The sequence below is a fragment of the Typopeltis vanoorti genome, chromosome 17 (assembly GCF_054136105.1).
Source record: "Typopeltis vanoorti isolate ZY-2024b chromosome 17, IOZ_Tvanoo_1.0, whole genome shotgun sequence".
Classification (NCBI taxonomy): domain Eukaryota; kingdom Metazoa; phylum Arthropoda; class Arachnida; order Uropygi; family Thelyphonidae; genus Typopeltis; species Typopeltis vanoorti.
This window is the reverse complement of record NC_143565.1, coordinates 91,904,389-91,976,477: the sequence shown is the minus strand read 5'-3', so window position 1 is coordinate 91,976,477 and position 72,089 is coordinate 91,904,389. Positions and strand designations below refer to the sequence as shown.

At 35.1% G+C, this 72,089-nt stretch overlaps 1 long non-coding RNA gene across 2 annotated transcripts; it reads right to left on the bottom strand.

Annotated features, from left to right (window-relative positions):
* Nucleotides 1-36,389: 36,389 nt before the first annotated feature.
* Nucleotides 36,390-71,042, bottom strand: LOC150097629 (uncharacterized). Of its 2 annotated transcripts, none has more exons than XR_016549702.1 (3): nt 71,024-71,042; nt 55,682-55,825; nt 36,390-36,817 (listed from the first exon to the last, which is right to left on the bottom strand). It is a non-coding gene; the product is annotated as an uncharacterized LOC150097629 (long non-coding RNA). The 2 variants fall into 2 exon arrangements; XR_016549703.1 differs by lacking the exon at nt 71,024-71,042 and adding an exon at nt 70,862-70,986.
* Nucleotides 71,043-72,089: the final 1,047 nt, after the last annotated feature.

The window sequence follows — 72,089 nt, the reverse complement described above, 5'->3', positions numbered from 1 at the left end:
TTCTTTCAACTATTTTTCCCTTATGCCTCTACCCCGCCCCCTTCTCCTCCTCCTCAATTTTGATTCCATTATGTTTACATTCGCAGAGAACCGTAAGCAAGTAGATAAAAACTTATATTCGATGCTTACTCCAAATTAGATGAACGATGCAACCGTAAAAGTGTCTGCGAAGGAGGAGGAGGCCTTTTGCGATCATTTTCAGTTACTTCATTTGACGTATTAAAATTTTGGAAGCTATATTTATTGACTAACTTTGTCGAACAAAAACAGCGGATCGATAATGTTTAAGTGGGAAGACTTACAGTAAGTTGAATCTAGGCTTTAATGATCCTTGTGATTTTCGGTGACTTACTCTACTTCTGATGTACAAAATCCCACTAAATGCATTAGCATACAGCTGTGATCTAATGATTTTAATTGACTAATTAACTTGTTTTAATCAACCGAAAAAACAAAAGAGTTTGAAGATAATGTCAGTGTTTTAGAATCTTAAAGAAAAGACATAAGGAGATTATTGAAATCTTACTTTGCAATCGTTTAGAAATTCTCAGTTTTTCATTAACGTAGCTGAGTTCATCAGCGCTTGTGTAAGCATTGGCTTACGTAATGGAAAAATTGCAAGTCAGAAAGGTGATTAACGCTTAGAGAAATTTTTCACACAAAATGCATAAATATTTATTTATTTATTTATATTTTTATATTATATAAAAAGTACTCAAGTTAATTTATATTTTTTTCTCACCGTTTTCATACACAATAAGTACGACGCTGACATATACAGACGGGGAAAAAAATGGAGTTAAGTGCAGCGCAAGATTTGGTTTAAGAAAATCTTATCCGTAAATGAAAATTTATTTTTAAATTCGTTTTAAAAAAAAATATCGATTTCAACGATTATTAGCTATTTTAGATCATTTCTTTTTTAAATGATTAATTTGGGCATTCGTTAAGAGATCCACTCTGATTAAAATATTAGAGACAGAACACTAAACTATACTTAAAGCTGTTTTTCGAAGAGTGCTAACTCAATCAAGTTATCATTAGCCAGTTTAGTAGGAGGGGGGGGGGGAGAGTGAGGGAGCGATGTCGACTATCATTATTTCGTGGAGAACAGCAAACTGCACTCAAGTTTAATTTGTGTGCGTGGGGTGAGGTCATTCTCGAGTTTCAGGCATAGTCAACAAATTATGGAGATGTCTTGGACTTAGGAAGAAATGATGCAGGGGAAGCTAGTAACAAAAGGCCCTCATTAAACGCTAGGTAGATTGGAATTGATCTGTTTATTCTAGATACGCGCACGTTTACTGACTAGGAAAGTAAACGGAGCTTTCTTCTTAATTGCGTCACTGATTTCATTCATGAGGGTATAGTTATTCCAAACCATTTTTTTTTTTTTTTTGGCGTGGATCATTAGTTATGTTAATATAATACATCATAACTAATTAAACAAACACGAGAAATATTAACAGTTAATTTTTCTAGAAAGCCTCCGTACTTTGATTTAGAGAGCTCTTTAGTTGGAAACACTCCGGTTGAAAACGCCTGATAAATATTCTTTCAATCAAATGGGGAGGTAGCTGTTTTCACACGGGGGTGTAGGGTTATTTTTTCTTCTGGAAACCCGGGTTTTTTGTCCCTCAGTCAAACGGCCTATCAATAAATTAATCTGTTATATGTCAAGTCCAGTATTATCAGATGTTGTGTTGCTATCTTCTGGTACACTTCACTTAGATCTTGCTCTTGCTCCAGTCTTTTTCTTATAGCACGATACTCTTCTTTTGATAATCCATTCCGCTTAAATGACCCTACCAACTGAGATTAGCTCTGCCCACAATACTTTTTGCTGACAAAATCATGTTCCTTCTTAATTTTTAATATGATTCTGCCATTGAACCAGTCTATTTGCTACCCTGACTTTTCTCAGCAAACTCTCATATCTGTAGTCTCCGGCCTTTGACTTACCGTTTTATTTCTAATCCAGTTCTCTCTCACATCCATAAGTTCAAGTTGGTTCGAACACTGTCTTGTATACTGCAAGTTTAGTGGTTGGCTAATTTCACTCTTATTCCACATAAATTTATTCAGTTGACTTCCTATCATGGCAACTTTGCAATGTCTATATTTAATTTACCCTCTTCGATAAAAATTGTACCTAAACAGCTTATGTACTTGACTTGTTCGATAGGTTGTCCAGTCAGGATGCAGATGATATTGTCAATGTTTCTGCTTATTTTCATAGTTTTGTTTCTATCTTTATGTTGATGATTTTTATGCTGATAAGATGTTAAAATTTATTTATTTTTTACTTTTTTTTAAAAAAAATGGCTGTAAACTGTATTCCTTGGGAAACACAGCAGTGGGGGGAGACTGTTCCCCAATACAGCAGTTGCAGGGATGAAGGAGGAGATAAAGAAACTTGTTCAGTTTGTTTCTAGGTGTACTGTGAAGGGATGTTGAGCAGCAGCTGCACGTGTTCCAACGAGCTTAGTACTGAGTGGAGGAATTATTGATGTTATTTCAGATGAGCATTTCCCATGGAAATATTTGTAGAATATACATATTGCGGAAACCAAACGTCTGTGCGAAAGTTGAGGGAGTGAGTTGGTAAAAGGTGGATCATTAATAAGTCTAATTGCTCTCCTCTGTATAGAGTCGAGCATTTTGAGGGAGCTTTTAGGGACCCCACCTTATATGCGAGAGCAGTATTCAATCGCTGGGCGAATTTGTGATTTGTATGTTAACAGCTGTTCAGGGGTGAAGTAACGTCGCTCAAGACGTTACTTCAGCTTAGAAGCTGAAGATGTAATGGTTGTAAAGTGTTTATGCCAGGAGAGATTTGATGTCAGGGTAATTCCAAGAAGATAAAACACCATTAGATTATGGCGCAATTGATAAGACTTTTATTGTTTCTAATTTGTGTAAAACATAGTAGCTGTTTGTGTATGGCATGCACTTCGTTAAAATCTATTTTTTTTGTAAAATAATTATATGAGCGCATGATAACCACACATAATAGTATTAGGTTTTGAAATCGAAAATATTAAAATGTGATCAGCCATTCTTCGCATCCGTGAACACCTAAATATATCTAACAGTGAGACATTAACTTATAAATGAGATCGAAAATAAATCTTCCAATGAATCCTTCCGTATGAACGAAACTTTGCAACAAAACTTAAAAGTTCGCATTTTTATTTTTCTCTCAAAATCAAATTTCAGTTGAGAAATATCAGAAATGTACAGTGAGGGAAACCAACCAAGAAAATCAGTAGCTAACGTCTGTACACTTATTACAAACAAATACTCCCGAACAAATCGGATTATGTGGAAAAACCTCAGTCTCATATGCGGTCTAACTTTAGAAATTCTTATTTGAAACTATTAGGCGGATAAAATGTATTTTTTACGCTGTTAGACAGTGAAATATTGATCATGTACGAAAATCGTGAAGTTGTATAAGAATTTTATCTTGAAAAATGGGCATGGGGTGTATGTTATTATTTTCCATTTCTTTTGTGGCGCTGGAACTGATGCTTTGAATGAATATTTAATAGCGAACTGCGAATTCTTTCATTGCACATCTGGAAAATTTTCTGTGGGAAAAACAATACAAACTATCTGAAACTGTTATAAATATAAATCTTGCTCCCACTTTTCGATAGCAATATTTTTTCAATACTGTTGACTACTCCATGTGCGTTATAAATCCTTTACGCTTTTTTTATTCCCAAAAGGCTAAGAGTAGGTGGAACTTTCTGGCCTAGACTGTTTTGGGGATTGGTTGGCAGCCAGTAATGCACTTCGCCATCGCCGAAAGAACAGTGTAATCTGTAATTGGTGTTCATCGACGAAAGTACATGAAGATTGGTTGCTTTGATTGCTGGGTTGGTTACGATTTACGACGAAGCAACTAAAGCTGTGAAATAGCCAATGTATTGTGCTTGCCAATTGCGTATAAGACCCGCTAACTCATCTCCTTATAAAGATTCTTCATATCTTAGATCGAATTCGAACCCACGAATCTTTTCAGCCAAACCGAGCTGATAACAATTCCTGACTATCAATAAATCAAAGGTTTCAGGAAACACAGAGCATGACAGAGACAACTGCTACCATATTGTGATCCTAATCCTAACACTCGTATTATTGTCTGTAATGGTGAGTTCTACGGCCGATTTCTAAGCTTTTCTTCAACCGGTTGAAGAAAAGCGTAGAAAAAATTCTAGAATAGAATCTAACTTAGCCTGGAGGCCTGGTTCGTTATGGATACAAACACTGGAATGTAATACTTCCTTTTTTTCTGATGAGCTAAATTGGTCCTTCCTTTGGGCTTTCTGCTTCGGTGTGAGGTCTCGCAGTTCTGTCTTTAAACGGAGATATAAGTTGACATCGTGATAAGACAAAGCTACCAATTATTTACGTTAAAAGTTCTTAAATCAGTCATACCAAAGATGGCGCAACTACCCATCGAGGAAAAATTCTATGAAATTTAAAGAAAATACTTTTTAAGCAGGTAATCCATATTTGAATTTGATTTACAGTCCCAACCAAATTGTGCAACAGAAATGCAAGCGTACATTTACTGACAGTCATCGCAACTGGAAGGCGACAGACTCTGATTCGGTATTTGTTATCACCCGGATGTAGATACATCGTTACAAGCCTAAAAGCAAAAAAAAATTTATCCCATAGGTCATAACTGGGATGATACACTGGCGGAAAAGTTTGACTCCATTTTCTGGTTTTATTTTACTGCACAGGTATCTTTTCAATTTGCTAAAAGCCACTCAGCCTATCTGAATTCTTCTTTTTTATTTCTTCATCAATGCTTCTTTTTCCCTTAATGTAAAAGTTTTTCCAAGATAGTCTTGGAAAAACTATTCTATACGTATTCTTGTACTTGCTGTATTTTGTTACTGTCTATTATCATTTGTTCTGTTATCTGGTTTCCTTCGATATTTGTCGTTCTTTTAGCTTTTTCGTAGTTTATGTATAATCAGGGGTGACTCGTGCATAGGCACTGGGAACTCCAGCACCACCAAATTTTCTCTCTATATAAAATATATTTATTAATTTATTTATATTTGCTTGTCATATTTAATTTTATCATCAACGATCCTATACAATTCTCTTATTTTGAATAAAAAATAATAAAAATCCATCTTGTAGCACTTAGGAGAGCGAGGACGCTAGCAGCACCGTGTTTACCACAGTGTCATATTGCTACGCGAGCAAACATATGCACGTCATAGGGAGATACGAGCTATTAGCGTAATTCGGCACTGTCCGTCTCGCAGTTCCACTGTTGTTTATATGCAGTTTGCGCTGGTAGTAGAGTGTTCGTAGTGCTTATTGTGTTTACTCCGTCTCTTTAAATATTTGGACATTACAATTAAAGACATAACATTTGTTACAGTTTTTATTTTAGAACATTATTGGGGTTATGATAATGGATTTTATTTTTAAGTAATTTTGAATTATACCAAACTGTATAATTTTATCGATAATAAACAATACTTTTTCATGCTTAATTTTTTTTTTAAATTTTTACCATAATTTTGATATTTTATCCAAACACGTATTTACACTGTACTTATAGTGTGTGTGTGTATATTTCGAAAGTTGCAGCGCCCCCACGATTTCAAGCCACGAGCCGCCACTCTGTATAATTCTACTTTATTTGATACTGTATTTAATTTATTCTAGTTCAATTTTTTGTTTGCTATAAAGAAAGTAAACAGTGCAGTGGAAACTTGGTGAGCAACAGCATAGCAAGGGAGTGGTTCAGTATCTATAATTTTGCTGGACATCAGCAGATATCATATGATCACTCCGTACCTCAGTGATGCGCCACATGAATTCTCGACGGGTGGTCTTGTAAGTTTTTCTTGAGGCTTCAGTTCTCCAAAGACTGTCCCTAAACACGCCATCCATCAATGGCATTTTATCGCTTCTCTGTTGGTCCAAAGCATTTCAGCTTAATTTGGTCAGTTTTCTTAAGAAGTTTCCAAATACTGCCAATCTTTTCGATAACTCATTCAACTGCCCGCCTTTCGGTGTGTGAGAAACTCAACAGTCTCCTGTAACTCCATATCTCAAAAGCGATTTTACTTCTGTTGGATAGATCTTTCATTTCAGATTTTAGATAAGTCTCTGGGTATTGTTTGAGTCATTCCTAATCGTATTTTGAACGCAGTTTTTCATATTGATAATTGATCCCAGGTACTGAGATGCTGCCGTCAATTATTTCTCCACTAAGGTACTCTTTTATCTCAGGACTTTCCCTGTCTATATTTCCTTCAAGAACTATAATTTGTCTTACGAGACTTGTTGGGGAATTAGCCTATCGAATAATAAAAATGATCAAATAATAAATAACACGATAAAATTTTAAAACAGTTGTCAAGTAATTCTATCATTCTATTTAAATAGATAAATATAAGCACAGTAAGGCTTTCAGTTTTACTTCCTGTCTTAACATTATGCTAAAAATAACATTAGAGATAGGAAGACAAATACCTGGATAAGATCTCAAACAGGTGTCATGGATATTGTAAAATACATTAAACAGGCTAAGTGGAGATGGGCTAATCATATTGCCAGATACAATGACGGGAGATGGAGTAGAAAAACAACAAAGTGGAGACCAATGGATGGAGCAAGACGAAGAGGAAGAGTGAGAAGATGATGGCCTGGAAAACCATGCGGAAGACCTTCGTCCAGCAGTGGGCAGAACCAAAAGGTTAAAGAATAAAAAATAAAGAAAGAAGGCTTTCAGGTCAATGAAACGATTGTAGCAGTCATTTCCTCCGGGAAATGTAGTAATTCCGTAAAAAAAAAAAGAAGAAAATAAAATAAAAAATCATGCAATTACAAGAAGCTGTTAATACGGAATATTTGCCTTCAAGTTCTCGTTTATATAACAGACATTGAGTTACTTTGTTTTGCTTAAAAATTTAAATACTTATTAAATTTAAAGAAATACCGAATACTTAGAAAAAATACTTAAAAAAAAAACAGAAATCATTATTACGGCAGCACCTTTATCTTCTAAAGATGCTGTCTTCATTTATTTCTATCTTCATCTTCTCCAATGAATAATTGACATGGTCTTGAATAGAAATCATTTAACAACGCCATAACATTCATATATTGGAAGAAATATTATAAGACGTCAAATGTTAAAACTTAACTGACAAATAAAGCTTTATTTTTGAACAATTTAAAAAATAAAAGCTCAGGATAATTGTATCCGAATATTAGAATAACGGAACAAACCTAGACACACTCTTTGACATATTTATTTCTCTTTTTTTTTTTATTCATATGTTTGACTTTAATTATAGTAATTGTATTATTTTGTGTTAACTTGTCAAATAGTCTAAAACACTGCATCCAATTAATCTTTTTATTACATTCTTTCAAAATAATAATTTTATTTCTCATTACAATTTCTTCCCCTAAATTTCTTTGTCGTAGACACGCTGGGTTCTTTTTTCAGAGCACGCATCTCTTTGCATCTCATCTTAATCCATCTGTTAATGGAAACAGCGAGCGCTCCCACGAATAAAGAAAAATGTCTTCGTATTCTCCAATGTCATATAATACGAGTTGGAAATACTTCTGTAAAACATTCTCTCCTTGCGGAATCCGTAAAAAAAGAAGGCTTAGCGAATTCTCCAGTGTGACATGACTTTTCCATTTCCACCGCGAGTTTTCCGGTCATAACAATTCCATACGTTAAAGACAACTCTGTCTCGAGTAGAACTATTTCCCAAGCCGCTACTGCGGTTGGATGCCGTGGAAGGCAGTGCGTAATATGTAAAAAAAAAAAAAACACCAAATTCACTCTGGCATTTAGCTCGATTCTTTCGACACTCGACGGAGAAGCTTAGCGTCAGTTTATAAAGTACCGCATATATTATCTTGTCAGGCTCTTCATAACTCCTTATAATTAATATTATAGCATCGTTTTGTTTGCAGAAGGCCATGAATTATAGAAACTAGCTCGGTGTCTTTTTGTTATCTTCTCGCTCAGCATAGAGAAGACCAAATAGACTGTTAAGAAGAGATCATCCTCTTTACCAAAATAAATAAATAAATAAATATATATATATATATATAAGGGGACCGAAAAGTAATCAATTTTTTGAACTACATTTTTAATATAAATTTTATTAAAGAACAAATTAACATTATTCAATTCTATAATCGCCATCGTTAATTATAACCTTATTCCAACGATCTACTAAGTTTAGAATTCCTTTTTCGAAAAACGTTTTTTCTTTGGAGGCAAAAAATGATATCAACCTCCTCTGGATATCATCTTGCGAACGGAAGGTTTTATTTCTTATGCTGTGTTCTAAGGACCTGAACAAGTGATAGTCACTAGGGGCAATATCCGGCGAATATGGAGGATGTGGTAGAAGTTCCCATCCTAATTACCTAATTTTTTCTTGAGTCATTCTTGCAGAATGTGGTTTTGCGTTATCTTGCTGCAAAATTACCCCTTTTCGATTGACAAGCGCAGGACGTTTGATTAACAATGCTTGATGTAGTCGCTTTAATTGTTCACAGTAGATGGTTGCTGTGATAGTCTTACCTTGTTCCATGAGTTCGTAATGAATAATTCCATGAATATCCCACCAAACGTACAACAGAACCTTTTTATGGATGAAGTCCATCTTTAGGTGTTGGAATTGGAGTTTGATTTGGAGAAAGCCACTGTTTTTTGCATATATTATTCTTATACAGCACCCATTTTTCGTCACCAGTTACGACTCGTTCCAAAAAGGGGTCATTTTGTTGTCTGGTCAATAATGAATTGCAAATCGCCCGTCTCTGTGCTCTATTGTTTTCTGACAGTTCATGCGGTACCCATACACCCTGTTTAAGAACCTTGCCACTCTTATGTAAGTGCTCTTGGACAGTTGACCATGATGAATTAAGTTTCTCTGCTAATTCTTGTATGGTTTGTTTTGGATCTGATTCAACGAGAGTCTTAAGAGCATCGTCATCTAGAGTAAGAGGTCTTCCAGATCGAGGACGATCAGAGAGATCAAAATTTTTTTTCTGCAAATCTCCTAAACCATCGCTGACATTAGTTAACCTTCAATACGACTCCATAAGTTGAGCAAATGATTTTGGTAGCCTCGGTAGCATTTTTCCTTGGTGAAACAAAAACAGCATACAATGACGTGAATGGTGCTCTTCAACTTTAAAGTCCGCCATATTAAAAATAATAATCTAAAATTTAAAAAAAAAAGAAAAAAGATTTTTTTAAATAGAAAAGTAATGCTTAATATATATATAATATATATATATATAAAATAAAAAATATAAAATTCAATATTATACATTGATGCAATAATACATGGAGGGTATATTTTGTATCTACTCCCCTAACTTTAATAGTTCCTTGAAAAAAATCGGGTTTTTCTTCTCCCAAATTGGCTAGAAGAACTAGGACTTTGTTTTATTGGCCGGAAATTCCAAACCACCCTACAGCCCATGTCAGTTCTAGCATAAAGCAGTAGGAAAATTTTTAAAAATAATGATCAATAATAAAATAAACTTTTTGTTTTAAATTCAAGGCAGTAATGTAAAACTGCATACTAATATCCACACCAGAACTTTTCAACATCTTTCAATTCTAACCGCCTCAGTAATAAATATTTAGAATTAGATATTTAGTTCCCTTCAAAGTAAGCATGTTTTGCAGCCACATACTTTGTTTTTGTTGCTGCGGCTCATGGCTTCTCTTTTGACCTACCCGTTTTTTAAAAATAGAATTGAGAAAAATATTCAGATTGTCAATGTAAATATCTTTGATATTATTGTAATATAGCAAGAAAAAAACATTTTTTTTTATTCCTACTGTTAGATGAATACATAACTTTAACAATTTACTGAAATTTGCATTAGTGAAATAGGAACTACAGCGCCACTGGTGTTTTCATTAGCTTTATTCTTGTTTTAGTGTTTTTTTTTTTTTTCTTCCTAAATACGTAATATGCTTGCATTTTTTTATATTACACGGGTGGGCTAAGAAATGTTTATTTCTTTATTTTTTTTTCAGCGAATAAACATGACTACCGCGAATGGCTATGACTATATTGAAGGAGACACGAGTTGTTGTTTTTTTTACACTTTTTTCACGTACTGTGATAAATAAGATCTACACATTTTTCCATAGCGAAGATCTGCACGTCAAAAGTTTATATTTCTTATCCAGATTTAAAACGAAAAAAAAAGATGCTAGTTTTCAAAAAAATTCAAAAAATGCGTGAAACTGCTTCGATATAAACAAATCGGTGTCCTTTCAAATAAAACAATAAAGAAATAAGCTAAATCCGAATGTAGAAGTTGCTTCTGTACTTGTATCATTCCATTTATGGACAAAAATATCAATGTAATTGCAATATATATTCGCTGTTATTAACAAAGACTTGTGAGTTTTATTTCAGCCGTGAAATTTCGTGGCATTTAGTTCAAGGGATGGAAAACATTTAATTGGATTTTTTTAATCCCATTAAGTGCAGATTATTTAGGATCTGACAACGAAATAAACAGCCGTTATTCTCAGGAGCATTGCTTACCACTATTTGAAGGTCAGTGAGCGTCCTACGCTTCTTCACATTGTCATTTCCCCCAAATGACAATGTATATAAAAGTCATTTCATCTTAAGGTGAGTTAACCAGTCCCAAACGGAAGTGACCAGTATTTTTTACTCCCGTGGGCTCTGTTTTTTTTAATCTTCCTTAAACAGGCCAGAAGACATGCGATTATCAGACATAACACACAAAAACAACCACAAGATCCGCAAATGATATCTGTCATTACCCTCTGAAAAATCAATAACTCTTCCCGTGTACTCATTGTTCGATATATAAAATCGAAATAACTTCCGAAAAGAGATCTCATCCTAAGCCACAAATGCATGTGAGGTAGCCATCCATCCATTTTCCTACAATTCGAGTAGTGTTACTGACTTTTGGTAGGATGGTGTAGATTTGTGCACTGGAAAAATGTGAAGAGACCTAGATATACTTTTTCAATTTCATGTTTCATTTATTTCTTCCATCTGTTACCGTGGATATGAATGATACACCAAAAATGGTAATAAAGAACCACTTAATAATACAGAGTATGAGATCCAGAATGAACTTTTCCAGCTGCTCTTCCTCTCTCTCTCTCTCTCTCGCACACACACACACACACACACACACACACACACACACATGCACATACGAAGACGACTCTAATCCGCAGAGATTTTTATTGCGCTCAACTTTAGCTTTTCTTTGTGTTTTCCTTTCAGGTGATTCGCTAACCTTTACTGCGAAATTCAGAAAAGTAGTGGGTAAAACTCTCTTGATAGTTTCTTCCTTTCAACTAAATCCCAGTAGTTTCCCCATCCTCTCGAAAGACACTCCTACTCATCCTCTGTGTACTTCTTTCTGTTATACAGGTGACTGCCAATGGAAACGCTTTCAAAACTAAATGGACTTTTCAAATGGAAATTGTCATAACGTCAGAGGAAAGTTTAATATGAAAATTGTGTGTCGAATAGAAAAGAAAAGAAAAATATATGGATCGAAGGAAAGAGAAGACGATTTTGAAAGAGAATAAGAAAGGACCAACCATATAGAAAACTGATTGCACCTACAGAATATTAGTATCGTGGGCAGAATGAGGTTTAAATAATCTGAAACCCTCCACTGGAGTTGAGATCACTTTTGCAGTCTATATTAAGGCATTAATAAAAGGATCGTTGTTCACACCGAGTGATGAAAATCATTAACGCGTGAAAACAACACGAAAAAAAAAACATTGTTTTCAAACTTTCTGATTTTTCATTATATTGTTTACAAGTTATTTTTACGTATTTCCACAATGAATAATGTCGAATAATGTAGACATTTATTTGACTAACGATGTTAAGTATGAACAGCTTCTTCAGGATCTGAATTAGAACGAACGAAGCACCCAATGCTGAAGCCAACGTATTGTGCTTGTTAATTCGTTTGTTCTTTTGCCTGTTTTTGCGGGATGAAAAACCTGTTTTCTTGAGAAAAACACTGCCATCCGTGTAGACTGACTCAGAGAGAATGGCATTCCACCCTCCGATACACAGACAACGGGTTCGAATTGTACCGGAGGAATACGTTTGTGAGTGTTTTTAGAATCAAGAATAATGTAACTTTTGAATTCTTGAATTCAAAGGTTACATTATTACTAAACTTTGGATTCAGAAACAGCTTACTAAGTATTTGGTGACCTAAGAATGAAGGACACTTTGCTTCATTATTCTTTCAAATATGTGCTGACTTATCCTTCGCATATTTTATGTATGGGAGAGCTGCAGCTAATTTGCAGGCTTAACGTAGATTGATGTTTATCCATAACTGACCAATAATATTCTTTGTTGTAAACTAGCATTACAACTGATCGGACGTCTTCAATATAACGTAGTTCTCGTATTGTTGTCATTTCTGTCACGTGAGAGATGAATAGTTTGCTCGCGAAAGATTCCGAAGATGTTCCTATAATAGTTGAACTTCTTCTTTTCTCTCTTCCATCATCTATGCGGATGATGATGATGATGATGAGGGTTTTACCAACATCATCCAAAGGCAAATTGATGTCCACTTAATAAGCAAAATAGCCGCAATGGATTTATTTTTTTAGTTTATTTAGATGCCTTTGTAATATAACTGGTACACTTAATTACAGTAAATTTCCACATAAATGTAACAGGAAGTAGTGCAAATCGGATAGTAGATATATTCACTCAAGGCGCTTCCACTGTCAGGAAATGTGTACCTGTTCACTCAAGTCCTCATCATTCTCAGCTGTGATAATATATCAGCACTGAATGGCACATATTTTTTTTTTTTGTCAGTCAACAATCGCAGCTTGCAGTTGCAACTGGAAGAACTTTAGCTAACGCACTTCTTCAATTCTACCCAGAATGTTAATTGATTTTGCCTTAATTGGAGTTATTCACGAGCAAGAGAAGGTGATGAGACGTGTGTTATTATGTCTATCGATTGGATATGGTCTAAAACCGGTTGGTGTATTTTACGAAACTTAACAGGGGAGTTTTGCTATCGCCCTTATCTGAGATCAACTAAATTAACCCCGCATGAAATAGGGGTTACAAAAATGTACCTCGCCGAGACTGAAATTCAGATTCGCTCCGTCCAAAGTACGATAGTCTTTGGGATGTTCCTGAAGGACGTGTTCTAATTGACAAAGTTTGAAATTCTGATTTCAGGCAGCAAATCAATGGATGAGACAACGCACTTCCAACAGTAGGACCAAACATCTCTAATTTTTTAATCCCTGTATCCATTTTGCATGTGCATTTACTTCCTGGTTAAAGATCCCTGTGCTCCCGCAGCCTGGTTTTGTTCTTCCGAGGAAGATTTGGTCATCTGTCTACAGGATCAGAACTAACCAGGACAGATGTGGCTACCTACTACGCAAATGGAAACGTCAGACCACCCTTATTGTGACTGTTCCCTCATAGCCCAGACGATTACTCATATTGTGAATGACTGCCCCAAGGAGCCAATTCCATGGTAACCTCCAAGACATCAACGAGATGACAAATGAGCCCTAGATTGGCTTTCTGGACTAGACATTGACCTATAGCTGCTTTGTATTCCTTTTGCCATAAGAATAAATAAATAAATGTGCGTTTATTCAATGGAATATGTACGTTTAGAACTTCATTGACAAATATTGTGGCGATAGCGTGAAGAATAAGTTATTTGGTATGAAGATTTCAAAGTGAACTCAGAATACATCCAAAGCAACTATAGATATAGAGTCTATTTCTTTTATTTAACTCTTGTTAAAAAAGTTGTTGTTACAGAAATAAATTTAGGTGTGTAAGCTCAAGACTACAATGTACACCTAGAACTATTCTTGAGAAGTTCTCGAGTGTTCTGTAGATTTAGATTTCTCGAGGTTATTATCAGTGAAGATTAACGATTCAGATTTTGAGTTATGGAGTATACTGAACTCTTTAATTTTGAACTCCATCTCATCTAGGCATCTACTAATTTACAATAGGACAAGTACGCATGCTCACAAAACTTGCAGAAAAATAAACAACTACTGTAGGTTACTATGTTAAATAATTATCAACAGCACAAGACAGCCAAGGTCAACGGAAATGTGAACTGACATCATTAAACTAAGAAAATGTAGTAGAGAAAAGAAATCTGAGCCTAAGGCTTTACCGTTGTTAGCTGAGTAAGCGCATATTTATCTCTGATCTTAGAATGGTCCTTCCATCTTTCATAAGTATTTTCTGGGGTTTGTCTGACTACAATGAGTATCATTAATGTAATTGGAGCACAGTGGTCCTCCCAGCACATACTCTATGTTTTTGGAGGACGTTTTTTTTTTCTTATTCTTTGTTTCTGTAATTACACATACCTTTATGTTGGCCTGGTTGAGTGGTTTTATCAAGTTCATCTTCTTTATGTGGAATTATATTTCACTTAATAATTAAAACCCATTTGCTCTATTAAAATACTTGGAAGATTAGACGATCAACGTAAGTAAATATTCATGAAAAGACAGCGGTGTTGTTTCATTTTATGGTAAACATTTCGTGGATGATTGCGCACACACATACACTACTTAATTTCGTAATAAGAATATTCTTTTGTTCCCTGAAATTGAACCATAAAATACACAAAAGTATTCAAGCTCTTAAAAGGTTACTTTCCAAAATTCTCCAGAGACATTATGTTAATTATTTCTTCGACAGAAATTGCCTATTTATTGTATACAGAAAAGACGTCATTAAAAGATTTGTTTAACGTATAATGAGCTACTTGCGTCTCATCTGAGATGAGAAAAGACGTGAAGCATAAAATACTTTTGAGTAAACCAACAAGTAGAGTCAGTTACATTATTAATAGAGCAAATAGGCACTTTACAACTTAATGGGATAATGGAAATTATGTTGTGCAACTTTCAAATGAAAATATGCGCAGGGAGCACTCTATGTTAAATGTTCGAGTTAGTGTTCTATTGAAATACGAATTTTTCTTTCGTTTAAAGTAAAATAATCCATTAGCTAACTAACCTTTATTTTGCTTTCTGTGTAAGATGTCTAAAAAACACAAATGAATATTTGTAAAGTTTGCGAAGTTAGTTACAGCTAATTAAATTGTAGAAAATACGAAGATTTCTGCGGTAATGAGAAAAAGAATGCCAGCTGGAGATAAAGAAATCTCTTGAACCATTTTTTGTCTCATTTAAAACTTTATTATAATGCGATTAATTTAATGAAATAAGAACGTTTCTCTAGTGTTAAAGAAATGATAGTATATGCTGATCTTTTAAAAGTAACAAAATTATTCTACTTAAATAAACTTAGTTGAAATGTCAAAATACTTAACTTTTAACTTGCGAAATTCAGTATACAAAATGAACTTCTCTATTCAAATATTCGTTTGGAACTGCAGAGAAAAGTCAGATTGTACCTTCGTGGAAAAACTTAACGTCTTATAATCTACGTAGAATTAAAATTAGCTACGATGAAATATAAAGCACATCAGTAACCGAGGCATTGACCTACGCCGTACCATGCAACCTTGTGAAACTAGATTAGCGGAATCGGATAGTTAATCCTTATATTCGTGGTGATCTTCTGGCTTGTTTGCTAAGTGAAAAACTCGAGTTTTCCCGGAGAAAACCCTTCATCTCCTTACGCGACCAATTAATTCATCTTCAGTTCAACTAGAACGGGGATCCAACGCAAGTCTTTCAAACCAAAGGATATCGTCGAAATTGACTGAGCTGCGAAGGCTCGATATTAAACAGACTTAACTATTTCCAGATTCTTAAATTGAAAAAATTACATTTAGATATTATACTCTGCGTGGATTCAAAGCACTCTACAGTAAGGAATCCTGGTTTAAGGAAGAATCTACACATACTGGCCCTTACATTCTCAATAGGGTTCAGATCAGGGCTTTATGATGGCCATGAAAGACGATGGTAATTGTTGTCATACTTACTGAACTACTATTGAACAATTCTTGCGCATGGACAGTAGCTTTGTCGTCCATGAAACCACCGTCACCTGCTGGATAAAAAGTCAACAAGTCATAGGATGGACTTAATCAGTAACGATGTTCAGATATTCCTTGGAGGACACCCAACCTTAAAGAGACTCGTTTGTGTACCAACCGAATATGCCCCACATCATGACATTACCTTCAGAACCGTGAATTATGTTTACAGAACAAACTGAGTTCATTCCTTCATGGGGCTCCTGCCAAACGTCTGCCTACCGTCACTGTAGAACAAGATTTACCATCTCTTGTCGGATCCCATGCTTTTTTTTTTCAGTGTCCAATGACAAACACTGTTTCTGATACCACCTGCAGACGAACTTTCCGGTTCTTCGCACAAATCAGCGGTTTCCGTATAGCATGCATGCCAATACTGATCCTCTTCAATTCCCTCAACATAGTTCGGTGAGATATGGGTCTGGAACAGCCTTCCTTAAATGCTTCAGTCCATTGCTGCACGCAGCAATGGAAAGAAGCATTGACCGATCTCATTCCTGTCTTAAAACCACAGTTACGTTTCTTAGACAAGCGATGTGGATTATTTTCCCACTGATTAAACACACGGGTTATCTCGCCTTTTCAGAAAACAGTCAGCTCTGCTGTTTTCAAAATCGTGGCTCCAGCGACCTACAATAAGCCTTTTATTGAACTCCAAAAGATCGTTTGTTTTTCCCATTGTGATCAACATTATTGGCGATTACTCACCAGCAGCATGCTTGAACAGTTGCCTAGAAAACGTGGTGACGAACATGACTGAGTATTTTTCATATACGGTGCGTTAGTGACGTTGTTGTATATCTGTATAAAGGTTTCTAATTCACACTGAAACTTCTAGTTTCAGCACAAAATAAAGTAACATGGGCCTTAGCTAGAAATGAATAAAGGAATATTGCGATATGCAATAACTACACTCTCTGTCCAAAAAGAAACCGAACTTTTCGAAAACAGAAGAAACTAGTGGCGCCACCTGTTGTATCTTTTTCTTGTCGAAAGCGGCAACCTTCATTAGTGTTGTCTCAGTTGTTTATGACATTTGTTTCATTAGGAGCCGAGTTATAGTGTGTTTTGACCAACGGTCGAAAAATGAGTTTCAAACAGAGAGCTGCGATTGACTTTTGGGTTAAACTTGGTAAACGTTTTGCCGAAACGCATCAAATGCTTTAAAAAGCATACGGTGATGAATGCTTATCCCATACTCAAGTTTATCAGTGGTTTAAGCGATTTCAAAGTGGTCGTGGGACGCTTGAGGACGACGAAAAGCCGGGCCATCCAAAAACTGGACTGAACGAAGTTAACATCCAAGAAGTACCTGATTTCATCAAAGAAAACTCGAAATCGTCCGTCAGATTGATTGAAGATGAATTGGGATTCCAACATCAACTGTGCACAACATTTTGACCGAGAGTTTGGGCCTTCGTAAATTGAATTCGCGATTTGTTTCCCACAAGTTGACCGACGACCAAAAAGTGTTCGAATTGAACACTGCAAGGACCTCATTAAAACCGATCTAGGATCAAACTTCCTTGAATCGATCGTTACTGGTGACGAAACATGATGTTTTGAGTATGAGCTCGAAGCCAAGCGCCAGAGTGGAGACCACCAGAAGAGGGGCATCCGAATAAAAGTCGCTTGGAGAAGTCAAAAGAAAAGACAATGCTGATTTGTTTCTACGATTCCAAGGGCATTATCCACAAAGAATTCATTCCGCCTGGACAAACGGTCAATAGTGAGTTTTATCTCGAAGTTTCGATGCGATTGATTGCGAGAATTCGTCACGTACGGCATGAATATCGTGACGACCGACCATTCCTCAAAACACACTGTCACTCTTGGCACTATAACTAGGGTTCTAGTGAAACAAATGTCATACACAATTGACACAACACTAATGAAGGTTGCCGCTTTCGACAACAAAAAGATACAACAGGTGGCGCCACTAGCTTCTATTTTCGAAAAGTTCGGTTTGTGTTTGGACAGAGGGTGTATACCTAATTAAAAATAACTTCGTAGATATTTATGCGTTTATAGGTCATTATTATTCGTTAAAAAATGATAATATGAAACAAGATGTTTTTATTAGTAGACAATCAGCCATAAATTTCGAAATTGCATATGAAGCAGTGCGTGAACACTTTACTCTTAGTGACAAACAACATTCATTCCATTCCATCCAAACAAACAGAATGTGATCAAAAATATTTATTCTACACAAATGGGACAATTTCTACATCCATTATTTCACATCAGCAGATGCTGTATAGTCACTCCGCAACCTCAGTCATGTGCCATAAGAATTCTCGCCAGGTGGTCCTACTGTAGGCTTTTCTGGACAACTCTCCAAGGACCAGTCGCTTCAGACACAATCCATCGATCTCTTTGAGACAAGAACTCTATCCTCTATTATCTTTTGAGAAGTCCTCCTTCCATTTCTTCTGTGTGTTGCCCAAAATATTCCAAAATAGTGTCCTGTAATACCACATCTCAAGAGCATCAATTCTTTTCCTATCAGACTTCTGTATATAAAGTTAAATTTAGAATAAAACGTCTACATGATTGATATAAGGCTCGAGCTTTGGCTCACTGAAATATACGTATTTTGTAACTTCATGACTGTATACTTGATTCATCTAGTATACAGTCATTTGTTAAACAGAGCCAATGACGTCACAACTGTCTTATTCTGTCGACATTAAAATCATACCCAGACGCCTCCTGGTGTACATCCTACTGTTGCCACGGAAACATAACGTCTTAGGCATTCATAAAAAGCCATATTCCTCTGTCAGATATTTTATATTTGGAATTTACCAACTTCTGCTATTTCTTTTTATTTATTATATGGAAACTGGGTAAGAATAAATAAATAATGAAATAGCAGAAGTTGGTATATTTCCAATTATAAAATTTCTGATACAGGAATATGAAATTGATGAATTTATAGGCTTTATGTTTTTTTTTCCTTTTCTTGTTTTGTACCGTCTACAAATAGTTTAATCGTGTTTTAGCATATTATAAATTTATTTGCTTCGATTTCAAGGAAACATGAAATAAGACAAAAAAACTGTAAATTCTCTACGCTTATAAAATTTTGCATTTTTCTGTTTTCTGTTTTCATTAAGGTTCGTTTTCTTTTTTAACATAACTTATACTTCATTAATATGGTTGTAAAGATTGCAGTACGTTGTTCAGATAATCAATAAATTAAATTACCTAGTACTTGCGTTACTTCATTATCCGCATTCACCTCCATTTCAAAAAGGGAAATAAGTTGTAAATGCGACTGTGGCGCTATCTGTCGTCTGAATTTGTATACATTAAACAATTGGCACTGGACGCTACAAAGTAAAATTTACATTTTTTACCTCTCGCTTGATTATCGTAATACAAACAAAGCTATTTAGAAATTTCGTTTGGATAAGGGCATTACGACAAAGAATGAGTCAGTTCGTTGTCAAGACAGCTGACGCCGATTGTTTTGATAAGTATAATTGATAATTCAAATAATTCAATGATGTGGGTTGAAAATCCTGTTTTAAATTGTTAAAGAGCGAGAGAAAGGGAGAAAGAGAATGATGCTAACAACCGGAGTTTCAAGAAAGCAATAGTGTGTATGTTATATCCAGTATAACTCCTCCAAAGCTTTACTCTGATTATAATATACGAACTAAGTGATGGTGAAAACCAACAACTATATCTTTCCTGAAATGCCGAACACATTTGATGAAGCAATAGTAGAGATTATCTTCTTAGAAATTTGAATGCAAGAGTGGGGAACAAACTACAAATGCCTGATAATGTGATTGATAGAAATGGCGAAGAAATTCTTCCAGACAATGAAACAAATATCGGTTTTGTATTGCTAACCACCTAATCATTACAAATACACAATTTATACATAAAGAAATAACTACACTGGAGTAGAACCTGCGAAAAATGAAAAATCCATAACAGATTATACAATAGTCAGAACAAGGTTATTAAGTATGTGTGGGATGCTAGGATTTGAACTTTGTAGGGATGACTGTCTTCCTCATTTTAAAGATGATAACGAAGGAGAAAGTGAAGAGGAAATTAAATGAAATTTTAATTTTAATTTAATGTAGGTAGACTTAGTCTATACGCTGAATTAAGGAGAATAAAAATTTGTTGTGCGAGTTTGAATTTGAATACTAAAGAAGTGTCGTATTATGTGTTTTAACAGATTTGGAGACCAGCATGAGAATTATTGATGCCAGTTTAAGTTCGGAAATATTTATAGAAAATGCAAATAGAAGGAACTGATTGTTTATGTGGGAGGGGGGGTGAGAGAGAGAGCTGCATCATTCATAAGCTTACTTGTTCTCGTCTGTATCGAGTGACGTTTGAGAGAATTCTTCGAGGCACCAACCCAAATGTGAAAACAGTATTTCATAATTAGACGGATTTGCGATTTATACAAGCTAAAAGCTGTTTTCAAACGCCCTGAGAGAAAAAAAACTTTCGTAATTTGTTCTTTTTATTCCTTTTTTTGTTATGATTTATGGATATTGTATATCGAGATAGGTGCCTATGCAACTTATTGGAAATGCACTAAGTTTTCCAGCTGGCGACAAGAATCGGATCTCTACGCAATCGATCTTTGGCATGTGCAAGTTGAGTTTTTCTCCTGGAAATTCGGGAGTTTCATTCCCGTATATCCAAAAAGTAGAACTCACTTTCTACAGACAGAAATATAAGTATTAAAGTTTAGGGTTACGAGATGGTTACCAATCGGTCTTCAAAAAGTTAGGGCTAATGGAGCTTCCCTGTGGGGAATAAAAGACGTTAGAGGATATATATCGCGTTCGACAGCTTACTTATGCTGATATCCTTCTCCTTTACATACGAAGGTGACAAGCTTTTCCTCCAGAAAGTGAGATTTTTCAGCTTGTTGCAAAGCAGACAAACCGGGTGAGGTGACACAGTACATTGGACTCAGTTGCTTTGATTGTAATTTCAACTAAACCAAATCTTTCTCTTCTCTCTTTTTTTTAATTGTAATTGCTGCATGCTATATTTGCAATAACAAACAATTTAATATGCTTGGTCGTGGGATTAATGATGTAGATATCCACCATTTGCTTTCTTCCCAATCTATTCTTGATTGCACCCTTTTATCCCTAACTGGCAAACCTCTAATGAAATTCGCAAAAATAATGAACTACATCAAAGTAACGACGTCGTCGTTTTTTGTAGTTGGCAATTTATCCCTAATGTACATCGTTCCTTGAAATCTTGAGTGACGCTGACGTTAGGGGGAGAGGAAAAAAAATGCTAATATGAAAACACAAATGAGCAATTTTGTGTAGCAACAACATCACACACAGAGAGTAAGAACAAGGCTGAACTAACAACGCTACGCTTTGGTACCCTCAAGCAGATTTCAATTTTGCATCTAATCGATGTTTAAATTGCAGATTGACGTAAATTAAAAACGGACTATGTTATGAAGCTCTAACAAGCTTTAGTTAATATCGATTTTTTATATTTCTTGGATACACATCAATTATTAAATTTTTGTAAAACCGATGTTTATTGAAATTGTATATCTCTTGTAAAATAAAATATTATTATTACTACAGCAATATTTTCTAATAAAGCAGAATTTATTGTAGTTGTACATATTAACATATTTAATTTTTTAATCAAATATCTTTGGACGATAGCAGTTGTCCTTGCACACATTCCTATATGATAGCGCCCATGTCCCAAAGGAGCAAAAAAAGTAAACAGGATATTATTATCCTGTTTACTTTTTTTGCTCCTTCTATAAAGTTTTCTACAACGCGTTAGAACAACTACAGCCAAGGGTGGAACAACAGGTTTTGTCAATACAGACATGTTTCGTGTGTATCTGCTGGTCCTATAATTTTGGTAGGATAGTGTAGATAAAAAGTGAATGTTTCTCTCCTATATACAAATGTGTATTGTACCTTTTAGAACGCAACTTTTCCAACTATTCCACCAAACGTCATGGGACATCGTCACCACCAAACTTTGCGCGAACTACCGTATAAATAAAATAAAACCGTTGGCTCTATTTGCGACATTTTTATCTTCGCAGTTCCTATTAGATTTTCTTTAAAAGAAAAGACATTCATATGGTTCTACCATCTACAATTTTACTTCAGAAAATACCTTTTGTTCAGAAATCAGCAGTGTTAGTTGTTGAGTCAGTTCAAGAATAATATTCTCCAGGGAATGAGGTATAGCAAAGATTTTGTCATCACATCGTGATGACAAAATCAATGTGATTCACCAATCGTGTGTATGTGCTGTCATTGTCCAAAAAGATGTGCTCGTACTACCATGAAGAATGAGAAACAGGCAGGTAAATATACAACTGCCACTCTCAGCGACACACCTGATTTTGCACCTTGAAATATATTGCCAGATGAAAATATGGCAATATATTCTTTTGAAATCCAGATTTTCAATCAAATATTGAAAATCTGGATTTCAAAACAGGTGCTCGGGAAATCTGGATTTCCCGAGCACCTGTTTTGATAACTAAAGTAGTTTAATGATCTCGTGAGGGATCAGAATCTTATCAAAACACAAAATGAAGGACAACATTCTCATGAGTAGCAAGAAAACTCCGGATCTAAATGGATCCTAAGATTTCAACTTGTTTTGGTAAAGGAAGTTGTTAGCGTAATTTATATACAGTATATACGAGGGTGGTCTGAAAAGTTCTCGGCCTCTACCATAGATGGCAACACTATCGGCAAGATTTCTTTTTTTCTAAGTTGGTACTTCTATAATAAGTATCCATGTGAAATTGCAAGTCATTCTATCAAGTAGTTTGTTTTTAACAGCTGTCTGAAGCAAAAGTGTCTGTATCCCTTAAAATGGATAAAACTGAGTATGGTGCGGTCATAAAATTCTTTGTAAACGAAGGCTTAACGCCAAAAGAAATTCATTCGAAGTTCATAAATGTTTCTGGGCACTCTTCTCCTTTGTTTTCGACAATTAAGAAATGGGCTGCTGAGTTTAAAGGTGGCCGTACCAGCCTTGAAGGTAATCCATTTGAAGGACGTCCAAAAAGTGTAACACCAGAAATCATTGATCAATTGCACGATATGGTATTGGATGACCGGCGAGTCAAAGCGCGTGAAATTGCTGAGACTATAGGCATTTCAAGAGAATGTATAGGATATATTTTGCATGATGAATTGCAAATGAAAAAGCTTTGCGCAAGATGGGTGCCACGCTTGCTCCGACAGATTTAAAAACACACTCCAAGAAAATCTCTGAACATTGCTTGGAGCATTTTTAACAAGAATAAAACTGATTTTGTGCGTCGATTTATTACTATTGACGAGACTTGAATTCACTATTACACACCAGAATCCAAACAGCAGCCAAAAGTGGACAGAAGCCGGTTGTTCAGCACCAAAGAAGACAAAGTCGGTTCCATCAGCAGGAAAGGTCATTGCATCGGTGTTTTGGGATGCTAAAGACATTTTGTTTATTAATTATCTTAAAAAGGGTAAAACAATAACAGGGGAATATTATTCTGATCTTTTAACCAGACGACGAAAAAATGCTTGAGAAAAGACCTAGTTTGCAGAAGAAAAAAATCTTTCATCAGGGCAATGCATCCGTCCACAAAGGTGTTTTGACAATGGAAAAATTAAGGGATCTGCACTATGAATTGTTGGAACATCCACCCTATTCCCCAGATTTGGCTCCCTCTGATTTCTAACTCTTCCAAAAACTAAAACTCTTCCTCGCTGGTCAGTGTTTGTCTTCGAATCAAGAGGTGATTGCAGCTGTGGAGGGGTATTTTGTAGATCTTACTGTAAGTATTATCTTATTGTAAGATCTTACTGTATTTTGCAGATCTTACGTCCCCTATAGGAACGGGATAATGGCGCTGGAGCATCATTGGAATAAATGTGTCTTAAAGGAGATTAAGTTGAAAAATAAAAATAATTTGAAAATTATAAATTCGTTTTTTCATTGTTAGGCTGAGAACTTTTCAGACCACCCTCATATGTGTGTGTATATATATATATATATATATTCCCCCTCCATTTATGTGCTGTTTGAAAATGTTATATTTTAATGTTTTTTTTTTTTTTTGTATTCTGGGGGCTAAAAGAATTCAAACTCATTAAAGTGAAGTCATTCTAATACTTTAACTATAGCAAAAATTTTAGGACCAAATGATTTTCCCACTAAGAAAACAATGTAAAATCATATATATAATATGATAAGCCAAGAATATAATTTCTTGGCATCTTTAGTTTACGATTACGAAAAAAAAATTCAATAACCATATATTCTCTCTCTCTCTCTCACACACACACACAACAATTCTTAACAAATTTTAGTTTTTCGCCAGTAATAAATAGCGTATCGTTTCGTTTTTTTACCTACAGAGATGAATGGTGGCACCATAAATCATTTCATGACTTGCAACATCCTGTTATTAATCCTGTAGTAACTTTTCCGATAACATTCCAAGGTTTGGTACCCTTGTTTATGATCAAAGATGTTGATTTTAGCTTTTTCTTTAACTTGACCAAAACTTCCACGATTAAAAAAGTATTTGCAGAAGCATGTTGAGAATATCGATACAAAATTTTTAGTTCTGCTAAATTTATTTCAAAGGCATTTCGGATAACTTCCAGTGTATGTTCTATTTCAATCTAACTTTAAGGAAATGTTTTTATCCAAGTCAGTACGTTCGTTTAATTTCGAAACGAAGTAAAAAATAAAAACGTAAAGATGTTTGCTTTACTATTTTTAAGGAACTTTTATGCATATATGAAGAATAATAAATCACTGAATAAAAACATTACTTCAATCTCGTGTCAATAACTATATGCAGACTGTATGTTTTGTTTTTTTATTGACAGTTTTTTTTATGTTTTTATTAATACGCCATCTTTTGATTAAATACCATTCTAAATGGACTTCGTCGTTCTGGGACGACACGAAACAAAATTAGAGTTGGAAACCAAAATAAAAAAAGCACACAACTAATTTCACAATTCTATATTTAAAAAATAATAAAATTCGGAACTTGTTAGTAGAATCTAACTCTTGCTTCAAATGTCTATCATTTGAAGCAGTAATTCAAGATCTTGTTAACTATGAAAAAGCAGACGACTAACAAACATCGTTATTACTTATGTCAAGAGTATTTTTGGAACTAGGTCTTAATCTCGTTCTTTAGTATCTAATTCTAAATCTCCCTAGTTACGCCGGCGAAATAAGCTACCAATGTAATTGGATAGGTAAATATCTCATCTTTATTTGTGTTCCGAGGATGTTCTGTTCGGTTATTTCATGTCTACAGCCGTTCCCTAATAAAACTAACTTCTGCATCGCGAAAATCTTTTAACCGAGTCGTGTACTTTAACAAAATAAAAAAAATAAATAAAGTTAATCATTCATGTCTGAAAGCAGTAAGACACGGTACGTGTTTGTTTTGATTACTTGCAAGCACTTTTATTGAAGTATTTTAATGCCAGTGAAATAAGCTGACTTTTGTTTGTTTTGTAAAGAACTCTGTAATGTCTGTGCTGCAATTTCAAGATGCTTTGAAGAACTGTTTTTCAAGAATTTATAAAAGGAAGAAAGGCAATGTGCAAAACGAAAAAAATAAAAAGGCACATGATGCAAAGGCACATTTTTCTTAATATTTTAAATTTTATATAAATTTAAAATATTAAGAAAAATGTGGTCCTTATGCAATATTTTTAACGTAACAATTACTCTATATGAATTAAAAATTTTTGCATTATTTCCTAATTGCAAATCTTCATCTTTACATAGCTTGTTTCTAAAGGTGAATCTATCTTTCCATCAGTATACACGTGCAGTAAAAAGAAATTTTGCTTGTTTACCAGCTAGATCGATATCGTAGATACTCTCAGGCATGTTTGACGAAGCAAATCTAGGAGTCTTTCCTATCTATTTGAATAAAATCTTTGACTTATTTTCCTATCTATTTGAATAAAATTTGTAACGTAGTCGAAGACTGCGTTACAAATTTGCTGCCCCTCCCCTCAAATTCAGTAATACAAACAGTAGCATTTTCTGGCTATCTGGCTAATTAGAAGAAAAAAAATGCTATGGAAACAATTACATAGGCAAAGTGGATATTAGATCAAACATTATTTCAAAGTCAAATATTTTAGAAACTATGAAAGTTTCGTAAAAATAATCGGAGAGCTTACGAGAATACAATCCTCGGCATTCTTGTAAACTCCCTGGTCATTTTTACTAAACTTTCATAGATACTATAAACATTCGACTTTGAAATAATGTTGGATCTAATATCCACTTTGCCTATGTAATTTTACATCGCTGAAATGAAACTTATGTTGTTGTTTTTTTTTTGAGGTTAAATAAATGTAGTGACTTAAGTGTTAAATTAAAAATACCCTAATTTATAACTTCGTGTTTATAGGTTAACACATCATTTTTAAACGATTTAACTATAAAATAAATCCTCTAATTCCTTCATTTCACACTCATTTTTGAATGACAGCCGACCTCTAGCCACTGCTATCATCATTGAATGCTACACGATAGGGGAAGGGAACGAGGAAACAGGCAACTGCTGCCAACTGGTGTTCCTAATCGTAACTAGTATTTCTTGTATGTACAGGATTATCAAAATAATGGAATAACACCTACAAATTTTGGGAGAATTTTTTATAAGATGTAGGTCTACCTTGGGCTGTTAGAACACCATGAATTCGACGTGGAACAGACTGGTACAAGTCATGCACATAAGATAATGGAATTTGGAACCATTCTTCCTGCAAAATGTCCCAACTGTGCCAGTGATGTTGCGGGCGGAAAATGTGATCGAACCGATTGGAAACAACGCCTTGTCCGTTTCTATACCTTGTCATCATCTTCGATACTGCAGGGTCGCGCTCCAATGTCATGCCTTTTCAAAGGTCACTGAGGTCTGACATTCTGCACAGCAGCTAATTCAACATCGACTATGGCACTGCTATGTGACAGCCGATATCGTACTGCACTGTCCCATCACGGATGACGTTGTCTCTCTGATCGTTGTTAATAAATTTAATAAAAAAATTAATAGTTTATCAAAATTTTCATGCTAGTGAGTGCAATATTATACAGCTGACTCTTACCATAACAAACTCATAGGAACCACTGCATTTTTTTAATAGCATTAGCACAATGAGTGCAAGCCCAACATTATGGGAGACTTCAACTATGGAGACATGGATTGGAGGGAGGAAAGGAAGCATTTGCAAGATGGAATTTATACAGTTGCTAAGGGATAATTACCTGAAACAACATGTATAGAATGGACCAGGGGTTTGAGGCTGCTAGATCTGGTAACGGTAACAGTATCAGAAGATATATCCATAACCAAGGTCGACACTCTACCTCCAAGAAAAAAAGTTACCTAAGCAGGCCAAAGTAAATCCAAGTTTTTTTTTTCATTATGCAGCAAGAGAGAAAATGACTATGGTAGAATGACCTTAATCAATGCTGATGGTAGAAAGATGATAGGGACAAAAGAAATTGTTGAGTTGCTGAGTGATCGTTTTGCAAAGGCGTATCATCCAGGTGAAGATTTTGCAGTTGCTGCATGACAGAAATGTATATCAAAATTGAAGTAGATGAAATGGTGTTCAGCATATTAAAAAATATCTATGTGAATACAGCAATGGGTCTCGATGGTATGTCAGCCTGTGTATATACAATGCGAATGTGCAGAACTGACATTGCCTCTGGTGAAGTCTGAGCTCTGACAAGATTCCAAGGGAGTTCCAATATATAAAGGTAGCTCCAAGGCAGAAGTAGCAAACTGCAGACCAAATATATCAGAAGTGGTTGTTAAAATACTGGAAAAGATGATTAAAGGTAAAATTCAACAGGGCCGTCGCCAGATTAGATCGTGCCCTGAAGCAAACAATTAAATATCACCCCTGATGGATTATAAGACAAAAATATATAAGAAAATCTCCAATTGCTATTTTGCTTTTATTACAACAGAAACATTAATGCAAAACAATTACATAATAATATTAATTAAATGTTTGTTCTAAGGGTATCACACAATAAAACTGTTTTTAAACTTCTAAATTTAAATTATGAGCTATGTCCGCCTCTATCGATATAGTTGCTAGATCAACCAATCTTTTTTGTGTCATTGCTGTTTGCAAATAATTTATCAGTTTAAGCTGGGAAAAACTTCTTTCTGCACTTGCTATGCTAACAGCGCCTACCGCAATATGGCTGAACGACGAGTGCCCTTATTAAGCCGCACCATGAGGAAGGCTGCCTCTATGCTATACCTTGTTGACAGTACCGAAATCCAATAGTGGGTGGATAGGGATACGATGGTCTAAAGGGCAGCATGGCTTTGTAAAGGATAGGTCCTGTTTTAGTAACTTATTCACATTGTATAATAAATGTGATAGTGGAACTGGATAAAGGAAATGGCTATACACCATGATACTGCTGTACTTTGCAAACGTATTTGATAGAATACCACATGGAAAACTATTACAAAAGTCGGAGTAAATGGAAAACGATATTATGCTTGTATGATAGATAGAGTGGCAGCTGACAGACATCAGAATAGTATATAGTGGAGTGGAATCAAGGAGAATGAGGGATGTGACTAATAAAGTACCTCAGGATTCGGTACTACAGCCACTACTCTTTAATTTGTATATCAATGATACAAGGAAAGATTTAAGGGGAGATATTCAGTTGTTTGCTGATTATGCAAAACTGGAGAGGGCAATAGATGATAAAGGTGATCAAATTGAATGATCGATGATTTGAATCAATTGGCATTGTGGACAAAGGATAATGATTGTCAATTTAATGTTGCAAAATACAAGGTTTCCTAAAATCCTAGTAATTGATGAGGCTAAAAACTTAGGGATAATGGTGGACAGAGAGTTGAAGTTCAGAGGGCATGTTGAAAAAGTTAGTAAAATTAGTTCAAAGGATTACTTGGATGTTGAAAAACACACTAACAAATAAAGATATGGAAGTTATTATCCCTCTTTATAAGGCTTGGCTCTCTCCACATCTTGACCACTGTGCAGAGATTTAATCACTTGGGTTTCTTCAGGATCAGGAGATGGTACAGGGAATTTAGAGAGGAATAACCAAGCTTGTGACAGGTCTATGGAATGTTCCTTATGAGGATAGGTTGAAGGTGTGTCGGTTGCAAAGTTTGACTGATAAGCAGAAAAGAGGGAAGAACATGACAGAAACTTAAGATATTAAATTAAAGGGCTTTTATAAAATTGATGCACAGGAAAATTTTCAATATATGACAAATAGTCAAAGAACTAGGGATTACCCATAGAAGTTGTGTAAGAGTGTAGTTAGTAAGGATATGTGGTCTAGATTTTTTGCATGGAGAGTGGTCAACGAGTGGAATGGATTACCAGAATCAGTTGCGAGTGTCCTGACAGTGAATGAGTTTAAGGAGACATATGATCTCGTGCACAAAGTGTTGCAACACTTTGTGCATGAGATTGAGATTACAAAAAAAGAAAAAAAAGTAAACTATATACCAACAAGGTAGTTAGGACTCATGACATATCACTTATTTTTCTAGGAATATTCCATAGTTACTGGTGTTCTTGATATGTTTTGTTTAATAACAGCCTTGTAAAAAGGGAAAGCCTCAAAAGAGAAAGAGTGTAAATGTGTTATACTATACAAAAGAGTAACAAGGGATTTGAACACCCACTGCCTGCTGGTTGCAAAGCATAAGTACTGTAAATCACCAAGCCAGCAAATTTTCCTGTACCACCTGCTCACTACAAGTCCCTCCCTCTGGAGACTCATCATGGAAGACCCACACTAAGGTTTATACACAAAAAGCCAATCATGTGTCTCCTTAAACTCATTCAATGTCAGGTTAGCATGTATGTCTGAAGTTATGGTTAGAGTGATGAAAGCTAGGCTGGATTGGATTGTTTTGAATTACAGCTTGAGGCTATGAGACCAGTGAATTACGTAATTGTGTGTGTATGTATGTGTTCTGGTTATTTTTCTTGTAATGTGGGAGGAAAACCTGAGTTTCCAGGAGAGGAAACTGCCACCTTTGTATAAAGCAATGAGGATTAGAATCCAGGACTGGATCGGTTACAACAGAATTTTCTATGCAAGCAAGCTTTTTTTTTTATGTATGGTTATGTTTTAACAATTTACTACTAAATATTAAACAGGTAATATATATTGGACAAGGGGGATGCACATGCAGTAACATGTGCTAGATTTTGGAAAGGCCTTTCAGAGAATGCTGCATTAACAAATTGGTATTTTAACTGGGGCAAAGGAGAATGGACAATGTATTAAGAAACCAGATAGGATACTACATATGATGGGCATTATCAAGCTGCATATGGAGGGGGATTCTAGAAGAGAAATGTCAATGGTAATGTACGACTATTGTCTCTGCTGGAGGCCAATTATTACTTATATGATACTGAAAGTGGTTTAAATTGAGATGTGCTATTAGGAGCAACAGCTGTGGCGCTCTCCAGTCTATTCAGGAAGATCTCAATAGACCGTATGAGCTGCCACTTCAATGGTGTGAAGCGTAAAGTTTTGAAATTTAGAAGGTAAGAATGAGATGCTATATATATATATTGTTAGTGGGATAGGAATCTGAGAGTGGGTAGGCAAATATGACAAGAACCTGAAATTTCGTGGCTTAACTGCAAGATTATGGCAAGGATGAGAAGAAATTGATGATGTGCAGAATTACAGAGTTATATTTCTGCTACATATGGTCTTGATCACACCATATGTACTGTATGCAAATTTGGTTATCCAGTTTGAAGAAAAAAAATATTTGAAAAGGAGTGATTAAAGAATGATTAAGATAGTGTGTCAAGTCTCTAGAATGTTAAGTTTGAGACAATCTATTAATAAAGTCTGGTGGAGGAGAAAAGAGATAATATGAATGAGACATAAGTTGGCAAGGATTCTGTACTAGGTTAATGCAGATAAGATTTTTCAGAGAATAGAGAGAAAGAAGGCATAACAAAACTGCTTTTCCTGGAAGGTATATAAGAGCTGAGCAAGACAGTCAAGAAATAGATTTTTCTTGCTTAGAGTGGTGTGAGTGGAATGCATTGCTTGAGAGTGATGAGTGCAGAAACATTCAGGAAGATCTCAATAGACTTGTTGAGATGCCACTCCTAGAGTGACAATGTCAACCTTACATTAAAACTTTCTGTTAGGACCATTTGGCCCTAACAGAAAAGACTACAATAGTGAATCTTGTAGTTAGATGTAGATGGAAGCTAATCCTTAACTGATAAAAGATGAGGCTGTTTTTACTGGTTTGAAGGTTATCTGAAGAACCAAATTCTTTGAATACATTGTCAATCATTAACATGTCCTTTACATAATAGCAGTTGTGGATGTTGTGTCTAGATTGGTCATGACCATTAAGCACTGTGGTATGCATCAAAGCCTCCCCCCATTTCAAGATACATTTAGTAGACAAAGCATGCTCAATGAACAAGTCATAAACTCTCAATTTTTGTGATAGATGCACAGAATGTACATAAATGAACCTGCCAGTAAATGTTGATTTCCCACAAACAGAAACGCTTAATCCCCCCCATTTTCTCACCTGATAACTGCCATTTCCTATTTATCATTTCACGTTGAAATAATTTTGAACTTGAGATTTCTTTTCTTAATTATATTGTTAAATCTTTGGATCAGGTAATAATTTTCATTTTAAACGTTCTACTTGTTTGGATTTCTGTTTGCATATAACATCTTAAGATTCAGCATAATACAGTCAAAATATCAAATATTTTGATATTTTTCTAATGAATTAATGTTATAAGTGACATCAATAAACTTGTCACACATGTTTTATAAGTGTGAAGTCCATTTTACTAAATGGACTCAAGATCAGTTTAACACAACTTATATTTTTCATTTTATAAAATATAAAAATACCTTAAAGGGTCAAAGCTGTATAACTGAGAGGAGACCTCCACATAGCCTTTAAAGGAATGCGGAGAACCGACCAGGGCTTCTGACCTAATGTCCAATCCTCACCTTCTCGTGGTGCACCCTGTTGGGTATCTACTTTGATACTGAACGAACGAGGATGGGCTGGCAATTTGGGATTTAGCCGACCAAATTGTATTCTTATTGGTTAAACCAAAATAAAAAATGATGGTACAACATGACAAAATTTCATGCCGGCTGGGGCGTCGCCCGGTTAAACAAGGCCCCCGTTGTTTTCGCCAGGGAACCAGGGCGAACAGCGAAAAGTCAGCTACTGGAACAAATCTGAAAACAAACCCCAACTCAACATCACCAGAGTTAAAGATCGGTACTATCAACGTAAGAAGCCTGAATGGCAAAGAAGTGGAGCTAGCTGAGGAATTAGATAAGTACCAGATTGACATAATAGGGGTGACTGAAACAAAAAAGACCAAAACTGGTGAGATCTTTCTGAGCAATAAATACAAAATGTTATATTCAGGCAATAACAATCAAGGAAAAGAAGGAGTTGCCATAGTATTCAACACAAAATACGAGGCTAATCTTCTTGAATGGCAGTCAGTCTCAAGTAGAGTAATGTGGGCAAATATGAGAATGGGGAACTGGACAATGAGACTTATTTGTGCCTATGGTCCCACAGAAGGTTCTACTAAGGTAGAAGTGGAGGAATTTTTTGAGGCTTTAGAAAAAGCAACTGACACAATGAAAAAGGAAAAGTTGGTCCTTGTTGGGGATCTAAATAGTAGAGTAGGAAATGATTGTGAGACATACAAAAATATTTTGGGAAATTTTGGAGAAAAGAGCAAAGCTAATAATAATGGCAAATATCTGTTGGATTTCTGCTCAGGAGATGGACTGGTTATTACTAACACCATGTTCCAACATAAAAATGTGCACAAATTCACATGGAGAGAAGAGGCTAGGAATAAGAAAAGTCTCATTGACTATGTTATTGTTGATAGTGATGTTTTCTCCCTGGTGCAGGACACCAGAGTGTACAGAGGATTTGAAATTGGAAGTGATCACTATTTAGTCTTGAGCAGGATAAAATTGAATTTCATATTGAAAAGAATAACATGTAAGAAAGTTTTAAAGCGAATAAAAGTTGAGCAGCTCTCAGATGTAAACTGTAGACTAAAATACAGAAATATTATTGAAAAGAAAATGAAAGAGTTTGAGAACAGGAATCAAACCTTGGAGATTCAGTGGCAAACTCTGAAGGAAACATTGATTGATTCTGCCAGAGAGGCATGTGGTGAGGTTGTGTGCAAAGATAAAAAAATCAGAACTCCCTGGTGGACACAGGAAGTTAAAGAGGCAGTGAAGGAAAAGAAGAAAGCATATCAAAAGTTCCTGGCAAATAAGTCAGCTTTTACTCTTACAGAATATAGAGACAAATGTAAGAAAGCTAAACAGTGTGTAAAACTAGCTAAACAAAAGTCATGGGAGGACTTTGGCAAGAATATAGAAAATAAATATCAAGAAGGTGGCAAAATATTCTGGAGGTTGTTGAAGAAGCTTAGGAATGGAGGAAAGAGTGCTGTAAAAGGAGTTAGAGATGATAAAGGTGACATGAAAACAGGAGAAAAAGATATCCTTGAAGTATGGAGTAATTACTTTGAAAAACTGCTAAATGAAACAAGCAGTGATGACAGCACAGTGATAAAAAACACTGACCAGCCATGCAGTCAGGAATACATATCCATACTTGAAGTAGAAAAAGCCATCAAAGGCTTGAAATATGGAAAGGCAGCAGGAGTAGATGATATTCGACCAGAAATGCTGAAGTATGGTGGTATAAGAGTCTTACAGTGGCTGCACTGCATAGTTCAGAAAGCCTGGACAGAGGGACGAATTCCCAATGATTGGAGTAGAGCTCTAATAGTACCCATATATAAAAAGGGAAATAAAACTGAATGTGAGAATTACAGAGGTATTTCCCTACTGAGTGTTCCTGGCAAGATCTATGCAAGTATACTTGAGAAACGGTTGAGAAGAATTGTGGAAGAAAAGCTTGGTGAAGAACAAGCTGGATTCAAGCCAAATAGAGGCTGTCAGGATCAGATCTTCACTTTACGACAAATAGTCGAGAAAGCATGGGAATATAACAAAGATCTGTATTTAAGTTTTGTCGATTTGGAAAAGGCATATGACAAGGTGCCAAGAGAGAAGCTATTCAATACGCTGCAGTTATATGGTGTTAATGGGGCATTATATCAAGCAATACTTAGTCTTTATTTGAGTTGTGAGTCAGCAGTTAGAATTGAAGGAAGTACAGGAAGATGGTTTAATGTTAAATCTGGTGTGAGACAAGGATGTACATTATCCCCTCTGTTATTCATTATCTATATGGATCACATTATGAAGGAATGTGGTATTAAACCTGATATCAAAATTGGAGATGTTAATGTCAGCTCTTTGCTTTATGCGGAAGATGTTATACTTCTAAATAAATCTGCTACGTCTGCAAGATTCCCTGACTAAATTGAATAGCTGTTGTAATAGATATGGTATGAAGGTCAGCAATAAAAAGACAAAGACAATGAAAATAGGCAGAATCATTGAAAATGTCAACTGTGTTGTGAATGGAGAACCTGTGGAACAAGTAAAACATTTCAGCTACTTAGGCACAATTTTTACTGAAGATGGTAAACTAAATATAGAAATAGACAACAGAATCAGCAAAGCTGGTATCGTGGGAAGTCAATTGAATAAATTCATATGGAATAAGAAAGAAATTAGTCGGAACACTAAATTAGCTGTATACAAGACTGTGTTCAAACCAATTTTAACTTATGGATCTGAGAGCTGGGTCAGAAGTAAAACACTTGACCAAAGACTAGAGACCGCAGATATGAGAGTCCTGAGAAAGATTAGAGGTGTGAACAGATGGCATCAATGGCAATATCATATTAAAAATGAGGATATTAGGAAAGAACTTGACATTGTCAGCATCCAGGAATGCGTTAGCAGAGCTAATCTCAGATGGTATGGTCACTTAAATAGAATGGGAGAGGAAAGATTAGCAAAACAAGTGTTCTCTGCCAGGTTGGCAGGAAAACGACCCAGAGGAAGACCAAGATATAGGTGGATTGATACGGTACAAAGTGCCTTAGACGATAGAAATATAAGATCTGATAATGTTGGAGTCTTGACAAGTAACAGACTGATTTGGAGGAAAATTGTAGATAGGAAGTTAGTAATGATGTAATTTTTTCATGTAGTACTGTCATATCCTGTACACCCCTTGAGGGTACATGGCAGGAATTTGATGATGATGATGATGATGAAAAATACCATCTTTCCTTTTTTCATTATTAAATAGATAAAATTTTTAAATGCCGAAACTAGTTGCATAACATTCATACTATGAAATCTTCTGAGCATGTGTTCATGAGAAGAGTGAAATGAAAGTCTCAAGGTTTTAATGAAAGCTTATCATGATAAAAAAAATAAATAAAAAAAAAAAAATATATATATATATATATATATATATATATGCTTATTCTAAAACCTAAATTTTAGTCATACCATTACTGCAGAGGTCTAAGACTATTTTTAGAATAAGCATTATCTATAAGGTACCTCCCTAACCTCAACAAGTATGGCTGCATTAATTTGGCAAACATCTAGGAAACAGTCATTCTCAGACCACCTTTAGCTTGACTTCTCCAAATTAATTTCATTGTTAATTCAGTCTCTAGAGGTTTTGTTAGGATATTAGTTCCTTTTCAGTTGCAATCTGAATTGTTTCTACACAATTCTATTGAGTGCTGTTTTAACAAAGTTGTAATTTGTGTTCCTGGTGATACTGGTTAGAAAAACCAATAAAATATTAATAAGTTGTTTTTTGATTCTGGTGTTGTTATACTGTGAAACAACATTATGAACAACTTCTCTTTGTCCATTGCTTTAATAAACATTTAATCAAAATTAATTCAATAAAAAGAATGGACAGGATCCACTAATAAATTATTCATGCTAAATGAAACTCTTCAGCTCTCCATCTCTTTTTGTTTCACAAAAAGGGATTATAAATTCTGTACTATGTTCAGTTGTGTACCTAATCACATCCAACTTTGCATTAGACGATTCTTTCTTACCAGAAATTACCGTGTCAAACTCTATCCATTCTCGTTTTCTCTTTGTGAGTACAAAAGATGACGTTCTCTCTGAATATAAAAAAAAATCACTTTATATGCTTTGTATAAGTTATGAAAGAATGTGAAAATAAATTTACACACTACACAACATACCAAGTGATTTTATATTTATTACATTACCACATACAGACAGAGAGAAAGAACTTGAACAGGCAGGTGAAATCAGAAAACATATAGTGAATATCTTTCCTTTCATTTCTTTTCATATAGTGCAATTAACATGTATACATAAAAAATCTGTGTATTAGAATAACTATTTTCCTCTCCCACATAGAAATTTATTAATTCCTCCAGGTGAGAAAGTCTGAATTCAAAGTGAAACTCTAGCAGGAAGTTTCCCCTTCAAAGTCCTGTCCAAGCACTTCTAAACAAGCTCATTTAGGATTATGAGGTTTGTAGACTGCAAAAACAGATGAATGTCATTTTGTCTTTCATAATTGTGCTACTCTGCAAATGACGTTGGCTTTCAACAAGACGTTAAATCATCCTCAGTCAGGAATAAAACAGGTGGTAGTATTCTGTAAAATCACAATATAATTAACAAGATATAAAGTATTTGATTGTATTTAGTTACAGATTAATCTAGAAGTTTTTTTGTTTTTTTTTTCAAAATTTTGCTCTGCATCTGTGATAATTGATGTCTTACATCTGGGCAAGCATGTCAGAACAACTGCTGCTGTAATTCCATGCTTCAAATCTATAGTTCTGTCCACTTTTATATAGATATAAAAAGGATGCCATTAACATAGTCAAATGGCAATAAATAAGGACTCCTCAGTCCTTACTTAACTCCATTTAACTACTTAACTCAGTCCTCATTTAACCATGAAGAAACTTCACCCAAAAGGATGAGTGCTTTGTATTATGGGATACTAAGGCAATTAATGTGAAGTCATTAGTCTCTATATATACAAGTAACCTTGTTATGAAGAAACTTCATGTGCAAACTTTGTTTGCTTACACTTGGATCAAGAATTAAATGTAATTCCCAATGTAATGTAATTTCTAGGCATTTTTAATTTAATTTATAACCATGCAAAAAAACTTTCTATAACTAGCTCTAATGAGTACTGGGAGTACTTTAATAGTAAGGTGTTATTACACCTTTTTACTACATGTATATGAGATATACACAACTGCATTAATTCAACCTTGATATCTCTTTTGGGCCTGGCACCTACTGATGACATCACAGCAATCCCTCAATTAATGCACCTCTGATTAGTGTGTTTTTGATTAGTGCATCATTTTTTTTTCTGTACCCAAATTCGATATTAGTGCGCCTATATACATCTTAAAAATAAATATTACAGATTTTAAAAATTTTCTATCTATATATTTTTATGGCTAACTATTTTAAAAAATCACTCACCAGGATGAAATAATTTAGTAACCGATTTGGAACATTTTACAAAGTTATTTTTTAATGGCATACAGTACTACACTATTTCCATGTACACTATGTTCCAAATTTACTGCCAAAATTTATGTCGCCTGCTAATTACATAGCATTTTGATGATCATATCTCATGTTTCCTTTGCAGTTGTTTTCCTTACTTTTTTTTATTTTTATTTTTTTATTTTAAAGTATTTTCCCAACCTTTCATCATGAGTAAAAGAATCAGTGAGCAAAAAAGTGGAAGTGTGAAAATAATGTGAAAAATATCTCACTGGAAGAAAAACTTGAAATAATAAAGAAAAATGAACAAGGCGAGTTCAGAGCAAAGACAGGACAAGAACACAAAAATTGGTGAATCAACTATATGAGCAATTTTAAGCAAAGCTGCTGAATACAAAGAGAAAGGTAAGGCTGCTTCAAGTTCATCATACATGCAGACAACTCCAAATCAAAGTATTATAATGATTGAATTAGAGAGACTTCTTTCTACATGGATCGAAGATTGTAACCAAAAACGGATCCCACTAAACACTGACCTTATTAAATCAAAAGCATTAAGCCTCTTTGCAACTTTGAAAGAAAGGGCTATCAATGATGGAAAAGAAGAATTACAGGCTAGTGCTGGGTGGTTTGAGCATTTCAAAAAGAAAAATAGCCTACATAATGTTCTAATCACAGGCAAATCTGAAGTACAGATAAGGACATGGCCACAAATTATCCAGAGATTTTAAAGGAAATTGTGGAAGGAGGAGGCTATTGTGACTAACAAATATTTGATATTGATGAAACCAGCCTTTTTTGGAAGTGAATGTCTTTCAAGACTTTTCTGGCCAAATCAGAGAAATCTCAGCCTGGTTATAATGTTGCAAAGTTGAATGAAATTACTATTAGCAATATGCAAGCCATTTGGAAACACATTCGTCCACATCGTGTAAATGATTTTAGAGGCTTTTTCAAATGAATCTAGGTTAATTAAATCTCATTCTGAGAAACTGAGTGATTCAGACCTGCTACATTTAGATGCACAGCGGGAAGAATATGAAGAAAATTTAATCACTGACAAGCACAAAGAGATTTCACAAAAACAATTTGAAAATATTTTTCGTACAATCGAAGTTTTTAAGCAGCAATGTTTAAAGGCTGACCCTGATGAAGAGAGAAGCAGTAAAATTTGCAGAAGTAGTAGAAGAGGAAATAGGGCCATACTGCCAGTTGTATGAATAAAAGAAACAGAATGACCGCCAAACTACATTAGCGGAATTCTTTGTTAAGAAGTAGAATAATAAATTTATATTTTGAATATGTTTTATTGTCTTTCAGCTTCATGATTTTCTTTTAAATAGGCCCTGAGATATACCCTATTTCTTTTATAAAAAAAATTAAGGTTCAAAAAAGAAATCTGAGAAGCAAATTATACTTTTTCCCATAGGTTATCATATTCAATTAGTGCCTTTTCGATAATGTTTTAAAGAACGCATTCGGCACATTAATCAAGGGATTGCTTGCTTCCTGGAGAGTAGAATTGTTATGCTCATGGCAGGTTTTGCCTGTCACTGAGTTCCCTGTCTTGGAGTTGAAGCGATTCAGCTCAGGAGCAATGAGTTTAGTATGATCCTTTTAGGATTACTCAGTAAGGCTGAGTGATCTTGAAAATCACTCAGAGCTTTTAGTTGGAGAGAGAGAGAGAAGTACCCCCTGCACTTCAACAGTACTTCAGTAACGGTCAAAACTAGTCTGAGTAGTGGCCTTTCCCATACTAGTTTCAATCTTTATCATGAGATACTAAGGCAATTAATATGAAGTCGTTAGTCTCGATATATATAAGTAGCCTAGTCATGAAGAAACTTCACACAAACTTCGTTTGCTAACACTCAGATAAAGGATTGAACAAGAATATAATTTCTTAAATAAAAATTTCACATTTGACAGCCATAGATGCTGAATGATCACTCCCTTACCTCACCGGGTTTTGGGAGTGAAGCCTTCTGCTAGAAGTGGAAAGGTCACAGATGGCCTTTCTACACAGAGTTAGTAATACAATCACAAACATCCATGCCGATGGCAGGATTTGAACCCACAGCCTCTTGACTGGAGAGTGGATATGCTAACCACTCGCCCAACCAGTCCAGCTATAATTTCTTAAACAATATAATTTCTTGGCATTCTTAATTTAATAGCTCCATAAAAGAAAGATCAAATAGACTCTTCAGTCCTAACTCTTTCAATCTGTGATGAAAGAGATCTATAATTGTCATGTATATGAATCTACCATATCCTGCTGGAAAATGTGACCAAGTTCTGCTGTCTATGGAAATATTAAATCCTTCAACATATTTGTGAAGAATAAACCAGTAATGTAGCCAAACATACCAGCAAACCACATATTCACTTCGGGAATGTTTTGAGCAGGTCTGTTTAAGAACATAAATGTTTTCTACTCCAAAACTGTACAGTTTTGTACTCCAAACAGTACAGCATGATTTCACAACATACATCTCTAAAAAGCATACAAAATAATGAATTTCAGATTCTTGACATGCTGTTCCAAATATAGATAGCAGTGGAGTCCCTCTTTAATATTTACAGAAATGTTATAGCTTCTCATTGTAATAAAGTCTTGTCGTCATCATCAAATTCCTGCCATGTACCCTCAAGGGGTGTACAGGATATGATAGTAGTACATGAAAAATTTACATCATTAGTAACTGCCTATCTACAATTTTCCTCCAAATCAGCCTGTTACTTGTCAAGACACATTATCATATCTTATATTTCTATCATCTAAGGCACTTTGTATCATATCAATCCACCTAAATGATCTTGTTCTTCCTCTGGGTCATTTTCCTGCCAATGTGGCAGAGAACACTTGTTTTGCTAATCTTTCCTTGCTCATTCTATTTAAATGACCATACTACCTGGGATTAGCTCTGCTAATGCATTCCTGGATGCTGACAATGTCAAGTTCTTTCCTAATATCCTCGTTTTTAATATGATATTGCCATTGATGCCATCTGTTCACGCCTATAATCTTTCTCAGGACTCTCATATTCTGCAGTCTCTAGTCTTTGGTCAGGTGTTTTACTTCTGACCCAGCTCTCAGATCGATAAGTTAAAACTGGTTTGAACACTGTCTTGTATACAGCTAATTTAGTGTTCCGACTAATTTCTCTCTTATTCCATATGAATTTATTCAATTGACTTCCTACCATACCAGCTTTGTTGATTCTGTTGTCTATTTCCATATTTAATTTACCATCTTCAGTAAAAATCGTGCCTAAGTAGCTGAAATGTTTTACTTGTTCCACAGGTTCTCCGTTCACAAAGCAGTTGACATTTTCAACGATTCTGCCTATTTTCATTGTCTTTGTCTTTTTATTGCTGACCTTCATACCATATCTATTACAACAGCTATTCAATTTAGTCAGGGAATCTTGCAGACGTAGCAGATTTATTTAGAAGTATAACATCTTCCGCATAAAGCAAAGAGCTGACATTAACATCCCCAATTTTGATATCATGTTTAATACTACTTTCCTTCATAATGTGATCCATCTAGATAATGAATAACAGAGGGGATAATATACATCCTTGTCTCACACCAGATTTAACATTAAACCATCTTCCTGTACTTCCTGCAATTCTAACTGCTGACTTCCAACTCAAAGACTAAATACTGCTTGATATAATGCTCCATTGACACCATATAACTGTAGCGTACTGAATAGCTTCTCTCTTGGCACCTTATCATATGTCTTTTCCAGATCGATAAAACTTAAATAGAGATCTTTGTTATATTCCCATGCTTTCTGAACTATTTGTCGTAAAGTGAAGATCTGATGCTGACAGCCTCTATTTGGCCTGAATCCAGCTAGTTCTTCACCAAGCTTTTCTCTACAATTCTTCTCACAGGTTTCTTAAGTATACTTGCATAAATCTTGCCAGGAACACTCAGTAGGGAAATACCTCTGTAATTCTCACATTCAGTTTTATTTCCCTTTTTATATATGGGTACTATTAGAGCTCTACTCCAATCATTGGGAATTCGTCCCTCTGTCCAGACTTTCTGAACTATGCAGTGCAGCCACTGTAAGACTTTTATACCACCATACTTCAGCATTTCTGGTTGAATATCATCTACTCCTGCTGCCTTTCAACATTTAAAGCCTTTGATGGCTTTTTCTACTTCAAGTATGGATATGTATTCCTGTCTGTATGCCTGTTGAGTGTTTTTTTACCACTTGTGAACTCAAATGTATAAAAATAAAGATCTTAAAGATTTTTCATTACAAAATGGAAAATTTTCTATTTTAAAAGGAAAATGTTTTATGTTAATGGTTAAAACAATATTATCAGGCATCCCTTGAGAGACAAGTTCATGGCAGTGGATGCTACAAATTACTCAATTCCTACTGTCAGGAAAGGAGAAATAATGCAAAGGAGAAACTACAGTACGAATAAAAAGTCAACCTAATATCCCAAGATCAACTGAGTGCAGGAAAAAAAAAATTATCAGTAGATGAGCCATACACTGACTAATCACTGATGTATCATAGGTCTTGAGACTTCTCATGTATGTGGCTGATATAAATATTTTATATATATTTATATATATTCTGCCCTTGCCTCCATTATTTTTCTTTTTATATATTTCTTAATTTTTTTTAACCAGTTCCACAGTATAATAATGGTTATAAATAAAAATGGATATACATAATATATATAATACATAATAGCATCAATGTGTGAATGCATTCCAAAAGTCAAAAGGCTGAATAAGGTAGGTGTAAAATGAGTGAATGAGAAAATTAAGCATAAAATCTGGAAGAAGACACTTTGGAGGCAGCACAAGATGAATAATGACAATAATCAGTTGCATGAAAAGTATAAAGAGTAGGCCTGGAGAGTGACTCAGTTAGTAAGGACAAGAAAAGTGCAATACAAGCAGAAATTAGTAAATCAGGTCAAGAACTCTTATGAAGTTTTTTTAAGATGTAGCAAGTAGAAAGAAGAATGATTATGGTAAGAGGATATTAACTGATGTCCCGTATTGGGGCGGGTAGTAGAATATACCCCAACCACACTCCTGCATATTGTAAGAGGCAATAAATGGAGACCCAGTCCCCATGGTATAGCTGGATCCTCTTTGGGGGTTGGGCAAAGAGCTAATCACTCCTCCCTGTAAAAAACTATTTGATTACGGAAACTGCAAATCTGGATGAACAAATGCTCCTGGCGACAGACGTGACTTGCGAGATCCCCAGAAGACAGTTATCTAGCCTGGTCTGATGTGGATAAGGTATATATGACACACCAAGGGGAAAGCCTTTTGAATTCCTTCATGTTGAAAGTCACTTTATGAAGTCACAAAATTTTAAAGATTAGATCATGGATTATTAGATTAGATCAGACTAGAGACAACAAGGCAATATTGTACTCCAGATCAGAGGAGAAGCATGAAAAAGGAGTTGCACTAATATTGAACAAAAGTAACCAAAAGTCTGCTGGAATGGGAACCAGTAAATGAGAGAATTATAAAAGCCAGGTTCTATTCCAAATTTATCAAACTTTCTGTTGTACAGGTTTACACACCTACTAATGATGCAGTAAGATCCAAATTAGATCAGACTAGAGACAACAAGGCAATATTGTATTCCGGATCAGAGGAGAAGCATGAAAAAGGAGTTGCACTAATATTGAACCCAAAAGTCTGCTGGAATGGGAAAGTAAATGAGAGATTTATAAAAGCCAGGTTCTATTCCAAATTTATCAAACTTTCTGTTGTACAGGTTTACACACCTACTAATGATGCAGATGAGGAAATAAAAGAATGCTATGAACAACTCCAAAAGGTAATTAATTCTATTCCAAAACACAATATGATAATATTCATTGATGATCTTAATGCAAATGTGGGTAAAAAGTCATGTGTAGAAGAAAACTCATTAGGTTTTGAAGCTTGGAAACCAAAATGAAAATGGCATGATGTTTGTATCCTTTTGTGAAATGAACAACTTTGTCATAAGAGGAAGCAAATTTAAGCACAGAGAAATACATAAACTGATTTTGACCTCACCAGATGGCAATACAAGAAACCAAATTGATCATGCCGTTATAGACAGTAAATTTGTAAAATCCAAGTTTGATGTGAGAGTCAAACATGGTGCAGACGTTCATTCTGACCACTTCTTGTTAGTGACGAAGTTGAAATTAAAACTTCAAAGTGTATTAAGAAAGAAAAGAAGTTCAAAAACTGCATTTGATACTGAAAAATTAAAAATTAAAGAAACAAGAGAAAAGTGTGCTTTGGAGATAAAGAAAAATAGAGAAAAATCAAGATGTAACAGCAGAAAACAACAAAGTAGAAGAATATTGGAAAAATGTCAGGAACACCTATAATGAAGTTGCTGAAAATGTAATTGGTACATGAAGAAAAAAGAAAAACAAAGAATGTTAACTGCAAAAATTTGGAAGATCATTGAAGAGAGAAAAAAAAAAAGATTAAACTATTAATGAATAATACAAATTCAAAACGATTATACAAGCTATATAACAAACGTTACAACAAACTAAATAAAAGCGTAAAGCAAGCTGCAAGAGCCAACAGGAGAAAATATATTGATGAATTAACAAAAGAAGCACAACATACTGCAGAAAATGGACAAATTAGACAACTTTATCAGATTATAAAATGAATCAATGGTAACAAAAAAGCAATTCCTCCTTCCATTAGAGACAAACAAGGAAAGTTATTAACGCCTGATTCTAAAATTGAAGGTGGAGGGAATATTTTGATGAAACCTCGAATGTAAAGGCAGATACAGGGTCTCAACAGGAGCAAAATATTACAACTGGTGTAATACCCACTTTGAACATTTCTGAAGACAAGATCTCATTGGAGTGAAGTCAAAGATGCCCTGAGACACTAAAATCTAACAAAGCATACAGAAATGACAATATTGATGCCGAAATGTTAAAAGTTGATCTTAACACAATTACTACCAAATTACAGAAGTTATATAATGAAATATGGAAGACAGATAAAATTCCTCAACAATGGAAAGAAGTAGTAATTATAAAAATTATAAAAAAAAAGGAGATCTGACCAAGTGCGAAAATTGGAGAGGAATAAGTCCGTTTTCAATTCCCGCAAAAGTTTTTACCAAAATTATAATTAATAGATTTTTAAAAAAAAGAAATCAAAAACTTATTAAGAGAAGAACAGGCAGGTTTCCAGACCAGATGTGAAACCATCCAACAAATATTCACTCTTAGAAATATAAATGAACAATGTGTAGAATTTCAAGCTCCACGCTACCAAAACTTAATCAATTTTAGTAAAGCATTTGACTCAGTAGATAAAGAGAAACTTTGGAAAATATTAGAAGAATACCTTATAAATTTCTCAACGTTATCAAGAATATGTATAATGGCAGCAAGTCTTGCGTGGAAGTAGATGGAAAACTTAAGACTTCTTTATCACAGAAATTGGAGTTAGGCAAGGTCATTAATCATCAAAAGAGAGGAATAAGTTAGTATTTTACAGCTAAAAAGTGATGACTTTGCTCATTGTGCAGAAACTGTGGGTCTTCATATAAATAAGAAGAAAACCAAATTCATGTGAATAAATGAAAAATCAAATAAAGAAATTAAGTTAAAAAATAAAACAATTGAAAATCTTGATACTTTTACATACCTTGAATCAATAATAAATAAACAAGGCGGCACTGATAAAGACATTTTACAAAGAATTGCTAAAGCAAAAACTGTTTCAAGTCATTAAATAAATTACGGAAAGCATCAAATATTACAGTTAAATTGAAAATTAATAAATATAAATCTATTGTGCGAGCAGTACTGTTATATGGCTCCTGAAACTTGGAAACTTACCAAGGCACAAAGTAATAAATTGGATATTTTCTAAAACAAATGTTTAAGAAGAATTTAAAACATTTTCTGGCCAATTTCAATCATTAACAAGGAACTTTTAAAGAAAACTTTCTCTAAGTCAATAGATAAAGAGATTTGCCTAAGAAGATGGAAATGGACTGGTCATGCTTTATGCATAAGGACAAACAGAATTCCCCAAGTAGTATTGAGTTGAGAACTAGAAGAGAGATGCTCTAGAGGTCATCCAAAATTAACCTGAGAAGAATGATGGAAACCAAAATGAATGAGCAGGATGGGTGAGTTGGGTAGAAGCAAGATCAGCTGCAAAGGACAGGGACAGATGGAAAACCACCATTGCAGTCTTATGTGCCAGTAGGCATGGAAAAGCATTGATGATGATATTAATTGATGAAGGTGGAAGATTGGTAACTTCTGCACAGAGGAAATAGTCAAGGTATTAAGTGAGCAGTTCATCAGTGTGAAATCAGAAGCTCAAGTGTAGAGAATGAAATGAGAGCACTTCATGGTAAGCATGCAACAGGTATACAAGGAGTTAAGCTAGATGTCAATAAGCAACAGAATGACATATCACCATGTGTCTTAAAGGAATGTTCCAAGGAATTAGCATCGGCCTGGTCCTACTTGTTTAACAAAAGTCTTACAACAGCACAAGTTCCAAAGGAGTGGAAGGAAGGCACAATTGTTCCACTTCACAAAATTAGCAATATGGCTAAGGAAACAAATTATGGGCCCCATCTGTATATCTGGAGTTATAGCTCAAGTATTGGAGAGGTTGATGAGAGATAGGATACAAAATAAGGTTGATAAGAGTAGTATTCTCTGTGCTTGCTGGCATAGGCTTGTTAAAGGGAGGTTGTGTTTTAAAAACTTGCTTATGTACTATAACAAGGTGACAAATGTACTGAACAAGGGAGATGCATATAGTGATGTACTCAGATTTTGCAAAAGCTTTTTTTGATAGCTTGCCATACCACAAGTTCATCACTAAACTAAAGCAGATGGGATTGGATAACAGACTAGTGAGTTTACTCAAAAGAGTAAAGTCACTAGTGGTGTGCCACAAGGGTCTGTTTAGGGACAGTGCAATTTAATTTGTATATCAATGATATTGGGAAAGGTTTAACTAGTGATACACAACTGCTTGCAGATGATGTGAAACTGGGGACAGTGATAAGGAATCAAGCAGATGTGGCCTTACAGGAGATACAACTCATACAACTTGTTTACTATGAGTAAACAAGTTGTATGAGTGGGCAACAGTATGGAACTCTCAATTCAATGTTGAAAGCATTTAGTTCTGAAATTTGGTAGGCAACAATCAAATGCAAAGTATGCACTTGGTGAGAAAATTCTGGAGAATGTTGAGGAGATAAGAGACCTTGGAGTGGTGGTGGTGGATAAGGATCTGAAGTTCAGAGGTCACACTGCACAAGTTATGAAGACATCACATCAGATTATAGCAACAATGTGAGGACCTTACACTTGCAGAAATGAAGAGGTTCTGGTTCCATTATATAACACCTTTATTAGGCCTCATATGGATTACTGTGCATGTGACTGTGGGACCCAAGTTTGCATCTACTAGCGAGTGGCCTTTCTACAGTTGCTCCCAAGATTTTGTAAGTTGAACATTTAAAATATTTGGTTCCTATTGGTCGCTGAGTAATCAATATCTGAAAGGATCACTGTCTGGCTTTCTGTGAAAGTGACAGACAAAGTCACTTTCACAGAAAGTGACTGTTCGTGTCAGAGACCAGATGGAAAGCAAGAGGATAAAAATCTTACGTGGCTCAAATCAGACTAGGCAGAAACCATAAACCAGGCAGAAGACAAAACCTTCTGTCTAACCATAGTAACCCCATGTCAGAGATTTACCTTTTTTCATAAGGGAACTCTAGGTACAAGCATAAAATACTAAAATAAAGAGCCTAAAAGGCTTCATTCTGGAAAGTTATTTATATAAAAGATACTATTATTATTATTAACACCAGACCTTCGTGGAGTTAAACAATTCACCATAGGAGGCACACACTGCTATACACAAAGCCCATCAAACTGTGCTGCTTTAAACTCATTCAATGTATCTGCATTCACCACACTGCAGGCAATGCATTCCACTCTCCAAAGAGTGGAATGCATAAGGAATAAAGAACTTGCTTCTTATGCCCCTACTCACCCTCCCCTCCTTACACAACTTCCAGGTATGTCCTCTTGTACTACCCCTTCTCTCATTCTATAAAAACTTTCTTCCACATTAAGTTGATCACTACTTAATGTGGAAGTAGTTAGTAAATAATGAGCCATTACCAATTTAAATGTCTCAATCATATCCCTTCTCTTCCTGCTATTCAGAAGCTTTACAAATGGCATTCCTGCAGTATGTCCTCCTATCCCACTTCCCAAAAACCAATTATGACCCTAATCAGTCTTCTCTAGACCCTTTCCAATATATCATCATCACCATGAAAAAAAAGGTAACTCTATGACATGCATTTACTATGGTTCAAATCAGAGACCAGGCAGAAAACCTTCTGCCTGGTCTCTGATTTGAACTAACATAAGAATTTTACCCTCTTGCTTTCCATCTGGTCTCTGACAAGAACAGTAGGCCCATTCATATTAGCTGACTTTATCTGTCACTTTACCAGGCAAAGGCTAGGCACAGTTTTCAGATGGAGCCTACTGATTCACAGAAAGCCAGACAGTGACCCTTTCAGGTATTGATTACTCAGAGACCAAGCGGAACCAAAATATTTTAAATGTTCAACTTAAAAAAATTGAAAGAAACCTAATAGAAAGGTCACTCACTAGTAAATGCAAACTTGATTCCCAGGGTCATTGCCTTGAGTGGCTGCAAAACCTTTTGAACCACTGCAAGTGGTTCAAAACAGTATCAGGGAAACCTAAACACACTAATAAAAGGAGATTATACGAACTTGTGGACTGGGTTCATGTCTTTTAAGTAGTGCTAACCTAGGCAATACCCATGCTGAAGGCTACATTCTCATAAGCTCTCAGGAAAATTTTGAATTTGACTATAAATAAAAAATAAATATATAATATCCTTTATATGAATAAATCAACAGTATTAATTACATTTAATACTTTTTTTGTAGATATGTATTTGTCAGTGTTCCAATGAAAATAAAAAACCAGGAGGTTACAGCCACAAGGAAGAAGCATGAATTGCATCAGCTAAGGTGCATTTTGAATTAGCTTGCACATATGCACTGTTTGCTAGTCTGTAAGCTGACAATATCAACTGAAAAAAAGTGCTGCATCCAATATTAATTAGCTTACCTATAACGTTTATCTAATTTCTAAAGCCTACTTAATTTTATTATGCTTTAACTCACTGCCTTCAGCAGTGAATTAAAGTATAATAAAAGGATAATAACACCAGGCTCAACTCTAACAATATAAAGGGGAAAAAAAATTAACTAATATTTGTTCAAAGTGTGTTCACCAACTTTTTGTCTCCAAGTAGAGCCTGGTCTAACCAAAGGTAGCAGACTCCTAATATGTAGGGTGAATACAAATGATCTGAGTGGTTTCAAAATTAAACTTTACAAGGAAAACTAAAATGCATGCTGAAATGAACCTTACCATCATTAGAAGAAAACTTTAAAAAATGTTTTAGTATGTAGAATTCAGTATGAATGGCTCCACACACAAAATGATTCTCTGTTTTATCTCAAGCACTTTCACTGTATTTTACAATAACTGTTCCCAATACTATCATATTCTCTCCTTTAAATTTTCCTGAAGACCATCAAGTTTATTTCAAGCAAAGCTTAATTTTGCTTACAGTGACAGACCATACACTTGATTCACAGTATAGCTCTAAAAGAAGAAATTTGTGGGAAATGCATTAGAGGTAGGAACATATAGCAGTCAGAAAATATTCCTCCTCTGAGCACACACAGCAATCATAGCATTGTTTAGGAATGTTACAATGTCACTGTTGATAGCAGCACATTATCTGGCTGATAAACATTTCTCTCTTCCAACAATGCTGGAACATTAGTCAAATTTCTAATATATTAAAAAGTGACTACATCAGCAACTGTAGCACAAAATCTTTAGGAGACTAGCCTCATATGTTTAATTCTACGATGAGGATTTTCACTTCCCTATACCTAAACATATGATCTCACCATCCTGGTGAAATGCTGTCTCATTACAAAATTTTGGACAAATAGGTCTCATTTGCACCAAGAGTCTATATCAATAAGGTTTATAACACAGCGCACTGTTATAGGGACAGGAAGCAAGACATTCCTTCAATCTTTCATACTACTGACTGAACTGGATGCAGCTAACAGCTAATTTAAAGCATTGATTTCCGAGGCTGCGCTTAAGGAATCATCAACCACTACAACCATTTTTGCAACGCTAACCCCTGGCTTTTGCAGATACACCTAGTATCTTGAAATTGTCCACACCACTCTCAAATTGAATGTTCATATAGAGAATATTTATAGAACTTTCTCCAAAAACTTCATCAGTCAATGGAGTTTTTGGAGGAAAGTGTAGAAGTGCAGCTATTGCTATGTCAATAGCTGCACTTCTAGTAGAATTACGATGGTGGTCTGTAAGGTTCTCGGCCTAACAATGAAAAAAATAATTTATAATTTCAAAATTATTTTTATTTTTCAACATAATCTCCCTTAAGACTAATTCATTTATTCCAGCGATGCTTCCGCACCATTATCCCGTCCCTGTAGATCTGCAAAATACCCTTCTACAGCTGCAATCACCTCTTGATTTGAAGAAAAATGCTGACCAGCAAGGAAGAGTTTTAGTTTTGGGAAGAGATAGAAGTCAGAGGGAGCCAAATCTGGGGAATAGGGTGGATGTTTCAACAATTCATAGTGCAGATCCCCTAATTTTCCCATTGTCAAAACACCCTTGTGGGTAGGTGCATTGCTCTGATGAAAGACGATTTTTTTCTTCTGCAAACCAGATCTTCTCTCACAAATTTTTTCGTCCAGTCTGGTTAAAAGATTGGAATAAAATTCCCCAGTTATTGTTTTACCCTTTTCAAGATAATTAATAAACAAAATGCCTTTAGCATCCCAAAACACTGATGCAATGATCTTTCCTGCTGATGGAACCGACTTTGTCTTCTTTGGAGCTGAACAAGTGGCTTCTGTCCACTGTTTTGACTGCTGGTTGGATTCTGGTGTGTAATGGTGAATCCAAGTCTCATCCATAGTAATAAATCGACGCACAAAATCAGTTTTATTCTTGTTAAAATGCTCCAAGCACTGTTCAGAGATTTTCGTGCGAGTGCGTTTTTGATCTGCTGTGAGCAAGCGTGGCACCCATCTTCTGCAAAGCTTTTTCATTTGCAATTCTTCATGCAAAACATATCCTACACGTTCTTTTGAAATGCCTATAGTCTCAGCAATTTCACGTACTTTGACTCGCCAATCATCCAATACCATATCGTGCACTTGATCAATGATTTCTTTTTGGACATCTTTCACGTGGATCATCTTCAAGTCTGGTATGGCCACATTTAAACTCGGTAGTCCATTTCTTGATTGTCGAAAACGAAGGAGAAGAGTGTCCATAAACTTTTATGAACTTCGAATGAATTTCTTTAGGCATTAAATCTTCTTTTACAAAGAATTTTATAACTGCATGATACTCAATTTTATCCATTTCAAGGGATACAGACAACACTTTTGCTTCAGAAAACAGCTGTATAAAACAAATTACTCGATAGAATGACTTACAATTTCACATGGATGCTTATGACAGATGTAGCAACTTAGAAAAAAAAAATCGTGCCGATAGCATTGCCATCTATGGTTGAGGCCAAGAACTTTTCAGACCACCGTCGTAGGTCAGCAGCAACATCAACACCTACTCCAATACGCCAAAACTTTCACATTTTCCTTTTTAATAGGGCCAGTTTTAATTCTGCATGCTATTTAATTTTCTTTAAATAAACTTTTGAAATTATAGAGTGAAAGCAAAGGATTTAAATATAGTTTTTAAACTAAATTACAAACTCCAATTACATCTCTTCTCCATTTCCTATTAATTAAACTTAACAACCATCTGATTTTTGTAACCAATGTTCTTACAATCCTTCCATGCAAATACTGTACCCAACTGAATACCTTCATCTCTCTTAGTAACCAAAGCTATGAGCCATAATTCATAGCAATCTCATCAAAGACTTATATAAACATAAATTGTTTTCTCCTACAAGTTAAACTTCTTTTAAATAAACCAATGAGCTTTATTGTAGTCCCTTACAAATATGCCTCCTGAAACTGGTTGGACTAAAATAACTCCTTATCTATTATGCTATCTAATACTATCTTTGGACCAAATCACATATACAGTGGAACCTCGGTTGTCGAACGCCTCTCACCGCAAACAAATCGGTTCCAGAACATATTTTCCAAACCCAAAACGCACCAGTTTCCGAACAGAATCTCGGTTCCCGAACAGGCAAACTGGCAACCAACTGATCCCCTGGCAGTGTTGTACGGCAGGAGAGCGTCACTTACTCCGCAGCCTCCTCTCAATCCAGACACCTGCTCGAATTTGCAGTGCCTTTTCTTGATTTTCTTTGTTTTGCTGTTGTTTTTTTTTATATAAATTATTATTAAATAAGCCACCATGGGACTGAAGAAGGATAGTGATAGCAGCAAAGCGAAAAGAAAAGTTGTTAGAACCACAATAGAGGTGAAAAAGAAATCCTATCTAAACATGAAAATGATGTTCATGTCTCGGATCTTGCTGTGCAGTTCGGTATAGCGATATCAATGATCTGTGCAACTCAAAAATAAAGAGGTGATAAAGGGAGCTGATGTTGCAAAAGGAGTGAATGTTCTTACTAAACAAAGATGTCAGACAACTGAAGCAGTGGAAAAATTGTTGCTGATTTGGATAAACAAGAAACAGTTGGCTCTGGTGATAGTGTTTCTTAGTAAGTAATTTGTGAAAAAGCGAGGCGATTACATGATGATCTGTCTTAAAAAACCTGGTACGAGTGGTGCTAATAATAAGGCTTGGGTAACCAGGCAATTTTTTATTCAGTGGATCCAGGAAGTCTTTGTGAGAAAACACCTTCAAGAAAATAAATTTGCCATTAAAATGCCTTCTTGTGACTCCAGGCTTGGAGAATGAGTTGGTGGAGGAGTTTGATGTTTATCACAGTGAAGTTCCTGTCCCCTAACATGACACCTCTAATTCAGCCCATGGACGATCATTTCGAACTTTAAGAAACTCTGCACCAAAGCACTGTTTCAAAGGTGTTTTGAAGTGAGCTTTGACACAGAATTAACACTCAGAGAATTCTGGAAAAATCACTTCAATATCCTCCATTGCTTAATATTCTTGACAAAGCCTGGGTGCAAGTGACTTACAGGACCATAAACTCAGCCTGGAGAAAATTGTGGCCAGACTGTGTAGCACACAGAGACATTCAAGGCTTTGAGGGTGAGTATGTTGCTGTTGTTGATGATGTTGTGTCTCTGGGAAAAAGCATGGGCTTAGAAGTTGGCAATGTCGATGTGGAGGAATGAGCTCACCACGGAAGAACTGGAACACCTTCAGAAGGAGGCAGTAAAAGATGATTGTTGAAGAAATGTTTTCAGAGACAGAGGAAGGAAGGGAGGATTCCTAGTTCTTTGATCAAAGAAATGTGTGTGAAATGGGAGTAAGCTGCAAAGTTTTGTGGAAAGAGATCACCTTTTTTATCTGTATTTTATCTATTTTGTGTTTATTCTTTTTATGTAAGATTTTATGCATTTTCATTATTTTTGTATATGATTTTATGCATGAAGTACTGTTGTAAAGGTTTAAATAAGCAATCATCTAAGATTCGAGAACGGATTATTCTATTTTACATTAATTCTTATGGGAAAATGGTTTCAGTTTTCAAACAAATCAGTTTCAGAACAGCCTTTAGGAACGAATTATGTTCGACAACTGAGGTTCCACTGTATAAGCAATGACTATTCTGCAGTTCTTTCTCATATACTCTAATTAATTGTTTACATATACGGATTGTTTTTTATTGCACCTATATATTTTGCGCTTCATCAACATATACATCCACAAATTACATTCAATATAAAGACAAAAATTCTTGGCTATCTTGCTCATCAACAACTGCACAAATGATATTGAGGATTAAGAAAAAATTAAAATCCTGGGGCATAATTCCAAAGATTTCTTTTCCTCTCAGTTGCTAATAAACTAGATCATCATCAAATCCCTGTTACATACCCTCAAGGGATATAACAGGATATCGTGATAGTACTACATGAAAGGCAGGGCCATACTTATGCACAGGTGCACGCTGCTCTAGTGTTGCCCCTGAAAAACTAAGGCCAATTTAAGTACTTGGGCCTCACCCATGGGAAAAATGTACATACAGCCCTGATGAAAGGTTACATCATTACTACTTATCGACAACCTGCCTACAAATTAATCTGTCAGGACTCCAATATCATCCAATTTTATATTTTCATCTTCTAAAGCACTTCTTACTGCATCAATCCACCTAGATTTTGGTCTTCAATGGCACTTTTTACTGCCATCTTGGCAAAAAACACTCATTTTCCTATTATGTTTGAATAACCATACCATTATTAGTTCTGTTATATTCCTAAATGCTCACAATCTCAAGTTCTTTCCTAATATCCTCATTTTTAATATGATACTGAAAAAAACATGCCATATGTTTCCTCCTCCAATCATTTTGAGAACTCTCATATCAGTAGTCTCCAGTCTTTGATCAAGTGTTTCATTTCTAACCCAGCTCCTCAGATCCATAACTTAAAACTGGTTTGAAAACATTGTCTTATACTGCAAGGTCTCCAACATTCCAGCTTTGCTTATTCTATTGTCCCTTTCCATCTTCACTAAAAATTGTGCTCAGATACCTGATATGTTTCAAGAGTTCAATAGGTTCTCCATTCAAAATGCAGTTAATGCTTTCAATGTTTCTCCATATTTTTTGTTGATTTTCATACCAAATTTATTACAGCAGTTATTCAATTTAATCAAGGAATCCTGTAGACTTATACTGGATCTATTTAGAAGCATAGCAACATGTGCATAAGGTAAAGAGCTGAAATTAACATCTCCAATTTTTATATCAGGTTAATACCACTTTTCTTAATGTGATCCACATAAATGATGAATAACAGTGAAGATAACATGCATCCCTGTCTCACACTTTGAATCTTAAGTCAGCAGTGAGATCAAAGGAGGTATAGAAAGATAGTTCAAACCATCTTCCTGTTTGGAAGATGCTTTGAACTATCTCCTGTATTACCTTTGATTCTAACTGCTGATTTACAACTGAGATTTTGCTCTACTCCAATCCTGAAATTCAACCCTCTAACCAGGCCTTTATGTAATGTAGCTGAACACTTGAGTATTTCTGGGCAACCGCTTTTCCAACCTCAAGCATTGATACTTACTTCTGATTGCATTTCTCTTGAATGTTTTCCTATCACCGTGCTCCTATGACTTTCATTTAACTAGTTTTACACAGTGCTTTATTTTCTTACATTTTTCTCTGTATTCTCTCAGAGCATAAGCTGCCTTATTTGTCAGGAACTTTAGATATATATTTTCTTCTTTTCTTTAACTGGCTCTAACTTCCAGAGTACACCATGGAGTTCTGATTTTTTTATATCTGATAATTTTACAATATGCTTCTCTGGATGAATCAATCCATGTTTTCTTCTGGGTCTACTAATGAATTTCCAAGGTTTGTTCCTTGTTTTCAAACTGTTTCACTTTTTCTTGAATAATATTTATGTATTTGAGTCAACAGTTGACCTCTGCAAGATGCTCACCTTTGATTCATTTTAAAAGTTTCTTACACTTCTTTTCAATATTATATTCAATCCTATCCTGCTCAGAACTAAATGGTGTCCTAAACCAGTATGAAGATATCACTATCAACCATAAACATGTTCAATGGGATTCTGTTTCTTGTGTCTTCTCTCCACATGCATTTGTGCACATCTTTATGTTGGAATGTGGTATTAGTAATGACACTCTCCTGAACAGAAAACCAGCAGGTACTTACCATTATTAGTGGCTTTGCTCCTTTTCTCCAAATTCTATACGTTTGATAATTATTTCCTACTCTGCTGTTTGAATCTCCAACAAGGACCAACTTTTTTGACTCAAAAAATTCCTAAACCTTTTCCTTAGAAAAATACTTCTTCCTCTGAAAATAAAACATTATAATTTTCAGTCAGCAATAATTAATATTAATTCTATAAGCCTAACAGAATATGCCATCATGTAAAATTAGTGACGACCTCAATTTATCAATATAAAACGTAATAAAAATTACATTTTTATTACATTTTATTTACATAGCGAGATGAATTGTTAAGAATTTTTGAGTAATTTTATATTTTAAAAATAAGCCTCAATAAAAAAGCTGGAAGAATGATGCAACAATGCCCTTTGACTCGAAAAGACCTGAGTTCATTTCTCATCATGATGGGAAGAATCTTCATCCCCCCCCCAAAAAAAATGATGGTGAGTTAGTCGATTTCATAATGATCTCAACAATGCAGAAGAGTAGGAATTGATTACCAGACATAAAAATGTTTTGGGAAAATCTGGAGAAAAGTGCAAAGTCATCAACATTGAATTCTTGACATGTACCCTCAAGGGATGTACAGGATATGATAGTACTACACAAAAAATTTACATCATTACTAACTTCCTATCTACAATTTTCCTCCAAATCAGTCTGTCACTTGTCAAGACTCCAATATTATCATTATCAGATCTTATATTTCTATTGTCTAAGGCACATTGTACCGTATCAATCCACCTATATCTCGGTCTTCTTCTGGATCGTTTTCCTGCCAAACTGGCAGAGAACACTTGTTTTGCTAATCTTTCCTTGCCCATTCAATTTAAATGACCATACCACCTAAGATTAGCTCTGCTAACGCATTCCTGGATGCTGACAATGTCAAGTTCTTTCCTAATATCCTCATTTTTAATATGATATTGCCATTGATGCCATCTGTTCACGCCTCTAATCTTTCTCAGGACTCTCATATCTGTGGTCTCTAGTCTTTGGTCAAGTGTTTTACTTCTCACCCAGCCCTCAGATCCATAAGTTAAAACTGGTTTGAACACTGTCTTGTATACAACTAATTTAGTGTTCCAACTAATTTCTCTCTTATTCCATATGAATTTATTCAATTGACTTCCCACCATACCAGCTTTCTTGAATCTGTTGTCTATTTCCATATTTAATTTACCATCTTCAGTAAAAATCATGCCTAAGTAGCTGAAATGTTTTACTTGTTCCACAGGTTCCCCGTTCACAACACAGTTAACATTTTCAACAATTCTACCTATTTTCATTGTCTTTCCTCTTTTTAATGCTGACCTTCATACCATATCTATTGCAACAGTTATTCAATTTAGTCAGGGAATCTTGCAAACTTGTAGCAGATTTATTTAGAAGTATAACATCTTCCGCATAAAGCAAAGAGCTGACATTAACATCTCCAATTCTGATATCATTTTTAATACCACTTTCCTTCATAAAGTGATCCATATAGATAATGAATAACAGAGGGGATAATGTACATCCTTGTCTGACACCAGATTTGACATTAAACCATCTTCCTGTACTTCCTTCAATTCTGAAGGAAGACTTACAAATCAAATAAAGACTAAGTATTGCTTGATATAATGCCCCATTGACACCATATAACTGTAGTGAATAGCTTCTCTCTTGGCATATTGTCATATGCCTTTTCCAAATTGACAAAACTTAAATACAGATCTTTGTTATATTCCCATGCTTTCTCAACTTTTGTCGTAAAGTGAAGATCTGATCCTGACAGCCTCTATTTGGCTTGAATCTAGCTTGTTCTTCACCAAGCTTTTCTTTCATAATTCTTCTCAACTGTTTCTCAAGTATAATTGCATAGATCTTGCCAGGAACAATCAGTAGGGAAATACCTCTATATTTCTCATATTCAGTTTTATTTCCCTTTTTACATATGGGTACTATTAGAGCTTTTCTCCAATCATCGGGAATTTGTCCCTCAGTCCAGGCTTTCTGAACTATGCAGTGCAGCCACTGTAAGACTTTTATACCACCATACTTCAGCATTTCTGGTCGAATATCATCTACTCCTGCTGGCTTTCCACATTTCAAGCCTTTGATGGTTTTTTCTACTTCAAGTATGGATATGTATTCCTGACTATGCCTGTTGAGTGTTTTTTTACCACTGTGCTATCACTGTTTGTTTCATTTAGCAATTTTTCAAAGTAATTATGCCATACTTCAAGGGTATTTTTTTCTCCTGTTTTCATGTTACCTTTATCATTTCTAACTCCTTTTACAGCACTCTTTCCTCCATTTCTAAACCTCTTCAAAAACCTCCAGAATATTTCACCACTTTATTGATATTTATTTTCTATGTTCTTGCCAAAGTCCTCCCATGACTTTTGTTTAGCTATTTCTTACATTTGTCTCTGTATTCTCTAAGAGCAAAAGCTGACTTATTTGCCAGGAACTTTTGATATGCTTTCTTCTTTTCCTTCATTGCCTCTTTAACTTCCTGTGTCCACCAGGGAGTTCTGATTTTTTTATCCTTGCAAACAACCTCACCACATGCCTCTCTGGCTGAATCAATAAGGGTGTTCTTCAAGGCTTGCCACTGAATCTCCAAGGTCTGGTTCCTGTTCTCAAACTCATTTTTTCTTCAATAACCTTTGTGTATTTTAGTCTACAGTTCACATCTGAGAGCTACTTTTATTTGCTTTTAAACTTCCTTACGTGTTATTCTTTTCAATATGAAATTCAATTTTATCCTGCTGAAGACTAAATAGTGATCGCTTCTGATTTCAAATCCTCTGTACACTCTGGTGTCCTGCACCAGGGAGAAAACATCACTATCAACAATAACATAGTCAATGAGACTTTTCTTATTCCTTGCCTCTTCTCTCCATGTGAATTTGTGCACATTTTTATGTTGGAATATGGTGTTAGTAATAACCAGTCCATGTCCTGAGCAGAAATCCAACAGGTATTTGCCATTATTATTAGCTTTGCTTGTTTCTCAAAATATTTTCTCAACATATTTTTGTATGTCTGACAATCATTTCATACTCTGCTATTTAGATTCCCAACAAGGACCAACTTTTCATTTTTCATTGTGTCAATTGCTTTTTCTAACGCATCAAAAAATTCCTCCACTTCTACCTTAGTAGAACCTTCTGTGGGACCACAGGCACAAATAAGTCTCATTGTCCAGTTCCTCATTCTCATATTTGCCCACATCACTCTACTTGAGACTGCCTGTCATTCAAGAAGATTAGCCTTGTATTTTGTGTTGAATACTATGGCTACTCCTTTTCCTTGATTATCATTTCCTGAATATAACATTTTGTATTTATTGCTCAGAAAGATCTCACCAGTTTTTGTCTTTTTGGTTTCAGTCACCCCTATTATGTTGATCTGGTAGTTATCTAATTCCTCAGCCACTCAGGCTTCTTATGTTGATAGAACTGATCTTTAACTCTTGTGATGTTCAGTTGGGGTGTGCTTTCAGATTTGCAAAATTAATAATGATAATAAGTACCTGCTGGATTTCTGTTCGTGACATGGACTAATCACTACTATGTTGCAATATAAAGATTGTGTGCAAATTAACATAGAAGACAAGGATATGAGAAAAATCTCTTTGACTATGTTATTTTTGATAGCAACATCTTCAAAAATGGTTCAGCACACAAGGGCATAAAATGGATTTGAAATAGGAAATAATCACCATTTAGTTTTCAGGATAAACTTAAACATCATATTAAAAAGAAAAATATGTAAGAAATGTTTTTAAAAGAATCGAAGTTAAGCTGCTATCAGAGGCGAACTGTAGACTGATATACACAAAAAATTACTCAAGAAAAAATGAGTCTAAAAACAAAAACCAAACCTTTATATTCAAGAGGAAGACCCTGAAGAAAACATTGAGTGACGCAGCCAGAAAGGTATATATTGAAGTTATCTGATAGACAAAACAGACTTCCTGGTGTACTCAAGAAGTTAAAGAGCCAGTCAAAGGAAATTGGAAAGTGCATCAAAATACCTGGCAAGTAAGTCAGCTTGTGCACTGAGAGAAAACAGAAAAAAATGCAAGAAAGTGAAGCACTGTGTAAAACTAGCTAAACAATTCATGGAATACTTTGGCAAGAACCTAGGTATCAGAAAGTTGTATATGGGGTGCAGTATCTTGAAAAAGGAAATTCACTAGTGGTGTGCCGCAGGGCTCTTGGGGCCATTATTGTTCAATTTGTATATTAATGATATTGGAATGGTTTAACTGATAATATGCAACTGTTTGCAGATGATGCAAAACTGGGAGAAAGCAATGCAGAGTCAAACAGATTGTATGAGTGAGCAACAGCATAGAATTGTCAGGCAATGTTGCAAAGTGCAAAGGTTTTGAAATTTGGTAAGCAACAATGGGATGCAAAGTATACACTTGGTAGCAAAACTTTAAAGTAGGTAGAGGAGATAAGAGATCTGGGAGTGGTGGTGGACAAAGACCTGAAATTCAGGAGCCACATTGCACATCACATAATTTTTTTAATGATGCAGAGAACCTTCACTTGCAGAAATAAAGAGGTTATGATTCCATTGTATAAGGTCTTGATCAGGCCTCACATGGAATGTTGTGCACAGATTTCATCAGTGGGTTTTCATGGTGACAAGAATATTTAGAAAGGGTACGGAGAAGATTCATAAAAGTGGTAAGTGGTCTTTGAAATGTGGATTATAAAGACAATTTGAAAGAATGTAAATTGCAAAGCCTTGTGAATAAGAGGAGGAGAGAGGATATGATTGAGACATATAAGTTAGTCAGAGGTTGTTATCAGGTTAGCATGGAAGAAATGTTTCATAGAATGGGACCATCCCTGGAAACTGTATAAGAAGGATATGAAGAGAAGGTTCTTTGCATAGAAAGTGGTTGGTGAGTAAAATGCACTGCCTAAGTTTGTTGTGAATGAAGACACACTGAATCAGTTTAAGGCATGATTGGATGAGTTGTGTCTGTGAAAGTGTGTACACCTCTCATGATGAGTCTGTGGCTCCATGGGGGGGGGGGGTCAGATGTTAATAATAATAATAATCAGGAAGTGTCAGAATATTCTAGAGGCTACTGAATAAACTTAGAAATAAAGGAAAAGTACTGTAAAGGGACTTAGAGATGATAAAGGTGACATGAGAACTGCAGATACAGATATTCTAGATGCCTAAGTAAATTTTTTTAATTTTTTATTTAATTTTTTTTATGATGACCCCACAGATGAAACATTACAAGACCTGTAGTGTTATCAGATGGCACTCTAATGTTATCACTACACTGCCATGTGTGGGCAAGTGATTAAGGGAAAAAATGTAGCCTGTTGGTATGTTTCTTAAAGAATGGGAAATTGTACTTGGAAAAACTGTATGGGGAGATTGCTCCAAAGAACAGAGGAAGATAGAATGAATGAACAAGGCTGAGGAGAAGTTAGTTCAGTGTGTTTTTGTTAAGTAGACAGCATATGGGTGTTAGCCAGTAGCTGCTCTAGTTCTTACATGGTTAGAAGAAAGTGGAGAATGGTAGCAGCCAGTTCAAAAGAGCAATGCCAATGAAAGTACCTATAGAAAAGGTACAGCACTGAAACAGAGTGCCTGTGATAAAGTGACTGAAAGGAATCTGTGAAGGAAGGGTCATCTATTAAGTAGATTGCCCTCTTCTGAATATCATTAAGAATTCTTGATGATATTCAAAAGGTCTTGGGTGCCCCATCCCAAATATGGAAGCAATACTAAAAGGTTAGTTGGATCTGACACAAAGTGTTAATAGTCAACCAGAAGAAAAGTAATGTTTAGAATGGAAAAGAACACTGAACTTCTTAGAGGCTAAGGAGGCTGTGAAGTAATATGTTTATGCTAGGATAAACTGGATGTAACACAGCCAATCTAAGAAGAGAAAGCTGTTGGAATTTTATTTTCCACTTGGTTAGACTATAATAAATTTAGTTTAATCCTTTACCCAAGTGTAGGTAAACAATGTTTGCGTCTGAAGTATGTTCAGGACCAAGGCAACTCGTAGTAAAGGTGGACCAAGCCCTCATCACTCCTTGTCTCAGTATCTCCCATAATGCAATGCACATCTCCTTGCAGACATGTATAATGCTGTGCATTAAGGGAAGGGCCACTATCCAGACCGGTTTCGACCTTTACTGAGGTCTCGTCAGTGGGAGGCAGACCCAGAAGTGGTGATACTATGGCAAAAGCAATGGAAAGATCATATTTACTTCCCTTAATGCATAGCATTATACATGTCTGCAAGGAGAAGCATTTTAAACATCCTGTTGGAAGTGGTTGTGCCATTGTATAAAGCACTGGTCAGACCACGTTTAGACTATTTGCTCAGGTTTGGTAACCTGGTTTTCAATAATGTGAAAACATTGGAGAGAATCCAGAGATGAGTGACAGACAATATCAGGACTTTGGAATGTTGGCTATGAAGAGAGGTAGAAGAGATGTGGATTGCAGAGTTTGGTGGATAGGAGGAAAAAAGGTGATATGACAGAGACATTTAAATTAGTGAGAGGATTTTATTAGATTAATTCAGAGGGGGATTATAAAAGGAGAAGAAGTTGAGAGGGGGGAAGAACCAGAGGCCATCCCTGGAAGTTAAAGAGTATGGCGAAGAGGGGTGTGAGGAGTAGATTTCCTACATGGAGAATTATTAGCAAATGGAATGCATTACCAGAATTTGTTATTAATGCAAGGAGTGTTAAGGATTTTAAGATTTGATATGACAAATACGTAATTGTCAGATTTTAGGGAAAGACAACGTATTTTTGTTGTTATGATCCATCGAGTCGTTTCCGATTCCTGGCGACTCCACGAACATACACTCTCCGTTCTGATCTGTCCTTGACCATGTCTTTCAGACCCTCCAAGTGCACTCCAGTTGCTTCTTTAACTCCATCCACCCATCTAATTCTTGGTCTTCCTCTTCTCCTGCTTCCATCAACTTTTGCAAGCATCATCATCTTCTCCAGACTGTCATTTGCTCGCATAATATGTCCAAAGTATGACAATTTTTGCTTAATGATCATAGCTTCAAGGGAGCAATCTGGCTTTATTCTGTCTATCACTGATTTATTGGTTTGCTTTGCAGTCCATGGTATTTTTAGTAAGCATATCTTAACCCATAATTCAAATGCATCTATCTTTCTTCCTTCTTTCACTCTTTCTCAGGGTCCAACTTTCACATCCATACAGCACCACAGGGAATACTATTGCTTTCACGATTCTGATTTTTGTTGTGAGGCTAATATCTTTAAAGATCTTGCTTAAATTTGTCATTGCTTTTTTTTTCCGAGTAATAATCTTCTTCTAACTTCTTCGGTAAAATGACCATCTTTATCAATTCGGGATCCTAAGAACACAAAATTGTTAACTGCTTCCATTTTCTCCCCATCTACTTCAAAATCATTAAGTTCACATGTTGCCATAACTTTTGTCTTTTTGAGGTTAAGTTTAAGACCATATTTAGCACTTTCTTCTTTAACTTTCATAATAAGTTCCTTCAAATCTTCTTTACATTCTGCTAGCAAGGTGGTATCATCTGCATACCTCAAATTATTAATATTTTTGCCACCAATTTTATTTCCAACTGGAGACTCCTCCAGCCCTGCCATTCTTAAAATGTATTCGCTGTACAAGTTAAACAGGTACAGAGATAAAATGCATCCTTGTCGCACCCCTTTACCTATTGTGAAATACTCAGTTTCTCCACGATCTGTTCAGACAGTAGCTTCTTGTTCATAATAAAGATTCCCCAGAAGGATAATGAAATGCTCTGGGACTCCCATTGTTCTTAATACATCACAGTTTCACATGATCTACAGAGTCAAAAGTTGCTATAGTCAAGGAAACAAAGGTAGACATTCGCAAGAATTCTGAAGAAATATGAGTTAACAGCTACGTATTCACCTATTAACAAATTATCTTCCCATTTTCCTTCTCCTAAAGACAAACGCTCAACTGTCTCTTCCTGGAGTTTATCAATTCCCTCAACTGTGATCTCTCCTATTTTGGACAAACTGGACGTTCTCTTGAAAAAAGAATCCAAGAACATCAATCCTCCATTCATCACAACAAACCTGAAAAATCTGGATTGGCTCAGCACGGGATTGAAACTAACCACAACATCCTTTGGTCAAAAACTCACCTCTTACATAGATCCCATTATAAATTTGAACGTTTATTCAAAGAAAGCATAGAGGCCTTACTCCATCGTCTTAACCTGAATCGGAATGATTGTATATCTATATCAAAAATCTGGAAAAATCTAATCAGGATAACTCATTAATTCATATTAATGAGTTATCCTGATTAGATTTTATGTTATTTAATATTATTAATTAATATCTTTATTTCAATCATGTCTCTGCTTAAAAATATTCCCTTTAATACTTAGTGATATAACATCACGCGGCTTGTTCTATTTTTAAATGATCTATTGTTAGTATTCCACCTTGTATTTATTATTTTTTTTTAAATTTTATTTATTTATTTTTTTAACTGTTCTTGTAGTGCTACTGAAGATGGTCTGCTATTTCTAGACCAAAATATTTGGTTAATTAAATATCTTTCTTGTGTTTATGTGCTTATATTATTCAGTCTTTATGTCACAAGTATCCTTAAAACATCAACGGTAGACATTCTTGTGATATTCCTGTGCTCTTTCTATTATCCACCTCACATTTGCGATTTGATCTCTTGTTCCTCTGCCTTTTTGAAATCCTGCCTGTTCATCTGGCATTTCTCTCTTCATGAATGGTTCCAGTCTTTTCTGAATGATCTTAAGTAAGACTTTACTTGCATGAGAAATCAGTGCTATAGTTCTGTAATTTTCACTCTATTGCATTGCCTTTCTTCAATAAAGGTATATAAACTGATTGTTTCCATTCTCTAGGCCATGTAGTTGTGATCCAAATTTGCTGACATAGAGCTGTTAAAATTTTAACTGCCTCTTCTCCCAGGGCTTTGAGCAGCTCAATGGGTATTCCATCTCCTCCTGGTGCTTTCTTACTGGATAGCTGTTGCAGTACCCACCCTCACTTCACTCTCCAGTGGTACTGGTTCCTGTGTATAATCCTGCTCTTCAAATTTCTCAGTAATTTTGGAGTCCTTTCTGCAAAGGGCTTCTGTATACTCTTTCCATCTTTCTTTGATATTTGCAGCTTCTGTAAGATATCCTTTGTGTTTACTTTTCAATATTGTCACCTTGGTACTAAACTTCCCTGTTAGTTCTCTGATCTTTTTGAAAAGATCTCTTGTTTTTCCTTTCTTGTTTTTGTCTTCTATTTGTTGGAATTCCTGGTTAAAGTATTTTTCCTTGTCTCTTCTGGCTTGTCATTGAAACTCTGCATTCAAATGCCGTACTTCCTGCAAATTTCCTGTGGCCTTCATTTTCCTCCTTTTCTGAGCAGTTTTGATGGCATCTTCTGACAGGCATTTGAACTTCTTCTTTGAAGACAACTTATACTATATATCAATTAAAAAACTTTAATAACATTACCAAAATATAGGAAGTATTAATTAAATTTTTTAATTGATATATAGTACACATTGTCTTTCCCTAAAATCTGACAGATATGTATCACCAACATATAAGTTTATCTACAAGAATGACAAATATGTCATTCTTGTAGATAAACTCTCTCACAATGAATCTACCAACTCCATGGAGGATATAATAATAAAGCCTTTTCCAGATCTCAAAACTTATATATAGATCCTTGTTATATTTCATAATTTCTCAACTATGCCTTCAAGTGAAAAATCTAATCCTCACAACTTCTGTATGGCCTGAACCCAGCTTGTTTTTCAAGCTTCCACAATTTTCTGCATACCCATACTCACTCACTTATCTCATTCACCGTCTCCACATAAACATTCTCAACATCTCCATATGCATATATCATATTACACTCGTGGCACATATTCTTAAAAAATCCACATTGCTCATGTTATTTAGCTTTCACTGTCTCAGACAATGAATAAAGAAAAACAAAAATTAAATCAATAAAGAAACCTAAAAATTCAACTGTGCACAGTGTATTAATATGTCAGCAGCAACATAATGAAATTCACTCTAAAAATACATTATGTAGCCACACAATAAATATAAAATTTAATTTATCTAGCTGCAATTTTAGAACCTCTATCCTCTTACAATTGCTCCAAGTCAGTTTCCTAACTGGTCAGGAAGCTAATAAGCCTCTGCCCAATAATAAAGATTAGCTATTCATCACTTATATCCAGTGGTGAGCTATAAGAGGCTCACCTGAGCCCTTTGTTAAATTTTTCTCGAATTTGCGAGCCCCTTGTTTTCTTCTTGTTTACTTTTTTATTTTTTCAATAAAAACAAAAAAAAACATTTTCTTAAACATATTAAGCGACAAACTCATACGGTAACCTAACAAAGTGATTTTATTAAATAAAATATTACAGTTACTCTTACCACCATTTTACAAATAAGAATTCACTTTTGGTAATCGCATATAAATAAATAGGACTATAAAATAATGCCCCTTGATTGGTATCATTGATTATCACTTGAAGTATAAAAACAAAAGAGAAATATAACGTACTTCAATATTATTGTGTTTAGATAATATTAATTTATTCTTTATAGATTGTTTGTCATAAAAACTTCTATCACAAACAAAAGAAATTTAATTTGTTTATAAAGGACTATTTCATATGTGCGATTATAAAAGATTTTATTCTTATTATATTTTGATAGTTAAATAATGTTTATCTTATGTAAGATAAATTAACACAGATGATTGTGTGCAAATATTTCATGTTTAGATCATGAAATATTTGTTTAAAAATGATAGCCTTTACAGGTTGATCATACTTTTTGATTGGCATTTGTACACAAGCTGTATTAATAAAAGTTTTTGTGTAAAATACGGCTTTTTTTGCTCGACGATGCGAGCCCTTTGTTAAAATTTCCATAGCTCACCACTGCTTATATCTCCTATTTCTTACTGGAGGTCACAAATTAGAAAGGTGACCGAATACTAAAGTTTTCAGGTTATTTGGATTTTAACTGTACAAGGTGCACACATTTAGCTCACCATGAAGATTTCAAGCAATAACATTAATTTAAGATAATGCAACATTTCATCTAAACATTAATTCTGGATTTATTTTTATACCTTCATACTTTTTCTTAAACGTCTCCTGTCACTGTTTGCATTTGTACTTTTGTTTTCATGTTGTCATCTTGTGTATTTTATACAGAATTTATGATGATCATTTGTGTTCTGTCATCAACGTACAATTTCCCACCATTTCCTTTATTCTGTTTCCCCGTCATTTTCTTTACTTACTGACTTCAGTTTTCTTCTTTCTTTTCTAGTTTTAATTTTTAAAAAATGCAAATAAATTGTATGCAATGCTTCTCACTGGATTTGTTCAACAGTATTTGTTCAATTCTGTCAGGATGGTGATGACTACCTGAAGTGCTGTCACTAGACAAAACAGGATCTACCATTATAAGCAAGTGCAAATGAAAAAAATTAATGGAATGCATGAAGTTTCTTGTCAAGAAAAGTTCAAATCACAACCTTAAAATGAAATGCAACTACCAGGAAATTGTAAGCATAACCAATTCTTGAATATTATTAGAAAAGGGAGTCAATAATAAACCGTGTGTGTGTGTGTGCGTGCGCTACAGTAAGTAAGATGCTGATAAGACACAACAAGGAAGATCAAGTCAACAATTTGGAGTAAATATTGAACGCTGTTCAGGAGGCGTGATGCATGACATTGCCCATTCTATAGATTAAACTGAAAACTCCACAAATTACAGTTTGAGAGCTTACACCTTTGTTAAAATCCAGATCTTGCTTGATCACATTATCATCTATCACTGAAACATGGTCTTAAAGGGCCAGCGATCAAGTGGTACAGGCCAAGAATATGTCTTTGAAACCACAGAAAAATTTCTTTCTTGCAAGCATACAAAAGTTTGCGATTTGCTGAAACTGAAAGGGAAAAGATGTTGAGAAATTATACACTTGTATATTCTGTATTGTTGCAATGCAAAGAATAGAAAAAATAAAAAATGCCATGCACTTTCTGACTCACCCTTGTATGCACCTGATGCAAAATCAGTGTACAAACATAACTACAGTACACTAAGTGGTTTGTTAAAGTTTAATGCCAAAGTAATAAAGACTACAAGACAATTTATTATGTTTATCAATTGCAAACATTCTCATGTGGTTTGTCATCTACTGGGTTAAAAAATAATAATAAAAATCTAGAGAAGACAAAATGATCAAAATTGAGAAATTTCCCTGAAATCTTTTTTATTTAATGAAATTTCTGCATTCTTAAAATTTATAAGTTTAAAACATAAGATATGACATCTTATATTTTCCAGTATTACTTTTGTACTGACTATTTTTTCCTTCCAAGTCAACAATTTGGAGTAAACATTGAAGGCTGTTCAGGAGGTGTGATGCATGCCATTCCCATTCTAGATTAAATTGAAAACTCCACACATTACAGTTAGAACTACAGCGTGCTGCACACAGTTCTAAATTGTGCAGTTTAGTTAAAACTAAAAATAATTTTGCGATGAAGGCATTTCAAAAATAACATCTACATTGCAATAGCTCTCACTCAAAAGAAATACATCGGTGAAATAAACAAGATGGTTTAAAGTTTACTTTACTTGCATATTGTTTCTCGCCATAATCTCCAACCCTTTCGATACATTTTCTATCATAACAAGTGTTGCAAAGTTAAACTCTTCAGGTTGTTTACAAAACCATTTTTTGACTTCTGCTTTGACATGTTTGTCATTATCAACTTGAGATGTGGCTTCAATTTAGGAAATAACCAGAAGTCCAGGCTGAAGGGAAGATGTTTCACAACTTCAAATCTGATCTCTTCAGCAGCTATTGAAGGCGATGCCCTCATGTGCAGCCTTGAGCTGTCAGTTGCAAAATAACAATGACCATTCCTTGGCAAGAACACAATTCATTATTATTAATTGACATCTCCAATGACTCATTATGAGAAAGTGCTGTACTACTCCACTACACACACAGTTCACTGTTTCCAACTATCACCTCCCAAATAACAGCCAACATGAACTTTCTACTGGAAGGTTGACTTTTTTCGTCACCCAGTCACGATTTCATGAAGAAATGCCTTGCTTTCCCTTTAGTAACCTGTTTCATTTTAGTTAACTGACGTAGTACCCAACATATGCACACTTTATTGTAGTCCAATTTCAGTAAATATTTCGCTGATTTGTGCCAATTCTATGTTCAGTTCTGCTGTTGTCATCTCCGCTGCAATGATGTCACATCGTATTCGTTTGAAACAGTTCCAGTTATTTATATATGTACTATAATGTTAGTCTTTTTATGACTAATGAAATAATAATTTATTATCATTACTGTCAATGTTTCAAATCCGATTTACTAATTATGTCAAAAAAACAATACTTTTCTTTAGTAGGTTTATATATTTTACATTCACATAAACCTGCCTAAGAGAGGAAAATGGCAGGCAATTAGAATGCATTACTTGAGAGGATTGTGAATGCAGAGACGGTGAATACATTTGAGGCACACGGTATGATGATAAACTGTATGTAGGAGGGTGGTCTGAAAAATTCTCGGCCTTCACTATAGATGGCAACACTATCAGCAAGATTTTTTTTTCTAAGTTGGTATATCTGTCATAAGCATCCATGTGAAACTGCAAATCATTCTATCAAGTAGTACAGCTGTCTGAAGCAAAAGTGTTGTCTGCATCCCTTGAAATGGATAAAGTTGAGTATCATGCAGTTACAAAATTCTTTGTAAAAGAAGGTTTAATGCCAAAAGAAATTCATTCCAAGTTCATAAAAGTTTATGGGCACTCCTCTCCTTCGTTTTCAACAATTAAGAAATGGGCACCAAGTTTAAATGGCCGTACCAGCCTTGAAGATGATCCACATGAAGGACATCCAAAAAACTGTAACAACACCAGAAATTCAGCAATTTCACGCACTTTGACTCGTCGGGGTATTGGATGACCGACAAGTCAAAGTGCATGAAATTGCTGAGACTATAGGCATTTCAAAAGCATGTGTAGGTTATATTTTGCATGAAGAATTGCAAATGAAAAAGCTTTGCGCAAGATGGGTGCTGCACTTGCTCACAACAGATCAAAAATGCACTCGCATGAAAATCTCTGAACAGTGCTTGGAGCGTTTTAACAAGAATAAAACTGATTTTATGCGTTGATTTATTACTATGGATGAGACTTGGATTCACTATTACACACCAGAATCCAACCAGCAATAAAAACAGTAAACAGAAGCTGGTTGTTCAGTGCCAAAGAAGACAAAGTCAGTTCCATCAGTTAGAAAGGTCAGGCATCGTATTTTGGGATGCTACAAGGCATTTTGTTTATTAATTATCTTGAATAGGATAACATAATAACCGGGGAATATTATTCCGATCTTTTAACCAGACTAGGAGAAAAAATTCGTGAGAAAAGGCCCGGTTTGCAGAAGAAAAAAAAATTATCTTTCATCAGGACAATGCACCTGCCCACAAAGGTGTTTTGGCAATAGGAAAATTAAAGGATCTGCACTATGAATTGTTGGAACATCCATCCTATTCCGCAGATTTGGCTCCCTCTGACTTCAGTCTCTTTCCAAAACTAAAACTCTTCTCGCTGGTCAGCGTTTTTACTCGAATCAAGATTGCAGCTGTAGAGGGGTATTTTGCAAATCTTAGTGAGAGCTACTACAGGGACGGGATAATGGCGTTGGAGCATCGCTGGAATAAATGTATTAGTCTTAAGAAAGATTATGTTGAAAAATAAAAATAATTTTGAAATTATAAATTCCTTTTTTCATTGTTAGGCCGTGAACTTTTCAGACCGCCCTCGTAATAGTGGGACTTCCCACGATAAATCACTCGACTCCATGGAGGTCTGATGAATATGATAATATGTTAATTTGTATATTTGTATGTAGGGAGGGGGCATTATAGCAATGCATGCTTCCGATGACTGGTTCATCCAACTCGTCTCCCATACAAAGGATGAGATTTTCTCTCGCTCCCCACGGTAAACGATACAATTGATCATAACTATGGCACAATTCTCTATTCTGCTTACCTCTTTCAAAAGCATTAATAGCTCTAGATTAGTATTTTCTACTTATATTGAAAAAAACTATCCTTAAATAAATAAATCGTATGTTTCAAAGGATTTCAACATTTACCATTAAATAAAAATTAAACAATCCTGACATATGTATTAAGAATAATCAAAACATACCCAGAGTACAAGCTTTTGTCCCACGCCGTGCATCTGTTTGTAAAGAATTCTATATATAATAAAATGACATTTTAATAGCACAGAAGTAGCCAATAAAACAAGAGCGCATGGTATATTAGTCAAGTAAATGACGTAAAACGATTGCATCTCTGCAAGATGATTCTAGTCGTCTCGACGAATGCAGTTTATAAATTTCGGTGAAATAATGCGACATTATGTTTCTCTTATGGACATTTTTAGATTTAAATGTTGATTACTTAGGAAATGGATGAGAGTGTTTCTCTGATATATAACATCCAAAATCAGCATGTTGGAGGTACAATTTGTTTGGCTAGAGAAATGCTTGTGAGATGCAATCTATTCTCTGTATGCTCTTATTGATTTGATCTTTCATACTTATTCTTGGATTTCATTATTACAATTTGCAATGTAACATTTCCACAAATAACACAGTCAATATTTTTGCTAAGAGCCTGTGTAGCTCAGTGGATGTGGCGTTTGCACACCACGGCGCTTGGCCGCACGAAGGAAGACTTGGTTTCGAGTCTAGTCGGCGACTAGAGGAAATTTTTCTAAGCCTTTTTTCGACTGGTTCCCGAGTTAGTAGATCTCTGGCACGGGCAGGCGGGTTTTTCCTCCCGGAAACTCGGGTTTTTCGTCCCGCAAACTCGAGAAAATCGACCGTAGAACCCACATTATTTCAGACATTAAATATACTGTGTTAGGGTCAGCGACCACGAGATGGCAGCACATTTGAGCCGTCTCTCTTCACTGTGTACCGCTTAATTAGTGATAACCTTGGGCCATCTATCTCTGATTGGGTACCAGTGGAGATTGAACTGCCCACTCAGTCTCTAAAAGTTAGATAGGGCTAAATGGCCTCGCCTACTTCCCTTATACGGGAATAAAAAGGCGTTAGCTGATTTTTTTTATGATATTTTTGCTAGAAAAGCACAATAGATGAATTAGAAGTATTACAAATTCAATTAGAAGTATTATAAATACTTCGATTAGAAGTATTACAAAGATAGTGATTATTGATTATTGCAATATTACTGACCAAATA